Below are 72,089 nucleotides of genomic sequence, written 5' to 3' on the forward strand. Positions count from 1 at the left end.
GTAGTTGAACACACCTCAACTTCATGCTTCCCTTAAAGTTGAAAATACATATTTGGAAGATGGCCACGTGGCAAGTCACAAAACCTCATCTTCTCTCATTTTATCTCAAAACTCCATTAATGCTCCTTAATCACTTTTCTTCTCTTTGTCAATCATTATCCTTTATATTTGCAAGGAGGAGAATTCACAGACACAAAAATGGAGCATAGCCTTTGGTAGTAACAGCAGTTTGTAGTAATTAACTGTAGGGTTGAGTACCTTGGACAGCGCCTTGGTGTGTTGTATCATTCCACACTCATTCAATTGGCTGAGCAGGATATTTGATTAAGTGAGCCTTCAGAAAGCAAAACACTAGGAAAAGGAATGAGAAGGGATGGAAGCAGCTTGACAGACAGCAGAGCAGTGATACTCAATTAGTCATTAATGCACTTCAGAAACCCTGAAGGTACCACTTAGGAGCCTTGGGCTTCCTGTCTCCTTGTATATCATGGGAGGCTGGGGGTTGCCAGAGTCTAGATCAGCCAATGATGGCAGGACACCTGGGGCATGTCTGCTGATGCCAAGTCATCCCTACCCTGGTGAGGGGAGGAGAGGCTGGGGCCAGCTCCAGCCCAGTGGCTACAGAGTACGTAATTTTCTTGCCCTCTACTATGCTCTGCAGAAGGCCTTCAGTTCAGCAAGGGCAGGACCAGTGTCTGTCACCCTTCCCTCTCCAAAGGGAATGTTAAGAAGCTGACATTTATCAGAATGAACAAACACCTGCTGCCAGTGAACCGTGCCCTGAATAAGGACACACGGAAGAGCATCTAGAGAGTTAGCGATGAGAACCAGAAGCTCTGGATACTGAGTGCCTCCAAACAGCAAGCTTTCATCACACTGTGCATGGTGTTTTATTACAGCCAGTGATGGCCCTACAGGAAAGGAATCCTTGTGTCCATGATCTTACTTTGGGGAAACAGAGGTGAGAAAAAGTGTGCAAGTTCCTTCTTAAGATATGTCGATATGTCCCAGAGCCTCAGCCTCTTATTTCTCATATACAGCAGTTCATTTGTATTCCACTGGGCTTCTGCACACAACATTCATCTCTGTGTGGGTGGAAGTAGCCCCAACTTACTTCCTTGCTGTTCACAGAGTTATTTTCATTATTGGTACATTATGTGCTATCTCTGTAACTCACTGTACTTGGGAAAACAAGTGTTGGACTCTGGAGGGGTAAAATCCAGTTTAATTGCCTTAACTCTCTTGTTACCATCAGGATAAGCATTGTTCTCCATCACCCCTCATTTAAGTCTTGTATCAGTAAACTTGGATCTACACCTTCAATAATAAAACTGGTGTGGCTTCTGTTTGTTGCTGTTAGTTGCCATCGAGTTGAGTCATGGCAAGCCTGTATGAGCAGAGTATAACTGTGCTCCATAGGGCTTTCAGGCTGTGACCTTTTGGAAGCAGACTGTCAGGCCTGTCTTTCAAGTGCCCCTGGGTGTGTTTCAGTTAGTAGCCGAGCACTTAGCTGTTTGCGTCACTCAGGGACTCCTCAACCTGTTGCCATGGAGTCAATTCCGACTCATAGCGACCCTGTAGGAGGGAGTAGAACTGCCCAATATGGTTTTCAAGGAGCGCCTGGTGGATTTGAACTGCCAACCTTAAGAGCTCTTAACCTTTATGCCATCAGGGTTTCCCAGGACTCCTTAGTGACTTGGAATTGTGATCAATGCCTTCCATTTCCATCACACAAACAAGTTGGTAAACCAGTCTTGGTGGTAGTAGTTGGCATGTTCCATTGTTCCTGCTGAAAAAATTTTTTGTCTGGTTTGGGAGAATGAGAGCTAACACACATTGAGTGCCTTCCATGTGCTAGACATTGTCACAGACTGTATTTCATTAATTACGCTCACAATAGCCCTGGAAGGTAAACACCACTCACCTCATGTTGTGGATGAGAAGACTTGAGGCATACCAACCAAAAACCAAACTCAGTGCCGTCGAGTTGATTCCGACTCATAGAGACCCTACAGGACAGAGTAGAACTGCCCCATAGAGTTTCCAAGGAGTGCCTGGTGGATTTGAACTGCGGACCCTTTGGTTAGCAGCTGTAGCACTTAACCACTACTCCACCAGGGTTTCCATTTGAGGTATCGTGAGGTTAAATAATTTGCCAACTGTCACACAGCTAAAAAATGGCAGAGTCAGGGTTTAAATCCAAGTTTGGCTCTTTCCAGAGTCCATTTTCTTTCCACTCTACTGCACTGTCTCTCTTAATGCCTGCAGGACCAGTGGGACAAGTACCAAGATCAAGCACCACTTGGAGTGAAGCAAAAGAAGAAGCCAGTGGATCCTGTTCAGGAAGCCAAAAATGCTTTCTGTTCTACCTTCACTTCATGTTGCAGCACTCATGAAAAGAAGCAGGTCTCCATTCCATCACTCCTGTTTAAAACCAGCTGAGAGACAGCTGGATCCCTACACATTCATTCTATCACCACTCTCAGGTGTATTACACACTCAGCTAATAACCAAAAGGTTGGTGGTTCGAATCTACCCAGAGGCACCTTGGAAGAAAGCCCTGGCAATCTATGTCCAAAACATCACAACCATTTAAAATCCAATGGAGCACAGTTCTACTCTGACATACATGGGCTCACCATGAGTCAGAATCGATTCGACTGCAACTGGTTTTTATTTTTGGTGTAGGGGTATAAGACACCACCCATTTGTCAGTTTGTCATGCTGTAGTGGCTTGCATGTTGCTATGATTCTGGAAGTTATGCCACTGGTATTTCAAATACTAGTAGAGTCACCCAAGATGGACAAGTTTCAGTGGAGCTTCCAGGCTAAGACAGGCTAGGAAGAAAAGCCTGGTGATCTACTTCCAAAAATTAGCCAATGAAAACTCTATGGATCACAACAGAACATTGTCTGATATAGTGCTGGAAGATGAGCTCCCCAGGTTGGAAGACACTCAAAATATACAGTGGCTACAACAATGGACTCAAATATACCCATGACCATGAAGGTGACTCAAGACCTGGGCAACGTTTTATTCTGTTGTACATGGAGTTGCCACGAGTTGGAGGCAACTCAACGGCAGCTAGCCAGAACAACAAAGCCTTAAATTACTCCCTAATCCATGACCCTGGTTTTTCTGCTTCCAAAGATAACAAGATATGCCTGAAAGGGCTGCCAAAAACATCCCTGTTTTAAAACCAAGCTTGCAGGGTAAACAGCTTGAGTTCTAGATCTTCACAGGCTCTGCAGCCAGCCCAGCTCGGTTCAAATGTGAGCTCTGCCACTTACTAGCTGGTTGATGCTGGGCCAACTACTTCCCCTCTTGGTGTCTAAGTCTCCTTATCTGTAAAATGGAAATAATAATAGTACTTGTTTCACAAGGTTTGGTGGTGATTGCATGAGTAAGTGTATGCAAAGCACTGAGTACAGTGCCTGACCCTCAGAAACAGCCTGCTGCTATCACTGCCCCCCAGGCAGGGTTTCCCCTTGCACTTAGCAATGACTCTGGGAGAGATTTGTGTTTCCCAGGAGTCCTTATGGGCACTTATGCTCACCAGGCTTATGAGATGCTTTTTTTTCTTCTTCTTCCTCTTCTTTTTTATATGTGTTAGATGAAGGTTCACAGAGCAAATTAGTTTCTCATTAAACAATTAATACACATATTGTTTTGTAACATTGGTTGCCAACCCCATGAAGTGTTAATTCTCCCCTTTTCAGCCTTGGGTTCCCCATTACCAGCTTTCCTGTTCCCTCCTGTCTTCTCATCCTTGCCCCTGGGCTGGTGTGCCCATTTAGTCTTGTTTTGTTTTATGGGCATGTCTAATCTTTGGCTGAAGGGTGAACCTCAAGAGTGACTTCAATACTGAGTTAAAAAGGTGTCCGGAGGTCATACTTTCAGGGTTTCTCCAGTCTCTGTCAGGCCAGTAAGTCTGGTCTTTTTTTGTGAGTTAGAATTTTATTCTACACTTTTCTCCAGCTCTGTGCGGGACCCTCTATTGTGATCCCTGTCAGAGCAGTCAGTGGTGGTGGCTGGGCACCATCTAGTTGTGCTGGACTCAGTCTAGTGGAGGCTGTGGTACTTGTGGTCCATTAGTCCTTTGGACTAATTTTCCGTTGTGTCTTTGGTTTTCTTCATTCTCCCTTGCTCCTGGTGGGGTGAGACCAGTGGAAGATCTTAGATGGCCGCTCACAAGCTTTTAAAACCAGAAATGGCAAAATTTATCTGTTACAGACACATTCAAAGTCCCAGACATAATTCATTAATTTATTCATATAAAATAACATAGCTTTTTCCTTGTTCCTGTATCTGAAGTTAAATTGAGATAAGGCTGGGGAAGTCAAAACCTTGGTTTTTCTGTTATGTGCTGAAAAATCAAAGCCCAGTGTTAAGAAGCAAAATCTAGAGTGGCATAAATCCCTTAGATAGACTGGATATTAAACTAGATACAGATAATTGCTTTGTATAATTTTAGGCATTAAATGTTATTGACCCATTAAAAGAGTATCTATTTCTTCCAGAATGTGGTCAAAACTGTTCTTTTAAATAGCTAATCCAATAGCATTTAAAAAATGAGTGCCATTTTTTTTAAGGCTTTTCTGTTTAATATTTGCTTTGATTTATCTAAAGACTCTGCTCTTTGTAATGTTCCAAAACAAAAAGAATAAGAGAAAAATCTCCTTCCATAGTGAGACCATATGAGACCAATCTCTTCCCCATCCCAGTGAAGAGAGAAAGAAGAGAAAGGCCCTGATTTAGGAATATGAAGTTTCTCTCAGACAGATTTAATTAAATACCTAAATGTTAATAAAGCATTTGTCAGTGAACTATTTAATTGCTTTAAAAGTGGTACACTCCCGGTATTCATTTCCTGGATGAGAAAGTTGAGTCACCAGGGTTGGGGACATAATCTCCAGGACAGTGCACTTTACACTCCAACAGCCGGGAAGAAATCACCTCACCCCTTTCTCTGCCTTGTAATACTAATGCTACTCATCGTCTGTCCATGAATTTGAAGCCCAAAGGCAAAGATCTCCCTGAATTTAGAGAATAAAATTACTTTTCTAAATAGTCCCTTTTAGAATGGGCTCCAAGCTACAAAAAAAAAAAAAAAAATACAGCATACATCTCTCCTCTGTATTTATATCTTCTGTATTTACATCAGAAGCGAATTTTAATATAGGAAGCACAGCAACTTGTATTTTAAGAACAAATTAGCCTCATTAGCTAGTACAAAATGCTGCTCTGCCAGCTATCATTTTGAGATTTTTTTAAATTAGATTCATCTCTCCTTTGCCATCGGAAGCCCGTCCTCGGCTTCAATGACAGTCTGCAGTCACACATAGAAATTATGTGGCAGATCAATTGCCGCTTCTGGTCACTGCTCTCGCAGCCATCAGGAGCACCCCAAAAGACAGAAAAGATAACCATCTGACACAAGCTTTGTATAGCCGGTCATGTACCCAAACCAAAATTTAAAAACGACCACCTCTGAGTGGAACTTTGTAGAAGATCAGACATCCAGGAAGATTTCTGGGGCTCTGACGGGTTAGCAGTTCCAACTAGTTCTTCAGTGTTGAGAGGTCAGGGCCAGGGAAAATTTCACTGCTTTGGAGTGAAAAGCATGACAAGAGCAGTCATTAGTATTTTTTCAGCCAGAGCTTTCCTTTCACACCCCTACAAAGCTACTTTCATAATCTCATGGCTTTCATGGTCTAGAAGTTTTCCTTCTTGTAAATTTCGGTCCTCCGATTTAAACCACAAGACATGCTTTTATGCCAATGACATTTTATTAATTCTTGGGTTTTATAGTGGAAAAAGCCAGGAAAACACTCTCAGCAAAATTCACTGTTCTATTCTTATTACTCTTGCAAGCCAAATCACACAGCCCATTTTTCTCATAAATCACCCCGTCACTTGTTAATCACTTTTGTTGCTTTATGCTGATTTCCCTCTAGTTCCTCCCTATCTGTCTGCTCCTGAGATGTGCAGACCTGAATACAACATTCCAGGTGTGTTTCTGCCAAATGCACTAAATGACTCCACCTCTCCCTCATGATGCGGTGTGGCTGCACATTCAGCCCCAAATCACATTAGCTTCCGTGGCATATTGCAAACATATCTAATTGGTTGTCCACTCTCCCCCGGTCTCTCTGGCATTACAGTTTTCTGAATTTTTCCCTCTTAATGCTTACTTTTACAGCTTTTTTTTTTTTCCTCCAAAGCATTGGGGTTATGCCTGTCTGAGTTAATTCTCATTTTGTTTGATTCCTTCCATATTTTTAACCTCAGAAACCCTATGTAGCATTTCTCTTGATTCGCTGGCGTTTCCAATGCTTCCTGATTTAATTTCATCTGCAAATCTAATTAACATGCTGTTGACTGTGTTTTTTTCCAGGTTACAAATGGACTTGCCCAGGAAAAAAAAAGCACTAACACAGGGATTCCCGGGACCCTTCTCAGCATCTCTCCTACTGGGAGAGCCTCAGAAAGTGCAATTAACTTTCTCCAGCTCCAGGGATGGCTGCTTCAGCCACTTTACACCATTTTGATGGACAGCTGTGTCTCTCCCCTAATCAGCCAATTTGGAGATAGAACAATTACAAAAGACAGCAATTATTGAATGCAGTCTGTCATAGTGAAGATGGAGGTTGAGAGGAGGAAGAGGAAACAAGTGCTGGCCCAAAGTTTAGAAGCAGATAATAATGAAGATTTCAATCCTATGGAGGGAGTAGGTCTAAAGCAGGGGAACTCTGAAAAGCAAAGAGACTCCTAGGTTCTGGGAGCTACAAAGATAGACCTGGGTTCTCCAAGAGCTCCCAGCCTATCTCTTGGTTTTCTGGTAATCCAAGCCCAATGATCGCTTTTTATTGTTTCTGTAGTTCTTAAGATTCCAAGAGTTTCTTAAAGTCATGCTCTGATATTTAAACAATTATTACTCTTAAGGTATTTTCTTAGGCCTCTGAAATTTTTGTTACAACTTAAGTATATTTCACTTTGCCTTTTAAAGCAAATAAAATGACTGGCAACATCTTTTTTACAATGATTACAAATGATTACCATAGAGTTTTGAAGAGATGTCCTTTTACTGCTTCTTCTTCAGCCTTACTAGTTCCAAATTCTTACTCTTGCCCCAAATTCACTTTAACATTACCCCAAAGCACCATACACTTTCTCCATATCCAATGAAAGGACCCAAAATGGAATACTAATCAATGAGAAAAGATTATTTCCATATTTTAATGGTCATAGACTGACAAGTATAGCATCATAAGAAAAACAAGGTATCTCTATTTGAATGCTTTCTAATTTTTTTTTTTTTAATATGGGACCAGGAGAATAAGAATGGCATTTTTTTTTTTTTTTTTAAATCTGGCCGAAAGAAGCCATGTTGAAAATTGGGGGAACTCAATAAGAAATTCTTTCCAACATGGATGGGCATTCATTAGGAAAGAGACAGAAACAACCTAGAAGGACAGTCACCAGGGAAAATTTTTTCATATTTAGGGGGTGAGGGGAGAATCACATTACAGGATATTACAAATTTATTTTTAAGTACTATACTTTGTTTCTGTCATAAAAGAAGGAAGAAAACCACATGAAAATCCAGTTTTTCTGTGAGCCAAAAAAAGAGGAAGAAGTTTCTAGGTAGAGATCCCTGAGAGAAAAGAGAATTATGAAGGCAACTAAATGTCCTCTGTCAGATAAATTGAAAATAGTTTGTCAAAAGCTTTTGACACCAAAGCTTCCTGGAGCAGACAGAGCATGAAAAAACTGGATGTTTCCACAATGGTCTCAACAGCACCAAGGCTTCAGAATACCCGAAGCTTCACAGGTGAAAGTAAATTAAATAGTTCTCGCTAGAACAGGATGAGGTAAGACCAAATTGGATTTAATAGTGATTTTGATCACTGGCTTTGTCATTTAGTGGTTGTGGGGCCTTGCATTAGACAAGTGAGCTTTCCCTACCTCAGATTTCTCATCTATTCAATTATGCTCTCCTATAGGATTTGGGTTTTATAGGATTGTAGTAATGATCACCTGAAATAATGAAAGTGGAACCTCAAACTTCATACAGAAGTAAGACATTTTCAAGATTAAAATTTCGCAAAACATTGAAGTGTTTTGTTATTACTAAGAATGTTTGTCGTTACGATTAATTACCAATGGAAAAACACTCAATTTTATAATCATTAATCATAGACCAGTGATGTTAGTACTTTCGTTTTCAAACAGACAAAAAAAATAGGTAGGAATTAACAATAGTAAAATATTTGAAATGTCTGTAAAATAATGGCATACAATTCTAATTATATTTATTCGGTAATAATCTACTAGGAGTCTCTGAGTGGCACAAACAGTTAAGCACTCAACTACTAGCTGAAAGCTTGGCAGTGCAAACCCACTCAGATGTACTTGGAAGACAAGCCTGGTGATCTGTTTCCAAAAGGTCACAGGTATGAAAACCCTATGGAGCAGTTCTACTCTGCACACATGGGATCAACACGAGCCAGAATCAACTTGACAGCCACTAACAACAACTATACATATTATATACCTCATTTTTTTTTTACATATATATGTATGTATATGTTGGTATTTACCACTGGCAATTCTCTAATAAAAGGATTATTTATTAAAAATTGGAGGATTCCCTGGTGACTACACAAAGAAATTGAGACAAAATTCACAATATCCATATGAGAAAAGAAGCTTGAGAACAGATTGATAGTCTTAAAAATCGAGAGTATATGCCACCTACCATGTACATCAATGTTCTTACAGCAGTATTCACAATAGCCAAAAGGTGGAAACAACCTAAATCCCCATCAACAGATGAGCAGATAAACAAAATGTGGTACATACATACGATGGACTACTTTTCAGCCAGTAGAAGAAATGAAGTCTTAATACATGCTACAATACGGATGGAGCTTGAAGACATGCTAAGTGCAATGAATCAGTCACAAAATGACCAATGTCGTATGATTTCACTAATATGAAATAGCTGGAATAGGCAAATATATAGAGATTAGAGCTTAACTGTGGTTACCAGGAGCAGGAACAACAGAGAAAAGGGGGAATCATTGTTTAGGTAACCAAGTTTTTGTTTATGAGCATGGAAAACTTGGCAATGGTTGTTGGTGGTAGTTGCACAATATGACGGATGTGATTGGTTTTATTAAATTGTACCCATGAAAAATGTTGAACTGGCAAAGTTGTGGTCTGTATATTTTTACAACAATTTTTTTTTCCAGAAAAGAAAGCATATGCCACCTAAATTCACTGATCAGTCTCAGCAGTACTAAAAATGAGACAAGCAGATATTATGTGCCCTGTCAGGAGAGGCACTGGGAAGTACACAGCACCAACCACGAAGTCTTCTTGCCTAAAAATTGAACATGAATCTAGTCCTAAAGATCTAAATGCCAGTTTACAGGAAATACAAGGGGTAGAGGGAAAGGCTGAATATCTTTACAAGGAAACATATGGCCAGATACAGAATGTAGGATCTTCTAAGGACAATTGACCTAGTTTATCCAACTAACCAAGAAAGAAAAAATGGAACAGAATAAAAGAAACTTAAGAGACATAAGCAGGGTCTTGTTCGGGTCCAGATTTGAACACACCAACTATATAAACACACCTCTGGGATGAGCAAGGACTCTGAATATGGACAGGGAGTTAGAGGACATTGAGAAAATATTGCTATTTTTATGTATCATCATGTTTTTAAAACATGGTATGGTTATTGCATTTAAAAAAATAGTTCTTGTCTGTTAGAGATGAATATTGAAGTGTTTCAGGGTGAAATGACATTTTAAAATACTCCAGGAAAGGAGGAAAAAGTGTGTGTGTGGATGGCACAAGAAAGGTGAAACAAATTGGCAAAATGTTAATAAATGTTAAATCTGAATGATGAGTATATACCCAGTAAAACCCAGTACCCATTATTCCAATCTATCTACTTCTTTTGAAATTTTTGAACACTGAAATATTGTTAAAAGAGTAAATGCATCTGATGTCACTGAAAAGCACTCATGAGAAAAGGATGCATGTACCAAAGAATTTAACATATATAAAAGGGCAACAAATCCAACAAAGAACAAAAAACTAGTCTAGGCGCACATACAGGTGGCATATAGGTATTCGGGTAGGTAGAGGTATATACATATGTGAGAACAGAGAGAAATGTCTACATGTATGTATAAATACAGATATGTGTAGGCAGGTACATATATTCATTGAAGACACAACTACAGATACTTCTCAGACATAACCAAACACCTTCCAAGATCAGTGTTCTGGGTTTGAAGGCTTAGGACCATAGTCTTATGGAACAGTTCTGTCAACTGGCATACAGTAGTTCACAAAGTTCATGTTCTGTATCCTAGTGAAGTAAGTAGCATCTGGAGTCTTAAAAGCTTGTGAGTGGCAATCTAAGATAAAACTATTGGTCTCTACTCATCAGTACGCGAAAGAGTAAGAAGGTAACAAAAATCACAGAGGAGAAACAAGTATACAAGGCTGATGGCCTACATGAGCCATGACCTTGACTACCCTGAGACCAGAAGAACTAGATGGTGCCCAGCTACCATCACTGACCAGTCTGACCAGGGGCACAATAGATGATCTTGGTTATAATGAAAGAAAAATGCAGAACGAAACTCAAATTCTTATAAATGGCCAGACTAACTGGACTACCTGAGATGAGAGGACTCCTTGAGACTATGGCCCTGAGATACTCTTTAAATCTTGAACCCAAACTATCCCCTGAGATCACCTTCTAACAGGAAAGCAGAGTGCCACACAATAAAGGATATTACCCATTAGATCGGTGCTCTACTAAAAAACAAAATAAACAAACAAAAAAAACACCTGTATGAGTCCAAAAGGTCAACATTTAATTCAAAGCAAAGATGAGAAGATAAGGGAGCAGGGAAACTGGAGTACTGGAAAGGGAACAACCATGACAGAATGTTGACACATGTGAAAAATGTAACTAATGTCATTGATCAATTTGTATGGAGATTGTCAAAGGGGAACCTAACACTGTGTAAACTTTCACCAAAAAGACAATAAAATATTTATTTTTAAAAAGTAAATGAATCTATGCTTCATTTAATAGATATTAAATAGATTCACACACACACAATGATAGATATCTGCACAATGGTTTTGGGGAATAGATTGTAGCTTAAATTCTGATTTGTCTGCAAGTTCTAAACCACAAAGGCCCAGTGATAAGCTCAATTCTAAGTCACAATGAAAAAATAGCCCAATAAGTTCCATACACTACTCTGGTTTCCATAAAAAAGCACCCCACCTAATTCTCACCTGTCCTTCATTCCCTCCTTCCCTCCTTCCAACAGATCAACAAGAGTGGGTCGTTTTATAGCTGTGTCACTGCATCCTGACAGTCTTCACCCAATGTTCCACGATGGGGGTAGACAGGGAGATAGCATAACTCTTATGCAAACAGATTCAGGGCTGACAGACAGCATGGTGCTATACCCAGGACTTGAGTTGATACTCACAACTTCAAAAAGGAGCCAGGACTAAGACCAAGTTAACCAAACCAGTTACCATTGAGTCAATGCTGACTCATGGCGACCCCATATGTGCAAGAGTAGAACTGTGCTCCGCAGGGTTTTCAATGGCTGATTTTTCTTCTGAGGCACCTCTGCATGGGCTTGAAGCACTAATCTTTCAGTTAACAGCTGAGCGCATTAAACTGTTTGTACCACCCAGGGACTCCTAGGGGCTTGTAGTTGACCCAAGAGTAGAATGTAAAGAAGGTGGTAAGAGGTGATGTTTAAATTTAAAATTTCCTCAAATTTTGAAATTAATATATAAATTTTCCTTTTTTTGCATTTATAAATGGTTTTATTTTCCCTTACCATTTCTCCAACATAAAACATATATTGTTCTAGTCCTAGGGAAAAAAATCATACCTCAGGTCACCATGTGCAAAGAAGAGGAGCCGCCCCACATGAAAGATTCCTTGCTTGCACTCCAGCACCACAGATCCCAGCTCACAGGGCACGCCAAAGTCCGCCAGGGACAGTGGAGAGGCATAATGTGGAGCAACTGTTTGAAGGGTGGAATGAAAATACATCCTGATGTCTTGGAGCTAAGAGAAGGAAAAGGATATTTACATAAGATGAGACGCCAATAAATTGGTAAATTCAGTGCGTTTAGAAATCGGCAGTGGCTGGGACAATGATAGAGGAATTGAATTGCTGCAGCAGATTGCATCTTTCATGTTTAATTTTCATTTAATTCCTGAAGAAGGCAGAAGCTTAAAGGCATGACTCACCCTCATCCTTCAGAAAAACTTTTGTGGAGCTCTCGAATGCCAAGCCTGGAAACATCCCTAGTTGTTACTCCCGGGAACTGATTATTTTTCACAGGGTATTTAGTAGTCAGAAGCAAGGTTCTTCTGAGTTTCAGCCACGAAGCCATGTTTCAGAGCAGGTGAAGGTATACGGGGTGACTATTTCCAGCCTGTTCATCTAAACAGAATCATCTGCCATCATCTTTATGCTCAAAGGGAACTGTAAGCTCTCCTACTTCCTCTTCTAGCTGTGTCACAAAGGCGCAGTTAATAAATTAAGGTGTGTCATCCATTTTAAACAGAAACATTTTTGTCAGCTCAGTCAAGAAATGAAGTAAAGTTAAGTGATAGAATTAAGATCTGAATAATAAGAATAGTTTCGTTGAGTTCAAAGTGAGGTTATAACAAACCAGAAGCAATGGAAAAATTGAAATCAAATATATCTAAATGACTGCAAACATTTTTAGTACACATAGGTAACAACACATAGGGCTTCTGGAAACAACTTTGCATCTAGTGAAAAATAATGAACCCTTGTGTAGTGGTTTCCCGAAAACCTTAGAACACCTGTGAAACATTCACTGTTTGCACCGAGTCTGAAGAGAAGCTGACTGAATGTGCTGATTTTAGTTGAAGACAAACTGGAAAACGTGAAGAATTCTGGATTTACTTGGAGTCATAGAATGGGTTCCATCCAACAAATCTTTGCCGTCTAGTGGTTTCTCTTAGGGGAAGGAAGTTGGCCAGTATCCAAAGGTCAAATTTGAGACTTATAAGGAGAACTAGAGGCCTAATTTGCCTTGCTTCCTTCTCACAGAAGATCGGTCATTAATATTGAGGACGATTGTGTTTTTAACGATTCAGAATATCGGTATTTGTTAGCCTGTAGTCGGGTTTAGTCATTATTCAACAAGAATTTACGAAGCACCTACTAGATTCAAGCGACTGCACCCTAGATTGAAGATTTAATCTCTTGGTATGCTTTCATTATTTTAATAAAATAATAAAAGTTTTCTTTATAGTATTTTAATCGTTTTTTGGCTATTTCAAAAAACATGCAAAGACTTTAGTTACAATAAAAACATTAGAAGACAATGGTGATTTCTAGTCACTGACGAACAAGTTGCTTTGTTCTCTCAACTTTTCAGCTGGTATTAAAAGTAGTTGCCTAGAAGATTATACTCTATTATATTTTTAATTCAAGCCCAAATCATAGCATTTTAGATGAAATTAGAGCCAAGTCCCACTGGTATTTGAAAGTGGCAATATCATGATTTCTCCATATTTCAGACTCCAGCATTTTTTTTCCTCTTTTCCCAACCTGTTCTGTAGACAGGTTTCCAGTTCTGTACCACATCTCCAAGTGGGATTCTACATGAAATTTCATATAATTGGGAAATATTCATTATACTTCGGAAATAAATAACCCTCTCATTTCACAACAAATAAATTTTGGTTGAAACACAAAGTGTACTTTCATTTCCAAAACTCTGACCTTTATTTCCCACAAAACTCCCATGAAGAAATTCCGTTCACAAATTTTATCTATATCAGAACAAAAATATCTAATTACCTCTTCTAGGAAGTCTGTATTGATCTATTATGGCTTTCTCAGTGAAATTCTAATTTGCAAAAATGCTCTATATTCCAAGCTTTAACAGTTGGAGGTGGATGTCCTTAAGGATGTAGGGGAAAAAAGTGCTTTTTTAAAATGGCACATTTACTAATTATAAAATGCTCTTATCTCTCTGCAGCCAAAGCCAAAATGAACATGTGCCTTGTACTAAGAAATCCCAGGATTGTCACAACTCGTGCCAGCTGTTGAGGTTATGACACCTGTGCCAGCATCGCCAGCTCTGCCCACTGTCATCTGTTCCAACTGCTCCATCTGCACTGTTTGTACCAATTCTCCCATTTCTGCATCTGTACCTTCTGCAGAAACCTTTCCAACAATGCCAGCTGGGTCATTGGTGCCAAATATGCCAGATGTTCTATTTGTCCACCCTGGGCCAAATCAATGCAGTTTTGTGCTCATTAGTTTTAGCTGGTAGATTCTATTTTACAATTTTTCGAGATGTATTTAGATGGAATCCAGGCAAAATCCCCCTTATGACAATTTTGCATCCATCTATCCGTCTTTTTGCAGTCTTCAGTTGATCTGACAACAAAAGTCAGTCAATGTTATTTGGTCATATGAAGCCCGTTTGGAATAACCAGGTCAATATAAATTGTGGGAGAGCATTTCCTACCACGTGAAACTACATATAAGCAAATATTGCAAAAGCTTAGAATGCAGCGATAAATTGACAAAGTCGTTAAAAAAAGAATAAACTTTGTTCTGATAAACAAATTGAAAATGCTCAAAAATCAATATGTTGAACAGATTAATCTATGGCATGATGTTCTATTAAGCTGCCTGTTTATTGTTCTTGTAATTGACAGAGTTACACGTTCAGATTAATGTGCATGTCAAATACTCCCATTTTCTGGGTTCTGCTCTAGAGAGTATTAATTAACCAAGTGTGCACATGGTGGTAGGGCCAGACCTACTATACTCCCTGCTTCCTGGGAGAACTAAGCAAGTTAAGGAGCTCATTCTCCAACTAGAAGCTCGTTTTTTTCTCTTGTTCCTCCACACATCAATTCTGCTGATGCCAACACAAACCATTCTTACTTATATGTTCTTCCAGCTTTTAAGTTAAAAAGCAGCATTTTTGTACCCTCGACCTCAATATTCTCCATCGGCACAAACCAAAATAGTAAATAAATGCTTTTCTCTTCTTTCTCCCCACTCCCCTCACTAGAGAAAGTCTTTTTAAGAATTACTAGCTCCAAGTCTTAATTTTAACTCAAGTTTCTTGCCTCTCAAATCACTTTCAGCTGTGGCGGGTGAGCCCAGCATTTGTTTTTTCAAAAATGATGGCTTACCAGGAGTGTAAGATCCATAGGAGGTGGTCTACCTCCTATTTAGCCAACCCGAGCCTATTAAATTTGTCCTTTCCAATGATGAAAATCAGATCTATTCACGAATGCTTGAAAATGTGAACAATAAAATTCTTGCTTAACAATGGAGAAAATAATAGCTTATAATCGTGTCTAAAAGTCTGTACCCAGTCTATACATGCGGGAGGTACAGAAAGGAAATGTCTCAACAGCCTTCTTATTACCAATTCCCAGTTACTGTTGAGTCAATTCCAACTGAAGATGACACCATGTTCTCCACAGAGTTTTCAATGGCTGATTTTTCAGAAGTAGATCAGCAAGCCTTTCTTTAAGGCATCTCTGGGTGGAATCAAATCACCAACCTTTCAGTTAGCAGCAGAGCCCTGAACTGTTTATACCACAACCTTATCAGGTTTTCAAAATCCAAAGAGAATATACTAAGCTTCCACAGTGAACCACCAATTATTCTAAAACCATTGAACTTATCTAGATGTTAGATGAAAAATCCTGGTGACACCCTATCTTCCCAGAGCAATGGTCTTTATGCAGAGGCTCCAGATGCTCATGGGCAACAGTCCCAAGACATGGCAGTATTTCTATATGGGAAGGATGCCCCCCACTCAGTCATACTTTTCTTTTAGTGGGTCAATGATTATTTCTCAATATCCCAAGTCTCTCACTCTCCTGCCCCAAATGTTATCCGTTTTTGACCCTTTCACTCAGTATCTTTTCCTAATCTTCCCTGCACATGGAAAGGAGGCTGAATAAATACCAACTCATTAAGATAGTAGTTTTATGTCAAATACGCTCCACTTCTAGCTTGAGGGATCCAGCTGAGTCTGCTGACCCTACTTCTAGAAATGCCAGAGACTTTTTTATTCCAATTCCTTACTTTACTAGATGCCAGGAGGGAACATCCTTAATTAGGATGAAAATAGTTATGTGACTCATTGGAGTGCACCCCATATCTTCTCAGAACATTTTAATTAATATAACTTCTGCTCCCTGCTGACAAAGATGTTTCCGATGGTGTTTTGGCCCAAAATGTTTACCGCCTTCGTTGATGTGAGTCACTTGAATACTTGAAGGAATCCACAAATTTCATGGTTTCATATAAAATAGAGAATTGAATGTTAGAATGGACAGGTAGGTATACACTCATCATGTATGTGGCTGTTTTCATATAAACTCTCAGCGAATATATGGTGACCATGAGAACCCTTAAATTTGCAGATAAAGATAGAAAAACACACATTTCAAGGTTCCAATGGCAAAGCAGAGAAAAAAAGTCCTCATACTTTGGAAATTTGATACCATTACATTTGGTACCATTACACTCAATCCATGGTTGGGTGGCACAAATGGTTTGCACTCAGCTCTTAACATAAAGGTTGGCAGTTCAAACCCACCCAGTGGCACTGCAGAAGAAAGCCCTGGTGATCTGCTTCCATAAAGATTACAAGCAAGAAAACCCTATGGAACAAAGTTATACTCTGTAATACACGGGGTCTCCATGAGTCAGAATTGACTTGACAGCAATGGGTTTGGCTTTTTGGGTAGTTGCTTGCCTGAAATGAGTAAGTCACTATGCAGAATAAAAGAGTCCATCGAACCCCTACGCATTTGGAGTAAACAGCATTCCTCAGTCCTCTCAGGTTTCCTGAATATTTTTCCAACTATTTCTATAATCTCACTGTTTCCACTTTCAAATTTGGATTGAGAATAGAAAAGCTAAACTTTTTAGTTGCATCATTATTGGGCTGCATTAAAATGCTACGAGTATCATTCTTTAAATCACAAATATAATAGCAGTTGAATGATCAACATTCATGAAAATAGTATTGTTGTTGTTAGGTGCTATCCAGTCACTTCTGACTCATAGCGACCCTGTGTACAGCAGAATGAAATACTGCCCAGTGTTGCACCATACTCACAATTGTTGCTACATTTGAGCCCATTGTTCCAGCCACTGTTCAAATCCATCTTGTTGAGGGTCCTCCTCTCTTTCTCTGACCCTCTACTTTACCGAGCATGATGTCTTTTTCCAGAGACTGGTCCCTCCTGGTAACATGTCCAAAGTGCGTGAGACAAAGTCTCGCCACCCTCACTTCTAAGGAGCATTTAGCTGTACTTCTCCCAAGACAGACTTGTTCATTCTTCTGGCAGTACATGGTATATTTAATATTCTTCACCAACATCACAGTTCGAAGGCATCAATTCTTCTGCGGTCTCATTGTTCAGCTTTCGCATGTGTATCAGGTGATTGAAAATATCATGGCTGGATCAGGTGCACCTGAGTCTTCAAAGTGACATCTTTGCTTTTGCATCTTTGTCGTTTGCAGCAGATTTACCCAGTGCAAAGCATCTATTGGTTTCTTGACTGCTGCTTCCATGGTGTTGATTGTGGATTCAAGTAAAATCTTTTTCTCCATTTATCATGATGTTGCTTATTGGTCCAATTGTGAGGATTTTTGTTTTTCTTGTGGTTAGGTTCAACTCATACTGAAGGCTGTAGTCTTTGATCTTCATCAGTAAGTGCTTCAAGCCCTCTTTGCTTTCAGAAAGCAAGGTTATGTCATCTGCATTTTGCAGGTTGTTAATGATTCTTCCTTTGATTCTGATGCCAAGTTCTTCTTCATATGGTCCAACTTCTCGGATTAATTGCGCAGCACACAGATTGAATAAGTATAGTGAGAGGATACAACCCTGCCACACACATTTCCTGATTTTAAACCCCACGGCATCCCCTTGTTCTGCTTGAATTACTGCCTCTTGGTCTATGTATGGGTCCCGAAGAGCACAATTACGTGTTCTAGAATTCCCATTCTTCCCAATGTTATCCATGATTTGCTATGATTCACACAGTCAAATGCCTTTGTATAGTCAGTAAAACACAGGTAAATATCTTTCTAGTATAAAAGGTGGCAATAATGTACGTTAAGGTGCCATGACCCAAGTGGCACTTCAGTTGCCATCATCATTTTCATCATTTTTTCCCCTTATTTCTACACTGAGTTATTTCTAGGTAAATGGCATATGAGTGTTCCAAAACGTATGTTCAGCTCCTAAATGGCAGCACCCAAACTCCAGTGTTGCTATATGTAAACATGCTATTCAGCTACTTTACACAGCCTGTGAGTGTCTAGTTTGAGAAGTGAGATCCGTCAAAATGTGGAAGAGTTTGAGAGAGCAGGAAAAGAGGTTAATAGAAAACGCAATAGGGCAAGGATAGAAAAGAAAAAATCACTGCACCAAATCAATAAGATAAATGGGCAGAAGTGGATTGTCTTGATTGAATAAAATAAGGAGAAAGATCATTAGGAAATAATGATTCCCTAAATCACTGAGCCATTGAGCAGAAAGGAACTTCAGAGACCTCACTAATCCAACCAGAAAATGGTGGTGCTGAGAGGCTAAGTGACCTATGCAAGCTCCCAAAACAAATTAATGGCAAAATCAAGTCTAGAACCAAACTCTCCATACCTTAGGTTCCTTATCTGTAAAATGCAAATGATAACAATTGTACTTACCCCATAGAGTTGTTGTGAAGATTAAATGAGTTGAGGGATGTAAAGCACTTAGAACGGTGTCTCACAGATGGTAAACACTATTTGTTGGCTATCATCATCTTTAGGATACTTGAATCTGAGCAATTTTTACTTCTCTAGTATCGTACTGGAGCCCTGGTGGCACAGTAGTTAAGAGTTAGGCTGCTAACCAAAAGTTCAGCAGTTTGAATCCACCAGGCTCTCCTTGGAAACCCTATGCGGAAGTTCTGCTCTGTCCTGTAGGGTCACGATGAGTCAGAAATGACTCAACATCATTGATCATAGTATCATCCTACCACCTGTCTGTCAGTTTGTTGTACTGTGGTGGCTTGTGTGTTGGTATGATGCTGGAAGCTATGCCTCCTGTACTTCAAATACCAGCAGGGTCACCCATGGTGGACAGGTTTCAGTGGAGCTTCCAGACTGACAGACAAGAAAGAAAGAAAGGCCTGTTGATCTACTTCCAAAAATTAGCCAATGAAAACCTTATTAATCACAACAGAGCATTGTGCAACTTCCTTGCTTCGGACATGGCACCAGGGGGGATCAATTGCTAGAGGAGGCCATCATGTTTGGTAAAGTAGATGGCCAATGAGGAAGAGGGAGACCCTTGGTAAGATGGATTGACACAATAGCTGCGACAATGGACTTGAACATGCTGGTGATCGTGAGGATGATGCAGGACTGGGCAACACTTTGTTTTCTTGTACGTAATGTCACCATGAGCTGAAGTCATCTTGATGGCAGCTAACAACAACATAGCAGCACCTTACTTCCATATTTGTATTTTGACAATCAAATTTGTGTTATGAAAAAAGCTGGATTATGAGTCTGGAATTGAGCAATGATCCAACAACTTGATTTTCTGTGTATGACCTGGCACACTATGCAGATATTCAGTCAATGCAGTGAACTCTGAGGTCCAAGTAAAGGAAGGAAACCAAGGTGCAATTGATCTAGACCATCAAACGACACAGAAACAGTGGTATTTGGGAAAGCACATTCTCGGTCAGTAGCACACTCACAAGTACTCAGGCAGATGATTTCCAGTTATGTCTTTTGTGCCCATCACCAGTACGTGGGTCCTTGCTGAGCAATGAAAAAATGAGGCCATGGGAATTCCAGAAGTAAAAAAAAGAAAAAATTACTCTTCAAATGATATGAGTTAACCAGGTTGGGAAATTAGGCGGAAAAGACAAAAAGAAAATTATAGTAGTTATATAATAAAGCTAACGTCTCATATTTGTGAAGCACTTTTTTTATATAGCTCCATTTTTTACTATCATCTTCTGACTCAGGCCAGTGGTCCTCCATACTGGAGGCACATTAAAATGACCCAAGTGCAGGGAATTTTGAAACATGGAATACCAAACCAATGGAATCCGCATCTCTCGGGGACAAAGACCAGGCATCTGTGTTTTTCAAGAAGCTCACCAGGCTATTCTGACTCACTGGGAGAGTTAAGAACCACGTTTCTAAGTCCAGTCCCTTCCCTCTTCACTAAAGCAGTCTCCTACTAGAGACATGTAAGTTACTTTAAATTCATTATTTCAAACTTCAGAATTTTGAACTTTAATCGTGAAAAGAAATGTGACTTCTGTAAAAAGGTTTGCATTAGACTGGGTTAATTTCCCTTTCTAGTCTTCTGTTTTTTTTTTTTTTTTTTAGTCTTCTGTTTTTAGATTTTTTTCTTGCCTCATCTCAATACATTCAAGTTGGGCTGAATCACAACAGCCAGAGCTAGAAGGTTAGCCCCTGAGTTTGCTCCATATGTACCTCTAGGTGTCTGCCTCATTGTTAACCTTATTACCACTCAAGATCCATCGTAACAAGCGTTGTGATGAGTGATGCCACAGACAGAAAGGTGTTAGAGAGATCGTCGATCACTGCGACAGTATTCAGGGCTATCACAAACACAGTGTGATACCTCAGCCTCATTTATAGTAAAAGTATGAATTAATCGTGTGTTAAGCGAGCATATACTGTACAGCTTTTTTCAAGAAAATGTTTCAAATCATGTTTAAAGAAGTCTTAGGCGTGAGGGCAGGGCTTTCCAACCTGTGGACCATGGCACTCGTGTGGCCCCAAGGCTTGTGAGTGTGCCAAGATGGAGACTGCTTTCTTTCTGGGGCACCCAGAACTTCTGGGCTAGTTGCCTTCAGACATAAGCAGTCTCTCCTCATTGGCCATGCAAATATTTCTATTTTCTCCATGTGCCATGACGTGAAGAACATTGGAGGACACTGAATAACATAGACCAAGCACTGGAGCAGCACACTCCAGACATGTAGATTTCACAGACCAGTAACATTAATTAATAAATACATATATCTGAACCAATTATGGAGTTCTAAGTTTTTATTTTGGATACTAATACAGAGGAACTATCATCTATGACAATCATTTTGTAAAGGAAAGGGGGTTGTTTTCCTGTTTGTTTCTAAAGTGCTTTTATTTGAAAGCAGTGTGTGTGTGTGGTAAGTATATATGCAACAAAACATTAGCCATTTCAACATTTTTTACATGTACAATTCAGTGACGTACATCATATTGTTCAACCATCGCCATTATTCATTTCTAAATTTTTCCATCACCCTTAACAGAAGCTAAGTGCCCCCTAAGAATGTCACCCTGAATTTTATTTTGAAAAATTTCAAACCTACCAAAAAGCTGAAAAAATATCACAATGAATATCCATATACCCTTTACCTGCATCGGTAAACTGTCTACATTTGGTCACATTTGCTTTACCTCTAACTTTTTTTTTCCTGCGGAACCATTTAAAAATTGCAGATAACATGCCACTTCACAACTAAACACTTTGTCCTGCAGCCTTAAGGATAAAAACACCGTCTAAAACAACCACAATACTACTATTGCCTCACCTAAGAAAGTTAGCGCGACTTCAACGTCACCTAGTAAAGAGCTCATACTCAAATTCTCCCAGCTGTTCCCAAACATGTGCCTTACGGATTTTTTTCCCGATCCAGGATTTGCGTGTGGTTATTACATCTCTTTAGTGTCTTTTAATCTAGAATAGCCCCCCACCTTTGTTTATTTGTGTGTTTATTTTTAAGACAGTAACTCTTTTGAAGAGTCCAGGCAAATTGTTGTGTAGGATGTTCCATATTCTGGATTTGTCTGTTTATTCAGACTTAGATCCAGGTATATACTCAGGTATATAAAGGATATTTTTACTCTAAAATACATAGGAAAGACATAATATCAGACTAAGTGAATACATTGAACTTATTCATAGAGAAACCCTCTCCATAGTCTCTATTTTACTTCCTATTTAAAGAAAAAAGTTTCCATGGAGTCAACTTTGACTCATGGTGACCCCACGTGTGTCAGAACTGTGTTCCATAAGGTTTTTGATGGCCGATTTTTTGGAAGTAGATTGCCAGGCCCCTCTTCTGCGATGCCTCTGGGTGGACGCGACCCTCCAACCTTTGGTTAGCAGCCAAGTGTGTTAACCATTTGCACAACCCAGGAACTTACTCCCTATAGAGTATCAATAACTTAGCACAGAATGGCACCTCCCACAGGCCAGCACTGAAGAGTCCCATGCTGTAACAATGTTCTGAAACACCCCGATACTCTGCAGGACTGGACCAAGGCTTGCAGATGAAGCAAAGCAGAGAGGCTCACGTTGCCACGTCACCCACCCTGCCTGCTTCCCGAGCTTGCCTGGTGCCAGGAATGTCTGAATTACCACGCACCCTATTTATTTGCAGAGCTTTTCAGTCATGGACAATAAAGTAGAAACACATTCAAGCATGAGCACATCTCTATCGTGGTACCCTGACTTTCATCCAGGGTCTTCTGTAGTTTTGCTAATTATGATTATAAGCCATGACCACAAAGTCCAGGGCGGGGGCAGACTGCAGGGCTGGGACATTGTTTCTTCCCTGCAATAGAGAGCCCAGCAGACCTACCTAACTCTCCTTGTGGGGTGCCAAGTATCTTCCTCCCAGGGCGACAGCACTTGGGGGGCTGCTGTCCGCTTTATCTGGTGCTTTTCCTTCACTCTGCAACGTGTGTTTCATGGAGAAGAAAGAAAGAGGACTTGCAGCTTCTTCTATTTTTAATCACTGGTAGCTTTGCTCAGAGTCGTTGGGTGGTATAAACAGTTAATGTGCTTGGCTGCTAACCAAAAGGTTGGAGATTCAAATCCATGCAGAGGTGCTTTGGAAGAAAGGCCCGGTGATCTACATCCAAAAAAAAAAAAAAAATCAGTCATTGAAAATCCTGTGGAGCACAGTTCTATCCTGACCCCCGTGGAGTCGGCATGAGTTGGAATCAACTGGATGACAACTGGTCCTGGTACTGGTCCTGGCACTGACAGCTCCGCTCCACTCCTGAGTCTGATCCTCTACCTGGCGATGAGTGTAGGGCACAGTGAACTGGGCAAGTGCGGTGCACACACCAAGAATTCCACGTGGGCACTCATCTGCTTCCAGAAGAGGGCTTGCTGTGGATTACAATAACAAACACTTCTCACCTCAGCTGTTCCCCTCCCAGCCCGAGGCTCTGGCGCCTGATTCTTGCCACTTCTGAACTAACAGCCCCGGGGGCCGCTTCTCAGCCCAGGTTTAGCCAGGGCAGAGAGGGGGCTTTGCCCTTCCATCGCATTCCTCTCGACCCCCCACAAGGTTGGCTGGTTCATTCACCATCAAGTCCTCAGGATCCACTGTACCGCCACAGGAGGAGGCTGAGCACTACGTTGGTAGTCAGAGATAAAAAAGAATGGGGTTCTGATTGAGGAAAGAGTCCTGGTGGCCCAGTGGTTAAGTGCTCGGCTGCGAACCAAAAGGTCAGTAGTTTGAATCCACCAGCTGCTTCTTGGCAGTCTGCTTCCGTGAAGATTTACAGCCTTGGAAATCCTATGAGGCAGTTCTAGTTCGTCTTATAGTGTCACCAAGAGTCAGAATCGACTCCATTTCAGTGGGTTCTGATTGAAGAGGTTATAATCAGGCTGGGGAGACAGATACAAATAAATAATTATGATAAAAGGTCGTGAAGTTTGTGTTTTTAGATTGAATTACTTTTATTTATTTATATAATCTTTTCTATTTTTGTTTTCTTAAATAATATTTTATTGTGTTTTTGGTGAAAGTTTGTATGGTAAATTGGGTTCCCATCTGAAAATTTCTATACAAATTGTTCGTGGCATTAGTTACATTTTCCATGATGTGCCAACATGCTCTCTAATTGCATTCTGGTTGTTCCATTTCCAACACTCTAGTCTCCCTGTGCCTCTGTCTTATTGTCTTTGCTTTACAGTAATTGTTGACTTCTGGTCTCGTATGGATCGCTTTTTAGCAGATCCCGGTACTTACAGGTAACATCCTTTATTTTGTGTGCCACTCTGTTATTTCATTAAAAGGTGATCTAAGGGGATAGTTTCAATTCAAGGTTTAAAGAATGTCTCAGGGCAACAGTCTCAGGGAGTCCTCTGGTCTCTACTGGTCGAGTAAATCTGGCCTTTTTAAGGATTCAAGTTTTGTTCTACATTTTTCTCCCATTCTATCCAGGAACATCTATTGTGACTCTGGTCAGCGCAGTCGGTAGTGGTAGCCGGGCACCATCTAGTTCTTCTGGTCTTAGGGTAGATGAGATTGTGGCTCATGTATGCCATTAGCCCTGTAGACTTGTTTCTTCTCTAAGACTGGTTTCCTTCTTACTCTTTTGCTCCTGAGGAGTAGAGACCAATAGTTGTATCTTAGATGGCTGCTCACAAGCTTTTAAGCCACAGATGCTACTCACTTCTACTAGGATACAGAACATGAACTTTGTGAGCTATATTGTGCTGATTGAGTTGTCCCATAAGACTCAGTTCCTGAGCCTTCAAATTTAGAAAACCAATTTTGTAAGTCATTTGGTTATGTCTGAGAAGTATCTGTAATTGTCTTCTTTTAATATATATGCCTGCACACACATATCTGTACTTACACATACATATAGATACTTTTATCTGAGCTCACATACGTATACACCTGTGCCTACCCATATACCTAAATGCCTATACACATAATATGTGACCATACACACATTTTTTTTTGGTCATTTTTGGTGATGTTGTCAAATTATATATGTCAAATTATTTAGTAAAAACATCCTTTTCTCTTGAACATTTCTTAGTGACATCATCTACTTTGGTCAAGCTGTGCTCTCTACACTCACAATCGGTACTACTCTCCCTATCACCAAAAATAACAAATATCTACGATTTAGAACATGATTCCCCCTCCTCTCTCCCTGGTAACCATCAGCGAATGTTAGTCTATTTATACATGCCTACTGTTTTCTTCTTATAAAAGTGAATTGTATTTCTACAGAAATCTGCACAGGATGTCAAGGTCCCTGGGTGGTACAAAGGGTTTGCATTTGACTACTAATCCAAAGGTGGGCAATTCAAACCCACCTCATGGCTCTGTGGAAGAAAGACCTGGTGATCTGTTTCTGTAAACATTATACAGTGAAGAAAATTCTATGGGCAGTTCTAGTCTGTAACACATGGGGTGGCATGAGTCAGAATGGACTTGACAGCAATGGGTTTGCTTTGGTTTCTGCACAGGATGTCAGACCACTGCAGAGGGAGGGGTTCAGACTGCATGGAGGAGATGGAGAAGACTTTTCCTGAATTGGTCATGCAGTTAGGAGGCTCAGTGCCTTCTCATTGCAGGCAGCACAGACAGTGTGTATGTGTGTGTTTCAGGGAATGGTAGGCAGATAATTGGCTTGATACAGTGATCATTTAAATATGGGTAGTAAAGCAGAGGAAGAATCCATTGACTCAGTTTTCTAGGCTGGAAACACCTAAGTGTTGGTGCCATGCCTAATAAAGGAAATCCTAAGATATTAGGTTTGGAGTAGAGCAGATGAACCATTCTTTCACTTATCTTTCAGAAGTACTTATTTAGCACCTACAGCCTGCTGGGAGCTGAACTAGCCTTGGACGTATCGATTTTGAGTGTCTTTAGAATACCTAGACAAAATGTTAATTTGATTAATTTTAAATACGAATTAATCTCAAAAGACCAACTAAGAATGGATATGTCAATGTAGAGGTGATCAGGGTTCTTCCCAGGACAAATTCTGCTTCTCTGAATCCTATTTTCTGTTTTGACCATAACCCCTCTGTGGACACATTGTCTCGTTAGCTGGATTATTTTATATTTATTTAGTACATTTAATAACAGTCTAGTCCCTGCTCTGTGGGTCTGGAAAAAAGTCTTCATCTTCCCAACATAGTTGATTGAATTACCTTGTCAATTCTAGAGGTGTCCTACCACCTCAGCCTAGTCTCCAAGCCAGTAGTACATTACAAATTTCAAAAAAACAAAAACAAAAACACAGAGTTTGAGTACAAGATTGGGATTCAAAATAAATGTATAATGCTTAAGAATATACAAAGATCAAACTGTACAGAGGAACTTATTTTCCAGTTGTCTGCTATAAGAGTATCTACTCTTCTCTTTTATGGCGAGTATGTTTATTTGTTTTAATAATGGTTAATTTTGCAAAAAAGAAAGGAAGGAAGGATGCGAGGGAGGGAGGAAGGAAGTAAAGAAGGAAGAACAGATTTTGGACAAAACACCTGGTATATGATTTCACCTGCGAGAACAAGACACTGCCAGCCGTCTAGAGGTCACCTATCATAATTGCAGGGAAGGTACCTGGGGAAGAGGAGAGATGAAAAATTTCCCCACTGATGAAACTTTCAGACTACAAATTATAAAACGATAAAATAATATCCAATGCCATTAGCTCCTTTAGAGAACGCATTAAATGGATAGTCCATTTGATTCTCCCCAAGGAGATACATTTGCCGAAGAGGAATTGGGTAACCCTTATTGCCATCAATTAATCGAACTCAGATCTTTCACTGGTATCCTAAGATGATCAGATTCCTTGTAATGGGGAATTCCTAAGTTATCAACAACCCAGCAGGACAACTCTGTAAGGCCGAGTTCCTGCCCTTTGATAACAGATATCACGGCAAGCCGCCTCCTAGACCCATCTCTTAGGCTGTTTCACTACAGCCCAGTGCACTGAGACGTAGTTTGGCTTTTGGCTGCTGACGTTCCTCTGGAATTCTTTGCATCCCATAAGATAAGAAGTCGTGTGTGTGATCCAACTTGTCTGTCTCAGAAATAAGCATGTTGTGTTGTTAGTTGCCATTAAGTCAGCTCTGACTTATGGCAACCTTATATGTAACAGAACCAAACGTTGCCTATGCCAGGAAAGCCAAGAAATAAGCATTCCACTTCTCTCGAGTCAACTCCTACTCATGATGACCCCATGTGCAGAGTGGAATACTCCACAGGGCTGTCAAGGCTGTGATCTTTCAGAAGCAGATCCCAGGCCTTTCTTCTGGGGCGCCTGTGGGTGGGTTTGAACCACCAACCTCTTGGCGAGCAGTTGAGCATTTAACTGTTTGCACCGCCCAGGGACTCCAGAGATAATCATGTTGATGTTGTTAGGTGACAACCTGTCCAAAGTAGGTGAGACAAAGTCTCACCATCCTCACTTGTAAGGAGCACTCTGGCTGTACTTCTTCTAAGACAGGTTTGTTCCTTCTTCTGGCAGTCCATGGTATATTCAGTATTCTTCACCAACGCCATAATTCAAAGGCATCAGTTCTTCTTAGGCCTTCTTTATTCATTGTTCAGATTTCACATGCATATGAGGTGATTGAAAATACTATGGCCTGGGTCATAATATTTTAAAAAGGTCTTTTGCAGCAGATTTGCCTGTTGCAACATGTCATTTGATTTTTCGACTGCTGCTTCCATGGGTGTTGATTGTGGATCCAAGTAAAATGAAGTCCTTGACAACCTCAGTCTTTTCTCCATTTATCATGATGTTGCTCATTGGTCCAGTTGTGAGGATTTTTGTTTTCTTTTATGTTGAGGTGTAATCCATACTGAAGGCTGAAGTCATAATCATAAGTGTTCATAAACCTTTCAATGCAAACAGTGTATCAGGGGCCCAACATCTTATACACAAGTTTAGGGGAAGGAAGGAAACTGCGGCTTTTTGGCCTTTACTTTTTGAAATAGATTGTCGTTGTTATGTGCCATCGAGTCAGTTCCAACTCAACTCACAGTGACCGTTGTACAACAGAACGGAACACCGCCCAGTACCGCAACATCCTCACAATCATTATGCTTGAGCCTATTGTTGCAGTCACTTTGTCAATCCATCTTTTTAAGGTCTTCCTCTTTTTCACTGACCCTTTACTTAATCAAGCATGATGTCCTTCTCCAGGGACATAACATGTCCAAAGTATGTGAGACATAGCCTCACCATCCTTGCTTCTAAGGAACATTCTGGTTGTACTTCTTCTAAGACAGATTTGTTTGTTCTTTTAGCAGTCCATGGTATATTCGATATTCTTCACCAGCACCACGGTTCAAAGGCGTCAATTCTTCTTCAGTCTTCCTTATTCATTGTCCAGCTTTTGCATTCACATGAGGCGATTGAAAACACCATGGCTTGGGTCAGGCACACTTTAGTCTTCAAGGTGACATCTTTGCTTTTCAATACTTTAAAAAGGCCTTTTAGAGCAGATTTGCCCAGTGCAATGCATCTTTTGATTTCTTGACTGCTGTTTCCATTGGTGTTGATTGTGGATCCAAGTAAAATGAAATCCTTGACAATTTCTATCTTTTCTCCATTTATCATGATGTTGCTTATTGGCCCATTTGTGAGAATTTTGTTTTATGTTGAGGTGTAATCGATCAGTAAGTGCATCAAGTCATCTTCACTTTCAGCAAGCAAGGTTGTCTCATCAGCATAATGCAGATTGTTAATGAGTCTTCATCCAATCTTGATGACCCATTCTTCTTCAGAGAGTCCAGCTTCTCAGATTATTTGCTCAGCATACAGATTGAATAGGTATAGTGAAGGGATAGAACCCTGACTCACACCTTTCCTGACTATGGAGACATAGAAATGGGTTTTGTAAACCCAGGATCTACAGATTTTCTTATGAAAAAAAAAAATCTTTGAATGGTATATGCAACACAGAGGTATTTTTATTATAGTTTTAAGATATACCCTAAAGCAATTAAAAGATCTAAAAATCTGAAAATGTTATCAGCTTTACTTGATTTCGTTTGGAACCTTTAACATGTGAGTCAATCAGGCTGATAGGATAGACTTACAAGGGACAGCAGCACCTTATGGTGGTGGTTGGATGGATAACTGTGCAAGAGACATGAAAGAGGAAATAAAAATAATTCTTTGGTCCCCCAAAGATTATATATTGGCATGTAGTATTTTTAGCACCTCCACTGACTATCAGTCATTTCAAACATTTAAGACTTCCACTGCAGAAACATGGCATGTAGATCAGAAAACTGCATACATAGATATTTGCACCCTAGTAACTATTCTAGTGTCACGTGCAAGAAATGCAGTGGGTGACCCCCATAACCCAACAGTGGGCCTGGTTTGTCCAGATTTGTCATCTACTCCATACTACTTTGAAAGGAACTACCGTTGTTGTGATGGTTTTAGACAATCATCTCTTCCAGAGAGACCAAATTGCTCTATTACCCTTCAATTCAGATCATCACAGTAAAATGTTTTCAAATCAATTTGCAGCGTTTAGCTTTTTCTAGACCATACCCCTTCTGGAAAGTCACTTGTACAATCATCCTTTTCTCATGAAGCTAAAACGGTGGGGATTAGCCCCAGGATGCTGGAATCATGAACAAATGGATTTATAGCCGCTCTAAAATTGCAGGTACGCTCTAGCACTCCAGCTAATACCGACAAATCATTGCCCATATAAAGGGCAACAGGGCTGTCAGAAAGAGAAACCTTGAAAATATTAAGTCACTCTGTCTTCGGCTTTCTCAACTTCAGCCTCACAGTGCACTGCTCTCTACCAAGATAAAAAAAAAAAAAAAAAAAGGATTGATAAATAAATTAGCAGTCACTTCTCCCCTCCACCCGGGCTCCTTTGAAATAGTTCCAACCTAACATCCTCTCCAGCATGAACTTTGACCCACCTGGTTCCTTACTCTTACTCCACCACCAGAGCAGGGACTCAACACGTGATCCACGTTCGGTGCCCTTTTCTAAGGCCAGTACAGCTAAGTCATACTGACTTGTAAGAAGTAACTTGCACACAGGTGGAGACACCGTGAAGCGAGTGAAGTTTAAAATTCAAGGCCCCTCACTTCTGAGGACTCTTCTGGCTCTTCTGAGACTCTCAGAGCATCCTTATCAATTGTATAGTTGTAATCATGCAACATTTTTCATATGCGTGTATATAGGAGCCCTGGTGGTGCAGCGGTTAAAAGCCTCGCTGCTAACCAAGAGGTCAGCAGTTCGAATCCACCAGCTGCTCCTTGGAAACCCTATAGGGAAGTTCTACCCTGTTCTATAGGGTCTCTATGAGTCCTATTCATCTATGAGTCAGAATCGACTCAATGACAATGGGTTTTGTTTAGTTTTTTTTTTTTTTGATACATATATATACCAAAAGACCAAACCAAACCAATTGTCATCAAGTTGACTCCTACTTATGGTGACCATATATGTGTCACGGTAGAACTGCTTCATAGGGTTTTCAAGGCTATGACCTTTCAGGAGCAGACCATCGTTCTCCTGAAGCGCCTCTTGGTGGGTGCGAACCACCAGCCTTTAGGTGAGTAGTCAAGAGCTTAACTGTTTGCACCACCGGGGGACTCCTCACATACATTTACGTATATGCATATATAAGTCCGTAAGCTTTGGCCCACACACCAGGACCTGTCCCTGGTCTCATATAAACCCTGCACAATCACAGCCATTCTCAGACTAACTGCGCTGTTCGGAAGCATGACCTGGCCTAGAAAATTCTATTCACCAAATCCAATTCCTTAGTCTCTCGCTAGGCCCCACCACTGACAACAGCCCTCTATGTCTCTCCATCTGTTTATCACAGATTACGACTTGTCTCTGATCTCGCTGAGCTTTTCTTGACCAGAATCTGGGGTTGTGCAGATAAGAGCTTTGTCTCTGCCTTGGCTCGCTTCTTTGTTTTTTCTAAGACTTCCTCTTTCTAGTCACTTTTTTTTTTTCCCTGCCGCTGAGAATACAGTTCTCCCCTGCTTTTAAAGGCACATGTCATGGTATAAATAGAATTCTAATTCGCAGTAAAAATCACAGCACTGCTGAAAGTCTTAATGTAAAAGAATGCAGCAGAATTCAAGGTCAGCCTGATGAGACAGATCCCTGAGCATTTTGACTTCCCTTTGATATATTAACTTGAATTAAACTCAGGATTACTAGTTAACTTCAGTCTCATCTATAGGAACTGCCCATTAGTCCATCTTTACTTAGGCTTTCCTCCCTGTCGTTGTGTGATATGGGGAGGCTGCCATCGTGACCTCATCTTACACAGGTTTTGAGGAGCAAGCTCTTTGCTGTCTCCGGGCGTTTTCACCTCTTACTCACACTCTTCAGTAGTGATTCAATCTCATTCTTCATAAGCCAGTTGCTGTCGAGACAGCCCCCACTCACAGCAATCCCATGTTGTCCGAGTGGAACTGTGCTCCATAGTGTGTTCAATAGCTGATTTCTCAGAAGTAGATCACCAGGCCTTTCTTCTCAGGCACCTCTGGGTGGACTCAAACCTCCAGCCTTTCAATTAGCAGCCGAGTGCATTAACCCTTTGCACCATGCAGTGACTCCTATCCTTCAAGACCTGTTGCCATCAAGTCTATTCCTACTCATAGCAACCCTATAGGACAAAGTAGAACTGCCCTATAGGGTTACCAAGTGTGTAGTCTTTAAGAAAGCAGACTGCCACATCTTTCTCCATCAGAGCAGCTGGTGAGTTCAAACTACTGACCTTTTGGTTAGCAGCCTAGCTCTTAACCATTGCTCCACCAGGGCTCCCCATCCTTCATAGCTCAGTATTAAATATCATCTCTTAAGAGAGGTCCTCCCTAAGCCCATCTATCTAAAGGAGATCCAGCTTTCCCACTGCCATTCTCTCTTGGCACATTGTGTTTCCTTATCGAATAGGTAATTATATATTTACTTGTTTGTTTGCTTCTTCTTTTTCTGTCTTTCTTCAAGCCACAAGCTCCATGAAGGCAAGAATCATGCCCATCTTTTTCCTATCATATTTGCAGCACAGAGCGCAGCACCTAGTCCAATGTAAGCACTCCCAGTCAATATTTGAGAGCTGACAGTTATTGCCATGACAACAGATCAGATCATTTTGCTCATCCTGGCTTTTCTCATAATCCAGACAAAAGAGAAACACAGAATGTTTTTCCCAGGTTCCTGGCAGTACTCTGCTAAATGGGCAGGAACAAGGGAACCTAGCTATTATCATCTCTTTCAGAGTTCAGGAGTTTCCCTTTGAGGGTTTTCTGGCAATGGTATGGTGTCTGGCTTTCTCTCCTGTGCATGTTTAGTGACTCAGAGAGGGTCAAGACCAGTGGACACCATACGAGACTGAATGGTCTTAACAAGTTCCATGTTCTGTCTAGGTCTCCCTCCACTTGGGACAATGGAGTAGGCCTGAGAGAAAGGCATTATTTACACACTGCTCTACTGGTGGCACAGTGGTGAAGAGTTTGGCTGCTAACCAAAAGTTGGCAGTTCAAACCCACCAGGTGCTCCTTGGAAACCTATGGGGGCAGTTCTACTCTGGCACAGTGGTGAAGAGTTTGGCTGCTAACCAAAAGTTGGCAGTTCAAACCCACCAGGTGCTCCTTGGAAACCTATGGGGACAGTTCTACTCCGTCCTATAAGGTAGCTATGAATCAGAATCAACTGGATGGACGGGTTTGGTCTTTTGTTTTCTACAAAGGAGAGAGGCAATGGATGGCCCATTTCAACACCAAGGACAGCTCCTCTGGGGCTGAGGGTGGCAGGGGTCCTCTTGCTCTGCCCTGGTGCTAAGCAAGTTTTTTGGAATTCAGCCCCTTGCTCTACACCCTCCTCTGTTACTGTTCAAGCCACAGTCCCTCTATCATAACTTCAGAGGTTCAGAGGGCCATTCAAAGATTCTATTGGGTTCAAGGCCAGGTTTCACCCAGCCCCAGAGCTCAGGGACTTTCCTTTGGAATCCTGTAAGGGTATCTGACTTCCACCTGGTACTGTAATGTAGGCAGGAGTGGAGTGAGGGGAATCCCAGCTTCTTCCATCAGGAATTTACAGTCTGGTCCAGTCTGGGTGAGTCTTGGCAAAATATTAGCTCTAGAGATCTTTATTCCAGCTGTCTTTTCTTTCTGTTAGTAACTACAGAATAGGGTATTTAAATGAATGTTGGCTCAGGACATCTTAGGAGCTGGAACTTGCTTCTAAGATTAAGGGGGTAGGGGGAGTAGGGTCCTCAAATTTCCTGGAAGTATTCAGGATGCCAGTCCTCCATTAGCCTTACAGATGTGGACATCTCAGAGACTTGGAGTCCAAACATGACTCAGAAAGAGGTACAGTTTCCTTTGAAACATTCACCGCTGTTATGCACTGAATTGTGTCCCCCTAAAATATCAGTTGTGGATCCTAAGCACTATAGCTCTGGATGTGATCCCATTTGGGAATACGGCTTTCTCCATTTTATTGATGAGGCCATATCAGTATAGGGTGTGTCTTAAGCCAATCACTTTTGAGATATAAAAAGAGGAGATTAGACACAGAAGCAAGGAAGCACAGATGGGGGAAAGATAGATGCCACTTGGCAATCTCCATGGAATGCTGAAGGAAGCTGAGATAGGAATTTTCACCCAGAGCAGACAGAGAGAGCCTTCCCCTAGGGCCAGGGCCCTGAATTTGGACTTACTTATTCCTAAACTGTGAGAAAATAAATTTCTATTTGTTAAGGCCACCCACTGTGGTATTTCCGTTAAAGCAGCACTAAGACAATCCTCAAGGCAGTCACTATATGCTTGATGGTTCTGAGGCCAGTACAACTCTGTCTTCAGTTTGCCTTGAAATAGCTGTGGAGATTCCCTGATGTGCCTACTTATTATAGCTGGTAAGAGAAATGTCCAGCAAATGTTCACATTTGATGCGAAATGGACTGCTTTTAGGAGTTTTGTACTGGAGTCAGAGTACTACAACCCAAGGGAATTAGCAGACAGTGAGAGCAGGTCATTGCAGAAAATGACTGCAGAAGAGGCCTTTCTTGGACGTCAATGCTGTATCGTGTTGTGCTTGTATTTCTGGTATCTACTGATTGAGAAGATACATAGTGGCGAAAAGGGACTATGAAATCAGTGATGCTTTTTAAATGGATTGATATCTAATTAAATCAGATACAGAGGCACCTACACACATTTTAAAAACATAATGTCTATATTTACATAAAACATTGCACATTCAGTACTTGCAAGACTTGGTGAACATATGGGTGCCTAGACCTCTTGCAACACTCCAACACAACCCAAGCGTCTGCAGCCCACATACTCTAACCATCAGTCTAAGCTACAATGTCAAAGGGCCTATCTGCTCAGGCGTGATGCAGACAGTCTTCAACATGGTTTGCTCAGTGTGGTGACAAAATCAAGCCGTAGTCATGCCCTCAGGAATCAGAAACCAGGTGGACGTGAGATGGTTGATCAAGGCGTGGTTCGGCTCCAGGGAGGAGGGCTGGCAAGAGTCATGTCCTGTGTGAAGACCTGGGTCCAGCAGGCTGATGGTCAGGGCAGGTTCCTGCTTAGTAGAAGCTAGTAGAGGTAAGGGAATGTCTTAGTTTCTTAGCGCTGCTATAAAACAAATACCCTAAGTGGGTGGCTTTAAAGAACAGAAATTTATTTTCTCACAGATTCAGAGGCTAAAAGTCTGAATTCAGTGCACTAGCTCTAGGGGAAGGCTGTCTCTCTATCTGCTCTGTGGGAAGATCCTTGTCTCAGCTTCTGTTGCCCCATCGTTCCTCAGTTCCTTGGAGATTTTCATATGGCACCTGTCTCCACTCCCATCTCTGCTCATGCTTCCTTGTGTCTGTGATTAGGTATAGGACCCACTGCACTGATAGGGCTGCATTAACATAACAACAAACCTTATTTCCAGACAGGATTATATCCACAGGTGTAAGAGTTAGGATTCCAACACATATTTGAGGGTGACACAATTCAGTCTACAACAGGGAAGAGAGGTCTGACAATCTAGTTCTGAAAACTGGTCAGTGAAAACCCTGTGGGTCACAACAGTCTGATCCTCAACTGATCATGGGGATGGTCCAGGTGTAGGAGTTAGGATTCCAACACATATTCGAGGGTGACACAATTCAATCCACAACAGGGAAGAGAGGTCTGACAATCTACTTCTGAAAATTGGTCAATGAAAACCCTATGGATCACAACAGTCTGATCCTCAACTGATTGTTAGGATGGTCCAGAACCAGACAGCATTTCATTCCGATGTCCAGGGGGTCACCACGAGTCAGGGGCCAACTTGACGGCAGCTGACCACAATGACAATAAATTAGAGGTAGGGGAGCTAGAACAAGGCAGGCCACCAGTCTCATGGAAGAGTGTCACAAGGAGGGAGGGGGATGCAGCAATGCAAGGGGCAGTAGTAGAGGTGAAGGCTGGCTCTCAGTGTACTCGCTCCTGGGCCTGACTGGTACCTGAGGACCTCGGGGGGCGTGGAAAGTCAGCAGGCATGGCACAGCCATGGCAGTCACATTGTATATTAAGTCTGCTGGGGCATTTGATTTAATTTTCAGGGCTACTGAATGGTAGATGGGGCTGAGATGGGGGTCAGGATTGATTCAGGACTTGGGGCCAGACCAAGTCAGCCAGCAAGGGTGTCAGAATATTCAGCGGGCGAGGGACTGAAGACAGCAACCTCCGAAGCAACAAGCCTGAGGAAATGACAGGACACCCCAACCTCATAAAACAGTGTCATCCAGACCCAGAGCACATCAGCAACACTCCCCAAGAGTCTGAGCACTCAAAGAAGTTATTTGAAAATAAATAAATAAATGAAGACAGAGAGAGGGAGAGAAATGGGGTGCTTTCCTGGTCTCCCCTCTCTTCTGGACTGTACATGAATAATTGCATTCAGTCGGGGAAAGCCTTCATACATGGGGCCTCACTTCCAAAAACAGAAAACGAGAGTGAAGCAGCTTTATGGGCAGAATCTTTGTGGGCTCTCTCGATTCAAACCTTTATTTTAATTCAGGAGTCAAAAGCTTTCCCTCACCGCCCCCACACCTCAGGCTGAAGCTGCTTCTCCAGACTGCCTAGAAGCAGCCCCCTCCCTGAACCCATCCAGAAACAGTTCCCCATCTTTTGTCCTTGCACAGAAAACAGGATGATTAATGAAGATATGGCGATGCTTAAAAAAGGCTCGCTGAGACCAGGGATGTTATCTAACTGCAAGTTTATCAAAAATGCTTTGCACCAACCTCAAACCATTCCCCATCAAACACACCCAGCGGAGAAGTCTCGGAAGGCCAGGACAATAAATTGAAATGAGAAGTGTGCAGAATAGCAAAAAGTTCTAGGAATCGCCTACAGTCAAAACAAGGCATCTTGGCGGGAAGGGAATTCTGCCCTGAGACTAGCGTTCATGGGTGGTAATAAACAAAAACTTGAGAAAGAAAGAAAAGGCGCAACCCAAGAATGGGACAAACTCGTGGCTGGTTGTGAGCCTCATTATTACTTGGATACACGGCACACTCTGTCAACCCCTCCTGAAAAGGATGCGTTTCTAGCCAGAGAGGGTTGTGGTCAATTCAGGAAGAATTATCAATTGAAGCCTCGATTCTTCCTTCTGTCCTGTGCTATTCAAATCCTTTTGAGAGAATAAGGATTCCTACTGGTATGATTTAATTGTGTATCCCCAAATTATGTGTTGGAATCCTAATCTCTATACTTTCGGGTAAATCTAATCTAATATAATCATCTTCCATAATGCAATCTAATGTAATGCAATCAATCAGTTGAGGCCACACATCAGTTGGGGCGGATGCTAAACCTAATCACATCTGAGTTATATAAAGAGTAGCATAGACACAGAAAGATGCCACGTGAGGATCACCTACAAGCCAAGAAGCCAAGGAATGCCCAAGACTCCCTACAACAAAGGAACTCACATGGCTAAGACACTGGTTTGCCTCCAGAACTGTGAGAAAATAAATGTCTATTATTTAAAGCCATCCACTTGTGGTATTTGTGTTACAACAGCACTAGGTAACTAAGTCACCTACTGAGACTGAAACTCCTACATGGCCCATGCTGGAAGGGGCTACCCAATTTCACCCTGACCCTGACACAGTCACACTTTCTACAGAGATCAGTTAGGGCAGAGTTTCCACAGGCAGGAGGAGGCATGGCTAGACCTCTTCTCCTACTGCCCCCTCCGCTACACAGGCAGAGTTCATCCCACAAGTCACCTGGCTTTAAGAGATAGTAATAAGAAGAGAGGGAGCAGTGATGGTTCTGCAGCAGAATCAAAGCCTCCCATGCAGGAGACTTGGGTTCGATTCTGGTCCAAAGCACCTCATGCACAGCCACCACTTATCTCTCAGTGGATGGTTATGTGTTGCTATGATGCTGAACAGGTTTCAGTGGCGCTTCCAGACTTCAAGCAGCAGCAGAAGAAAGGCCTGGTGATCTACTTCTGAAAATCAGCCAGTGAAAATCCTGTAGATTATAGTAGTCCGATCCACAACGGGTCATAAGATGGAGCAGGACCAGGCTGCATTTCCTTCTGGTTTGGATGGGGTCGCCATGAGTCATGGGCCAACTAGAGCGCAGGTAACAAGGGGAACATTTACTGTCTGACACATGCTCTGCATATGACAGATGACTGCCTAATCGTCCCTGGTGTGGGGGATACATTTGGTCGCATATCCAGCCTAATCACGCCTTCCTTCCTTCTTTCTAATCCAAGCCTGATCGAATTCTTCTCTCATGAAGTGAGACGTGGGAAACTGACCTCATCCCCATCTCCAGAGATAGGTACTGATGGCCTAAATGAATCACAGTGAGCTCATTCTCCTCACCAGTCACTGACTCAGGAATGCAGATACATGCCCATGGCATTCTTCTTGCAACTGTGACTAGCCTAGGGTGGCCACATAACCTAACTGGCCCAATCAGACTGAAGGGAAGGGCTTCCAATCTCTGCTTCTTCTCTATCTCCATCTGGATTAAGCAAGAACTCATAGTGCCCTTGTTGCTGCTGGCTGTCATCTCTGGGCCATGAGGGAAGCCATACTGAGAACAAAGCCAGCACCTGAAGACAGGTTAGGTAAGCATCACATAGAAGTGGAGCCAGAGCCCCAATCACACTACACCCGGTACCTGCCCTACCTCAGGACTTCTTGATACGTGAGATAACAAATGCCTTTATGATTTAAAACAGTTTGAGTCAAATGCTCAGTTACTTGCAGCCAAAGGCATCCTAATGGATATATTTGGAGTAAAATTCTTTCTTCTTTTCTAAGGAGGCAGGATAGCTCTGCTATTTCTGCAGCTGTGTGACCTTAGGCAAATTCCTCAGCCTCCCTGGTCTTCAGTTTCCTCATATTTAATTCATGTAAGATCCCTTTAAACTCTTAACGTGTATAGGATAAAGGTTAGTATAGTATAATACTTCTAAAAAGACACGCATCACATTAAGTGGTAAGCCACTGAGATTAGCTCAAAATAAAAGGAAAGTTCAAGCTTAAAGCAGAGTTGCCAAGGCAGTAAAAAAATGGCTCGAGAAGACATAAGCATCCTCCAGTAAACAACAGACTTCAAGTCAATGAACACAGAAAATCAATGAGGTGAAAACCATGCACCCCTGAGAATGAATGAGGTAAAAATAAATTGACCACAAAATCTTATATTCCCTTTCATACTCAGCTAAATATGAACTATATTCCCAGTCACTCCACTGTGCCTCCTGGCTCTGTCTACCCAAAGAAGATAAGGAGAAAGTATCCCAATGCCTTAGTCATGAGAAAAGGACAGTAGAAAGCACTGGAATGATTGGGGAAAGAAGGAATGTTATGCGGGCCAAGGGTTCTGAGAATCAATCTTAGAGGGTTTTTTTTTTTTCCTTCTACATTCTTGTGGATGTTTTGTTCATTTATAGTCTCCAGTTATTGTGTACTGCAACAATCAAAGATTGTTTCAGCCAAGCGTAGTTTTGCCCCAATAAAGGACTATTTAGGGAGGTTTGTTGGCCCCTTAGGTATCTAAGACCTAGATCTAGTGGAGGAATCATGAGCAAAAGTGATTGGGTGGCAGGCAATTTGGGCATAAGAACAAGAGAATACTGCAGTTCAAGGGTCCAGGGATAAGCAGGATATTCTCTGTCCCAGGTAGTGATGGCAGTGAGTGCTTGGGGGCAGTACCTCTGGGACTCAATGCAGGAACGGAAAAGAATGCTTATTTATACTGACTGGGATCTTCCACGGTGGAGGTCCTCCGTCATATAGCACGGTCCTGGCCAAAAAAACTTCTACAAATAGTTGTCGCACTGATGAATGAATTGAGCGAGCATACATCTAAGCGAACACAGGTACTTTGTGGACAATGAAACATAAAGGAATTTGAACAGTTAGGAGTAGCTGGAGGCTGTGCCTACAAGGAATAATGGATGGGGGCTCAGTGCAGATGTTTATACTAGTGGTTCTCAAAACTGGTTGCACTTAGAATCACCTGTTGTTATTGTTAGGTGCCGTCCAGTGGGCTCTGACTCGTAGTGACACTTGAACAACAGAACGAAACACCGCCCAGTCCTGCACCATCCTCATGATCGTTGTTATGCTTGAGCCCATTGTTGCAGCCACTGTGTCAATCCATCCTGTTGAGTGTCTTCCTCTTTTTTGCTGACCCTCTACTTTTACCAAGCATGACGTTCTTCTCCAAGGAGATGTCCTTCCTGATAACTTGTCCAAAGTACATGAGACAAAGTCTCACCATCCATGCTTCTAATGAGCATTCTGGGAATCACCTGGGAAGCTTAAAAACAAAACAAGCAAACAAACAAATAAAAAAGTAATCTCAATGCTTGAACACCACCCGAATAGATTTTGATTCAACTGGACTGGAGTGGAGTGAAGTTGGAACCGCTGGAGGAAGTGAAAGTATGATTTGAATCAGCTCTTACTACTGACTCTTCAGGTCCACAGGGGCCCCACAAACAGAAGGGTGCTTTTGTTTCTTTATTGTGATAAAATATCTATAACAAAACATGTGCCACTTTAATCATTTTTAAGTATACAATTCGGTAATACTAATTACATTGTCATGTTCTGCAAGCCTCACTGCCATCCATTTACGAACTTTTTCCGTCACCCCTAAAGAAAACTCAGTACGCCTTAAGCAATATAGGAACTCCCCACTTCCCTTCCCCAAGCCCCTGGTAACTACTAATTATCTTTTGTCTCTGTGCATTGCCTATTCTAGATATTTTATGTAAGTGGATCATAACAATATTTATCCCTCCGTTTTCTGTGATGTCCATTCCTTCTCTGTTGTTTTGCAGTGTGGCAAGAGGGGATATATATATATATATATGTGGCCCACAAGTCTTCTGCTTGATGGAATAATTTTTTTTCCCCTTAACATACTGATCTTAGTTTATAGCAAATTGCTTCTTCTAACTTATTTCAGTCAGCATAATGTTTTCAAGGTTCATCCATGTTGTAGCATGTATCAGAACTTCATTTCTCTTTATGGCTGAAAAATATCCCATTGTGTGTATGTACCACATCTTGTTTATCCATTCATCTGTTGATGGACACTTGGGTTGTTACCACCTTTTGGCTATTGTGAATAGTGTTGCCATGAACATTCCCATGCAAGTATCTGTTTGAGTCTCTGCTTTCAATTCTTTTGGGTATATACTTAGGAGTAGAATTACTGGGTCATGGGGTAGCTCTATGTTTAACTTTTTGAGGAACCATCAAACTGTTTTCCGCAGTGACTGTAACATTTTATATTTCCACTGGCAGTGAATGAGGGTTCCAGTTTCTCCAGGTACAGTGCCTTTTATGATATGAGCACATCTGTGTTCTTGTCTCTACACACCAGCACCAGGACTCTCTTCCCAAAGCCCTCTCCCCCACAACCTTAATGGCTCCCCATCACCTGACAGTTAAAAATCTTGTAAAAATTAACAGCTTTCTGATACCTTCCCTCACTTGTGATTCCTCAACAGCAGCCCTATTCTTCGTAATTAGATATGTCCCAGGGAAATTCCTGAACTCCAGAAATAAAACTTAAAGAGAAAAACACTTTCCAGAAAATTGAGTTATGAGCACTTGCCAAAGTCTTCTTTCAAACTTCTTTCAAAGGAAGCATCCAAAAACAGACCAATTTAAAGATTTCACTCTTGATAGAGACATTTATAGGAAAAAAGGAGGGGCTAGAAAAGAAAATCCGGTTAAAGATCATTAGATTCTCGACTGGCAGTCAGCTGAGTGGGTGGGAAGCTAATTTCCCAGAGCCAGGATCTCTTTAAGCTCATTACAGTTTATTTAAAAATTGCTTAAGCATTTTATCAAGAACATTAATTTCTTCCCAGAAGGAAGTTGAGAAATACCTCATGTAAAAAGTTCTAACCAGACCAGATTTGGAACAGTTCTTCTTTTACAATGAAAATCTTACAACTCTCGGACAGACAAAACACTCTTCTTATAAAGCGAAGTAAATGATTTTGGCACCATCTCATACTCCATATAGAAGCCCTGGTGGGGCAGTGGTTAAGTGCTTGGCTGCTAACCAGAAGGTTGGTGGTTCGAACCCACCAGCTGCTCCTTGGGACAAAGATGTGGTAGTCCGCTTCCGTAAAGGTTACAGCCTAGGAAACTCTATGGGGCAGTTCTACTCTGTCCGATAGGGTAGCTATGAATCAGAATTGACTCAATGGCAATGGGTTTGTTTTTTGATTTTCATACTCAATCCTGAAGCCAGAAGACAGTAAGTAATGTTTTCAGGCTTTCTAGAGAATTGTCTGATCCTCTATGAATCAGAATCGACTCGACGGCACTGGGTGGGCTCTGGGTAGATTTCTACGTTGTTGTTGTTGTTGTGTGCTATTGAGTCGATTCTGACTCATAGCTGCCCTATAGGACAGAGTGGAATCGCCCCATAGGGTTTCCTAGGCTCTAATACTTACGAGAGTAGATCCCCAGGTCTTTCTCCTGAGAAGCTGCTGGTGGGTCCCAAATGCTGATCTTTCTGTTAGCAGCTGAATGCTTAACAATTGCACCACCAGGGCTCCTAAGATTCCTATACCTAATAATAAATTATCTAAAGTTGAGGGCAAAATAAAGATATTTATTTTTGTTACGCAAAAATTCTAGATGTATCCCACTTAATTCTCTTTCTGGAAAAATTCAAGAAAGTACTCAAGCAAAAGAAAAATTAAATTTCAACAAAAATTTCAAGCAAGAGAAAAGTAAACTGAAAGGATTACGATAAATAATGAGAAAAATTAGAGTCAAATAAGTGGGATTATGTTACTGTAAAATGTAAAATAAGTGATAAGAAAGACCTCTTAAAAAAGAGGCAGCGTGTTGGTAGAAACAGCAGCACCGCACTCCCCATTCTCTTCTGTGACATGCATTCTTTCTCTGTTGTTTTGCAGTGTGGCCAGAGGGAATATATAGATAATTGGCCCATGAGTCTTCTGCATGGTGGATTGAATTTTCTTTTCTTAACATACTGATCTTAGCTTATAGCAAAATTCCTCTTCCCTCCAACAGTACCAAAGTTTGAGGTGTTCTTAACTTATTCTTAAACATGGCACAACTTAAGAATAACCCTAAAAATACATTTGATAAGCAAGGCCAGAGATTATAATAAGTGGAGTAAATGGTTATTATGTTTGGCTGCTAATTGAAAGCTTGAGTCCATCCAGGGGCGTCTTGGAAGAAAGGTCTGGAGATGTACTTCCAAAAAATCAGCCACTGAAAACCCTGTGGAGCACAATTCTGCTCAGACACACATGGGGTTGCCATGAGTCGGAGTCGATTAGATGGCAACTGGTTATAAATGTGAAATTGGCCAGCATCCTGTAGCTTTTCCCTCTTACTCACCCTAGAGGAGACCCTGGTGGCGTGGTGGTTAAGAACTTTGGCTGCTAACCAAAAGGTTGGCAATTCGAATCGACCAGGTGCTTCTTAGAAACTCTAACGGGCAGTTCTACTCTGTCTTATAGGATCACTATAAGTTGGAATGGACTCCACGGCAACAGGTTTGGTTTCTTTTTTAATCACCCTGGTAGCACAGAGGTTAAGTGCTTGGCTGCTAACCAAAAGGTTAGTGGTTTGAACCTTGACGCTCTGTAGGAGAAAGATGTGACAGTCTGCTTCTGTAAATATTATAGCCTCAGAAGACCTATGGGGCATTTCTACTCTGTCCTTTAGGGGTGCTATAAGGCAGAATTGACTTGACAGCAATAGGAATCACAAAACACAAAGTTCAACTCCTCCTAAGCACTTTCCATATAGAAGTCAAAGGATGAATTACCTGACACATAGTAGGTAATTCAAAACTTTTTTATTTTAAGGAAATAAATAGAACCAGCTTAGCTGATTTACCTTTCTACTGGAGGACATTTCTAAGGATACATTTGGTAAGTCACAGGCAACCACAGAAAGTAATTGTAAAGATAGTTTATTCACCTGATTGGTTAGAAGTCGAACCATGAGATTTGAGGGTGGTGACTATATTCATGACCACATATTCGTGAGCTCTAGAGAACCATTCTGAGCCCTCAGGACACTCAGTGAGCCAAACAGGGAACTGTCCTCCAGATACTGTGCTCCTAACTCATGGGTGGCTTGCGGGTGGTAAAACCAAAACAAACCTGTTGACGTCGAGTGGATTCCTACTCAAAGCGACCCTATGGGACAGAGGAGAACTGCCCCATAGGGTTTCCAAGGAGATGCTGGTGGATTCGAACTGCTGACCTTTTGGTTAGCAGCTGTAGCTCTTAACCACTACACCACCGGAGGGTGGTAAGGCTTGGGATTTATGAGATTTTGGTTTTCAAATGTATGTCCCAGTGGAACAAAGTAAGATGTATTGGTCTGACACAATTCATTTTAACAAATGCTCATTGAGCCTTTATTCATTGCAAACACAGTGCTGAGTACTCAGCCTCTTCACATTTTCTGAATTGTGCTCACATAAGCCTTTTCACCTAATCATCTTAAAAAGCTGTGAAGGAGGCATGATCACCATATTGCATAAGAGGGAACTGGGTTATGTATCTTATCCAGGGTTATTCTGTAGATACAGGATTAAAGGTGGATCTTTTGACTCATATTCCAATGGTTAAAAGAAAAACCAAAGAACATAGAGCTGTATTTTAGTGACCTAACTACCCAGTGACTCAGGAGAGCTGTCACTTAGCCCAAAATGTAGGTGTACCCACTGCGAGGCTCTAAGCCTAATTCTAATTTTTACTTGAAAGCTTGAACATTATTATTGGAACAAGTAATTTGCTTTGACACAGCAGGCTCACTTCATTCATTTTTTGAGAAAATGTCTGTCAAATACCCAAGTCTGTATAACAATAATTTGGAAGTTATCTTTTAAGTAAAAGTGGTGTTCCATGAAGACAACAACTAGTTCAGCTAAAACCAAACCAAACTCGTTGCCATCAAGTCGACTCTGACTCATGGTGACCCTATGGGACAGAGCAGAACTTCCCCATAGAGTTTCGAAGGAGTGGCTAGTTCAGCTAGCAACTCAAATAACCAGACAAGTGCTTTTCCTCAATTCAAGATAACGATAGTATTTTGGTATGCAGCGAAGTACTTAATGCATACTTACTATTTGTATACAAAATATCAAGAAGACAAGCATTCAAGGCTCAAGATTTAATAAAATTAATAATTTTTACTGTTCATCAAGAACATTCTTAAGCAAAACTGACCTTTTATTTATTTTACTGCAAGTGCATTGTGGTGAAGAATATAATAACTACCACTAATCCATTGCCATCAAGTTGATTCCGACTCGTAGCAGCCCTATAGGACAGGGTAGAACTGCCCCATAGGGTTTCCAAGGAGTGCCTGGTAGATCTGAGCTGCTGACCTTTTGGTTAGCAGCTGTATCTCTTAACCACTGTGCCACCAGGACTCCACTATATTTTGGTGCTTTTACCTTAATGTTTGCCGAAACGCCGTCAGTTTTACCCACCGTGGTTTTTAAGTTCACCGATGCAAATATCAACACAATTAAAAAAAAAAAAAAAGAGGGGGAGGGATCTTAGTATTATTATATAGTCTTGACTTTGTGGACTCCTTGAAAGGGTTCAAGCACCCACTCCACAACTTATCCCTACCTTTCCAGGAGCCTATGGACCACACTTCGAGAATTGCTGCATTTTAGGGATCTCTGGTTGCACTTTTTGTCATTGACCTGGTCACTCCCGTTATGATGTTCTCACTAGTCTTTGAGCTGATTTAGACTCATGGTGACTCCACTATTTACTGCAATATATAACTTTTTTATGCTTCTCACTTAATATGTCTCTCCATGTGAGTTCTGCATACCCAGTACCGGGCTTAGTAAATGCCACATAGGAGATGCTCAATAATTTTTGGTGGATCAATGAATTTTCCTCATTTTCCATATAAAAATGCCAAGGCTAGAGAGGTTGGTGCCTTGTTCAAGGTCACGGTGAGAAGAAATGGAACGACTAAGAGTCAGAATTTAGCCGCCTCTTGACTCCTCTGTATTAACCGTAATCAACAGAAAGTTAATTAGAAAGGAGCTTCCACAAGATTGAATTGTATTCCTGGCTTTAAGAAGAATAGATTTACGTATCTGCAAGACTTAAATGGTGACTTTCTAGCTTTTGCTTTGGTTTGGCTGGTTTTATGACAGGAAATAATGCCTTATTGCCAGTTAGAGGCCTAGGCTTTAGCAAGAGTGTTGGACTCTTTGTTTATAAGCTTGAAACAGGGATGTTTGGGTGAGGAGGAACAGGTGGAAGAAGGTTGTTTATATCCCATAGGATCGGGAAGAAGGTTACATCCCCACCCATCAAGAGTTCAGTCTCAACTCCTCCTGGACACAGCCTTCTAGCCACTCCCTACTGCCCTAGCTAAAGGGGAAGGAGTCCTGGTGGCACAATGGTTAAACACTTGGCTGTTAACTGAAAGGTCAGTGGCTCAAACCCAACAGCTCTGCAGGAGAAAAGTCCTGGCAATCTGCTCCTGTAAAGATTACAGCCTAGGAAACCCTGTGGGGCAGTTCTACTCTGTCATATAGGGCCACTATGAGTCGCATTTGACTTGACAGCATACAACAACAAGCTGAAGGGAATCTGACATTCAGAAGACCCACTGGAATGCAACAGTTGTTGGAAGCTATCAACTTATCTTTCTTCATACCATCCACAGGGATTTAAAATCTTGAACTAAGAAACTCATTCCGTAGATACACACACTTTCTCTCTATCCCACCCACTCCCTCCCTGGTATAATATCCCATGCCAATGTTTTGAATGACCAAATGTTACACTGACAGAGGCACAAAGTAATCTAAGCTTCCATGGCTCTGTGGGCTAAAGAATTTACTTTACCCAAAGAATTTGTTCTTTGTCCTTAGTTCTTGAGAGATCAACTCTAAAATCTTGGAATTTCCCCAGTCATTGAAGTGTCTTTTGTGAGGCCTCTAGGCCACACCTGAGGGTTTGTGCTAATAAGATGACTCTTGGGTGGGGACTGGCCAAGCCAGAAAGACCCAACCTGTGAAAACAGCTGACCTGGGCAGGGATGGGGGGGAGGGCATGATTCAATCAATCATGCCTTTGTATTGAGGCCCCAGTAAAGGCTCTGGACGCAGATGCTCCAGGGCTTCCTGGCTGATAAAAGACATGGATGCACGTGAGAGGGTTGTTGTCGTTAGGTGCTGTAGAGTCAGTTCCAACTCATAGTGGCCCTATGTACAACAGAACAAAACACTTCCTGGTCCTGTGCCATCCTCACAATCCTTGCTGTGTTTGAGTCCATTGTTGTAGCCACTGTGCTAATCCATCTCGTTGAGGGTCTTCCTCTTTTTCTCTGACCCCTCTACTTTACCAAGCATGATGTCTTTCTCCAGGGACTGCTCCCTCCTGATAACATGTCCAAAGTATGTGAGATGAAGTCTTGCCATCCTTGCTTCTACAGAGTATTGTGGCTGTATTTCTTCCAAGACAGATTTGTTTGTTCTTTTGGCAGTCCATGGTATATTCAGTATTCTTTGCCAACACCATAACTCAGTTGCTTCAATTCTTCTTTGGTCTTCCTTGTTCATTGTCCAGCTTTTGCATGCATATGAAGCAACTGAAAATACCATGGCTTGGGTCAGGCACACCTTAGTCTTCAAAGTGACATCTTTGCTTTTTAACACTTTAAACAGGTCTTTTGCAGCAGATTTACCCAATGCAATACATCATTTGATTTCTTAATTCCTGCTTCCATTGGCGTTGATTGTCGATCCAAGTAAAATGGAATTCCTGACAACTTCAATATTTTCTCCATTTATAATGATGTTACTTATTGGTCTAGTTGTGAGGATTTTTGTTTTCTTTATGTTAAAGTGTGATCCAGACTGAAGGCTGTATAGTCTTTGATCTTCATCAGTAAGTGCTTCAAGTCCTCTTCACTTTCAGCAAGCAAGGTTGTGTGGAAGGGTAGTACATCCCTTTTTGAGACACAGAAGCTCCATGTTGGGAATTCTCCCAGTCTTCGCTCTGTGCATCTCTTCATTTATACTCTTTTTGCTATAATAAAACTAACCATTAAGTATAACACATTCCATGAGTACTCTTTGTCATTCTAGCAAATTATGAAACCCAAAGGAGTTCTGGAAGCCAGCAGGTCAGAAGCAAGCAGGGCTTGGGGATTTCAGCTGGCATCTGAAATCTTGGGCAGACTTGGCAGTCTGGAAGACTGTACCTTTTACCTTATGAGGTCTGGCCTAGCTCTGGGTGGTTAGAGTCAGAGGAGAAAGTACTTCATGGACACTTGACATGCAGCTGAAGGGGAAATGAATTGAATGGATTGGAATTGCGTTGTGATTTGATTTTCCTTACAGGTTCCCAGTGACCAGCATTCAAATGCAGTGCTTTAGTAGGTGTAAATTAGACCCAAGGAGAGCCCTGGTGGAGCAGTGGTTCAAGCACTAGGCTGCTAACCAAAAGGGTGGCAGTTAGAACCCACCAGCCGCTCAATGGGAGAAAGATGTGGTAGTCTGCTTCCCTACAGATTACAACCTCGGAAACCCTATGGGGCAGTTCTACTCTGTCGTATAGGGTCACCATGAGTCACAATCGACTCCATGGCACACAACAACCCTAACATTAGACCTGGGTTCTAATCCTAGACTCGCTAATAATTAACCATGTGACCTTGCACAGCGATTATAATTTTCTCAACCTCGGTCTTCTTATCTGTAAAATGATGAATAACACATACAATGCGCCCAGCTCCCAAATGTTGCTTTCTTTCTGAGAAGAATCGCTCAAAGGTCTGCAAGGCCCAGGGAGGAGAGCAAAGCCACCATGCCCGCAGTCAGCTCTGAATCTGCATTTTAAAAGATCCAAACACATGCTTGGCATTTTCTCTTTCTACCTTTTTCCGATTCAGTCTCTCCTTAAACATCCAGCAGTTTGGCTGGGATGCAGCTGTATCTGGCAGGCGACGAAGAGCTCAAAACGAAACAAGAAATCAGCACACCGCTTGCCTCTCTTTGCAGTCCTGGGGAGGGCGGAAGATGGGAAAATGGCCAGTGTTGGGGGCGTTTCGGGGTGGAGTGTGGGGCCCCTGGGGGAGGCCCGTGGTCCTTGGGGGCCGGAGGAGCTCAGCGGGCGGCAGGTGGGCCTCCGCGGGCGCTTGGTGCCGCCTCTCGATAGGAGCTGTTGGCCCGCGCTGCGCGCACCACGGAAATCTTCAAAGGAATGAGAGGAATGCGCCGCGGTTACAGCAGTGCATTATCAGCCGGCTCCCCCCCTTTCACCGCCACAGTCATAATCCCCTCTTTGTGCTCTCAGGAGGCACCGGGTCATTTGTAATTTCTCTCCCTTTTCCAAGTCCCAAAGACGCTCAGCAGCCGGGCCTGGCTGGGCCGCCCGGGCCGACGCGCACGGGGCAGCCGGGGCGGGCGGCGGAGATTCCGGCGCGGCTCGGCGCGCACAGCCCGGCCGCTTCCCACACTCCCGGCGCGGGCGTGGCCCTGCATTCTGATGGGGGCAGACCCGGCGCCAGCCAGACCCTGGGGCCCGGCGAGGGCGCTGCCGCTCCCGCCGGCCCTCCGAGCCGAAAACACTTTCGGGACCCTTAAAAGTGCACGAGGTTCTGCTCAAAAAATCTGACTCCTTGCTCTCAGGTCCCAGGGGAATGGATTAGCTTTAGCTATTTTTCAGATTCACTGAGTGCTCAGGATGCCAGGAATGGGTCCAAATTTCTGAGGCGTCGGAGTAGATTAGAGAGAGCTTTCTCCTCCTGGGATGACTGTGGTCTGTAATGTTCTGTATAATGCTACGAAGTAAAATTTAGAATAAGAAAACTTGTAAGAGAGGAGAGGAAGGGATTCGGAGGAGAGTGGGGATAGCAACAGTCGATAAAAACGGTAACTAACCTTCCTTGAACACTATCAAAGAGCCCTGCTGTCGCAGTGGTTAAGAGCTGTCTGCTAACCAAAAAATCGTTAGGGGCATGCTCCGTGGGAGAAGGAGGTGGCAGAGATGTGGCAATCTGCTTCTGTAAAGATTACAGCCTTAGAAACCCTATGAGGCAGTTCTACTCTGTCCTATAGGGTTGTTATCAACTTGAAGGCAGCTGGTGTTTTTGGTTTATCTTTATGCCAGGAAACCCTGGTGTCCTAGTGGTTAAGTGCTGTGGCTGCTAACCAAAGGGTTGGCAGTCCGAAGCCACCAGGCAGTCCTTGGAAACTCTATGGGGCAGTTCTACACTGTCCTATTGGGTCACTATGAGTCGGAATCAACTCCACGGCACTGGGTTTGGTTTTTTTTGTTTGTTTATTTATGCCAGGTACTGTTCTACACTGTGCAAACACAATGTATCATTAAATCTCAACAGTTCTGTGACCTTGACAAAGATAAAATTCATTCGTGTTTTGCAGACGAGGGTACTAGAGCACACGGGTATTAAACACTTTGCAATTGAATGGGCATCTGAACCCAGAGAGTCTAGCTCCAGAGCTGTCAGGAACTGCCCTTAGTAGTACTGTTCCTTTTCTATTTTGCAAGGCTTCAGGAATTTACCTGGTTTTAGGTAAATTCTAGCTCCACCACTTAACCTCTGAGCCCCAGTTTCCTTATCAGGAAGGAGGACAATCAGGAATGTTGTGAAAATCCAATGGGATAATGTGTTTGCATGTACTTTGCAAAGTGAAAAGCATTTAACCAGGGCCCTCTGAGCCCTGGTGGTACAGTGGTTAAGTGCTCAGCTGCTTACCAAAAGGTTGGCAGTCTGAATCCACCAGCCACTCCTTGGAAACCCTATGGGGCAGCTCTACTCTGTCTTAAAGGGTCACTACGAGTTGGAATCAACTCGAGGGCAGTGGGTTTTTGTTTTTGTTTTAGTGTTCTCAAATCAGCTACGACTCATAGTGACCTCATGTGTGTCAGGGTAGAAGTGGGCTCCACAGGGTTTTCAATGGCTGGTTTTTCAGAAGTAGGTCACCAGGCCTTTCTTCCCTGGTACCTTTGGGTAGACTCCAACCTTTGACCTTTTGGTTAGCAGCAGAGCCCATTAACCACTTGCACTACCCAGGGACTCCCAAAAGATAAATTTCTCATTGTCCTGGTCCATCCCTGGAATGGAGGGCTTAAAAATGTCTCCTGAGAAGGGCACCCATGTGTACTCGTGATCCCTCTGAGCAACTCCCATCTCCACTATTTATCACGCAGACCTTGCAGAACCCCAGATTCCAAGTAAGCCTCCTTCTCCTTTAACAGAATTCTTCCTTCAGTTTGTTCAGTGTACTACTGAATTTAGGTTGCTTCCCATGGGTATTTCCTTGTAACTTAGAAACAAATCACTAGGCATCATGTTGGCTGTATGTTAATATCCTGGTCTGGGAAGGCAGAGAGAAGCCCAGTTTCCTTTTGAAGTGTGGGGAGTTGACCTAGGCAGGATACTTTATTGATTGCCTAAGCCATGCCTCTACAGCTATGGTGGTGGGGCTTTCCGCCCAGCTCTTCTTTTTCAGTACCGTATGTGTGAGTGTCTGAGATAATCAATTGGGAAAGGTGGGTGAAGCTTCTTGCCCTGATTGACCCAGGTAGCCTGCAGATCCTTCTGAAAAGGAGAAGGCAGCATGCAAGATTCTGCTGTCAGCTGGCCTGGAAACAGTTGAAAGCAAATGCTTCCTTAGAATTGGCCTACAAAGATCTGACCCCACAACGGTGGAGTGCTTCTGAAAGAAATGCCTCCAGCAAGGTGCACTGTGGCATAGATACAGGAGTTACTTCTGTTACCTGGGGATTTTGCTCTACAAACAGTATGAGCTTGCTACTGCATTTGTAATTAGGTAAGGTTGATGCCTGTTGCCTATTACCTGAGGTATCCCTGGCCTGTGAAGATGCAGGCCAGAACTTTTATTAAGGCTTGAGGGTCAGGCAAGCATGTGCATCTTTTGAAAAAGTGGCATGTTCTTTTTTTTCCCGATGAAAATGGGAATTCTGAAAATTGGCATATTTTCCTTGACTTTACAATTTACCATATTTCCTATTTTTGCTCTGTCATCTAGGAAACTTGGAGTCCCTGGGTAGTACAAATGGTTAACATGCTTGACTGGAGGTTCCAGTCCACCCAGAGGATTCTCGAAACAAAGGCCTGGCAATCTGCTTCCGAAAAAGCAGCCCTCGAAAACCCTATGGAGTACAGTTGTACTCTGACACATGGGATCACCACAAGTCAGAAATGACTCAAGCAACAGCAACCGATTTGTTTGTTTGTTTGTTTTATCCAGGAAGCTTAGATCCAAATGTGTCAGTTTTCATGGTAGTTTAAGATTTTATGATTTATACGACAACAATAACATGTGTTACCATATCAGCTTGGATTGTGGTCTTCCAATCCTATTATTATTTTCTATAGCCCTGATTCTATATTGATATTTCCTCTATCATTAGTATGAAAACCCTGGTGGTGTAGTGATTAAGAGCTACGGCTGCTAACCAAAAGGTCAGCAGTTTGAATCCACCAGGCGCTCCTTGGAAACCCTATGGGGTAGTTCTACTCTGTCCTGTAGGGTCGCTATGAGTTGGAATTGACTTGATGGCAACGGGTTTGGTTTTTTGGTTTTCCATTATTATACAATTCATAGTCTAGATACTATATCCAATCCATCGTGGGATGTGGTAAGGAATATAAATGAATGTTATAAAATAAATTTTTCTAAAATTCTCTAACTGGGACCCAAGCATATAATCATCACCTGAGGGACAGCTGCCTGGTGGCTCTGAGTTTGGCTCTTCCTTTTACCTGGGAAAATACTGATTTATAGCACTTCAATGAGAATTAATGCTCTAGCCGCTCTGGAGTACTTAAAGCTGCTTCGGAAAATTATCAGTAACGCAACAATAAGCAAGGACGTTAAGATTCTTCTGAAACAAGTAATAGTTCAGGCCTTGATGAATATTATCTTCCGCTAAGCCCTGTCGTGCTCTGCTCCTGGCCACCCACCCCAGCCCTAGCGCTCCTACTCTTTTTCTTCTACAAGATTTTTTTCTGAATAACTTGCAAAATTGTCCTTTGAGAGTCTAAATTCAGAATAGCTCGTTGGCAAAGCAAAATCTCAATGATCAGGCCCAGTACAGTTTATTATCGTAATTATTCGATATACTGAAGAGTTTCTGCTTTTGTTTTAGAGTAGATTACAGGAGAAAAGGCAACTGCTGTCCAAATACTTTCCATTAAGGTGGCATGAGATCAGACAGCACCAGGGCTGGTGCCACCTGAAGCTAAAGTATCACTTCATATACATAGTGAGCAGCTGATGTCCAGGAGTCGGCATCGAGCTTCTTGCTAACATGATGAGCAATGGCCATCTGTCCCCACAAAGCCAGGCAGCATGACCTTCAGTCCCAGGCGCTGCTAGCATTGCTCTTTCCCATGATGAGGGAAGAGAGAAAGAGATGCTCTAATAATTTTGTTATGAGCAACCACAAAAAAAAAAAATAAAAGTACTTGTCCCTGTTTTTATTTCATAACTTCTCTTTAAAAAAATAGAGTAAGAAGCAAAAAGAACCTGGACAGCAAGCTAAAGCTTAGAGCTGTGTGATTCTATTTTCTTTGAGGGAAAATGTATGCATATAATTAATATGCAACCAGAGCAAAGAAGAGCACACACATTACACTAGAAATTCCTTCAGGTTTTATTAATCTAAACTACATGAAAATATCTAACTGGAACAAAAGCCACAGCACAAAAACCTCAGGCCACTAAATCTCTATTGACAAACAGCAACAGTCACGCTACAATCTGGGACTGCTGTCGTTGGCATAGAGAAGATAAACAATAACAGAGGTAGGTGAGAACAAATCACTGCAGAGATATAACATTGCCAGCGAGGGGTTTGTAATCTAGATTGACTCATTAAATCCTTATGCGGATTGAATGCATTCCCCCATTTGTCTCCTGCATTCTTTCCTGTGTCTGTCATACAAGGAATCGTTAGCATCGTCAGAGCAAAAGGGGGAAGAAAAAAAAAGTAAGTGGCCCGCTTCTCAGTGGGAATCCATCATTTGACAGGGAGTAAGATAACCACGTCCAAGATCAACAAAACCAGACATTATAAAATGTTTCTCTAAGCCTGAGTGGTTCTCACAATATCAAGCAAATATGTATGCAGTGTGTTATTTTTGTAAAGAATTCCATCTTTCTGTAACCTTTTACTCAGCTCTCAGGATTAAACAAAAAAAAAAAAAAAGAGGGGAGGGTTGTTTTATTTTTTTTTTAATGTAAGGCATTTCCTAAGAACTTGGCTTAATAGAACATTTAAAGAAATAGGAAACACATAATATAGGAGTTGGTTGGTATATCAATTAGTACGACTTTAGTATTTACAGAAAAAAGCAACCAGCCGTGGCTTAAGCCGTAAGGATATCGATTTGTGTCCTCACAGGTAGTCGGGGGTGGGTGGCTTCAGGGCAGCTCAGTAGCCCCAGGGCAGCCTCAGCAGCCTCAAAGGCCCAAAGTCTCTCCATTCCTCTGTTCCACCATCCGAAATTGGCTTTTCTTTCTAGTATTTATCCTCTCAGAGTCCAAAGTTGGCTAACAAAGCTTCAGATACCATCTTCTCTCACTGGCATCCCAAAAGGAACAAAGAGGCAGGGGCAAAAAGTTTTGTCCTTTTCATCCCAGAAGGAAAGCCCTCTGTACCTTATTGGCAGAACTAGGTCTCAGGTCCATCCTTAGGCCAATCACTGGTGAAAATAATAAGGATTACTAGAGGAGGTCTAGGCCAACCGTGATTCACTACTTCTACTGAAGTCTCTGCCTAATACCTGCCAGTGGGGGGGGGGGGGCACTTGCCATGGTGTTGACTCAAATTCAGGGTGACCCCCATGTGTGTCAGAGTACAACTGTGCTCCACAGGATTTTTGACAGCTGGTTTTTCCCAAGTAGATTGCCAGGCCTTTCTTCTGAGGCACCTCTGGGTGAACTTGAACTGCCAACCTTTCAGTTAGCAGACAAGCACTTTAACCATTTGTACCACCCAGGGACAGGCCAAGGTGGAAGATAAAGGTAAATGGCTATTGGGTAGTCAAGGAACACTGGCTACCCTAATTGGCCAAGGCTCATCTTCCTCCCCAGACTCCAAAAACTCAACCATCACATGGAATGTTCTTGGACCTTCTCAAGAATGGCCCAAAATAAAAATTAAAAAATAAAGTAAAAGAGCTACACACCAGATAGGATATTTCTTTTATGTTATTACAGGCATTTTCCTAATACGTTTCATTCTTCTATTGGTCCAGCTATGCTATTTTTCTTCTGGAAGTATCTCTGTTACTCTTTTATCTCTGAGTCTTTTCTCTTATCACCGCTCATATTTACATAAACCTTACACTTCCTTACATCTATTCATCCATTTGTATTTTACTTAAAAAACTCAGGTGAATATCTAAAATAGGCAAATGCAGAGAGATCAAAATAGATGAGTGGTTACCAGGGGCTGAGGGAGGAAGGAATGGGGGTTATTGCTAAAGAGGTACTAAGTTTCTGTTTGGGGTGATAAAAAATGTGGGAAATAGCTGATATAGTAACACAACCCGTAAAAAAACCAAACCCATGCCATCGAGTCAATTCCAACTCATAGTGACCCGGACAGAGTAGAATTGTCCCGTAGGGTTTCCAAGGAACGCCTGGTGGGTTCAAACTGCCGACCTCTTGGTTAGTAGCCATAGCTCTTAACCACTACGCCACCAGGGTTTCCAGTAGCACATGTGAATGTAATTAATGTCACTGAATTGTACACTTAAAAAATGGTTAAAATGGCAAATGTTATGTTGTATATATTTTCCCACAATAAAATTAAAAAACCAAAAATCACCTCAGGTGAGTGTGCTTGGAGGCCCTATATTCAAGTATATAGTGTTGAAGCTGAGGCTTCAGTCTCTGAGATTGGAGCTGACAATCACAAGGCAGGATTCTGGCCCACCTGGGCAAGTTCCCTCAATAGCAACACAGACAAAGGCAGACACCCAGACATCAGGGCTCACCAAGGGGTCTTGTGACTGGGCTGAGAAATCCGTAAGCCCCTTGGCCACAAGTGGTCCCTCTATCACTTGCATTTAGATGAAAAACCAACCTTCTTTGAAAGAAGAGCTCCTGTCAGACTGTCTAGTTACCAGTGGGTTTCTGTTCCTCCTTCCTACACCAAGTCTTAGGGACAAACCCGGCCTGAGGCAAGACATACTCAACCAGCCCCCTTCCACACACCATGCGTGGTTCAGCATAAAGTTACTGCTTTTTTTAATTGTTGTAAATATATATATAAAACACAACATTTGCCAGTTTAACGTTTTCACGTGTACTATTTAGCGACATCAATTACACTAATTAGGTTGTGCAATCATTACCACTATTTGTTTTCAAATTTCCATCTTCATGAACAGAAACTCACCACTTCCTAAAAAATGACCTCCTAGTCCCCTCCCTCCCTGCGGCCTCTGGCAACCACTAAAAACTTTGGTCTGTATACATTTGCCTAGTCTAGATATTTGATATAAGTGAGATCATACACTTTTGTCCTGTGGTGACTGACTGACTTCACACAGCATAATGTCTTCAAGGTTCATCCACGTTGTAGCATGTATCAAGACTTCATTTCTCTTTATGGCTGAGTAATACTCCATTGTATGTATGTACTACTTTTTGGTTATCCATTTGTCATGGATTGAATTGTGTCCCCCCAAAATATCTATCAACTTGGATAGGTCATGATTCCCAGTATTGTATGATTGTCTACCATTCTGTCATCTGATGTGATTTTCCTATGTGTTGTAAATCCTATTCCTGTGATGTAATGATATGGATTATTGGCAGTTATATTGATGAGATCTACAAGATTAGATAGTGTCTTAAGCCAATCTCTTTTGAGATATAAAAGACAGAAGCTAGCAGAGAGACATGGAGACCTCATACAACCTAGAAAGCAGTGCCGGGAACAGAGCATGTCCTTTGTACCTGAGGTTCCTGCGTGGAGAAGGTCCCAGACCAAGGGAAGATTGATGACAAGGACCTTCTCCAGAGCCGACAGAGAGAGAAAGCCTTCCCCTGAGCCGATGCCCTGAATTTGGACTTGCACCTACTAGACTGTGAGAAAATAAATTTCTCTTCGTTAAAGCCATTCACTTTTGGTATTTCTCTTGTAGCAGCACTAGATGACTAAGACACTATTCATCTGTTGTTGTACCTTCAGCTTGTTTCTACCTTTTGGCTGTTGTGAACAATGCTGCAGTGAACATTGGTATACAGGTTTCTGTTCATGTCGCTGCTTTTCAGTCTCTTGGGTATGTACCTAGGAGTGGAATTGCTGGGTCATATGGTAGTTCAATGTTTAACTATAAAGGTACTCTTACTGCTTGTCCAATTCTAATAGAACGATATGAGGAAACTGCTGGTTTCTTTAAAGAGGATGAGATCCAGATTTTCCTGAGTTGACAACAAAGGAAGATTCTTCCCATGGGAAGAGGCAGCAGAATCATGAAACAAATTGTTGTTCTCTGTGAATGCTCACTGAGCATCAACCTCACCACAAGCAAAGCTGCTCTTGCTGACATGTGGCAGGGAAGGGTGGGGAGCTCTACACCCTCCCCAAGGCCTGACTGTAGCCCCCTCCACCTCCCTTCTGATGTCCTATACTACAGCTGAGACAAGGTTACAATGACCACACAAGACTTTTTCTAAAGGGACAAGAAGAAGGACATAAACAAAAATGATTATAAATACAGGCATACCTCGGTTCTGTTCCAGACCACCTCAGTAAAGCAAGTCGTGAATTTTTTGGTTTCCCAGTGCATATAAAAGTTATGCTTACACTATACTGTAATGTATTAAGTGTGCAATAGCATTATGTCTAAAAAAAAATGTACACACCTTAATTTAAAAACACTTTATTGCTAAAAAATGCTACCCATCATCTGAGCCTTCAGCGAGTCGTCATGTTTTTGCTGGTGGAAGGTCTTGCCTTGATGTTGATGAGGATCTGGTCTGCTGACTGATCAGGGTGGTAGTTGCTGAAGGTTCAGGTGGCTGTGACAATTTCTTAAAATAAGACAATAGTGAAGTTTGCCACATCAATTGACTCTTCCTTTCATGAAAAATTTCTCTGTAGCATGCGATGCTGTTTGATAGCATTTTATCCACAGTAGAACTTCTTTTAAAAATGGAGTCAATCCTCTTAAACCCTGCTGCTGCTTTATTGACTAAGTTTGTGCAATATTCTAAATCCTTTTTCATCATTTCAACAATGTTCACAGCATCTTCACCAGGAGTAGTTTCCATCTCAAGAAACCACTTTCTTTGCTCATCCATAAGAAGCAACTCCTCATCCGTTAAGTTTTGTCACAAGATTGTAGCAATTCAGTCACATCTTCAGACTCCACTTCTAATTCTAGTTCTCTTGCTATTTCCACCACATCTGCAGTTACTTCTTCTACTGAAGCCTCGAACCCCTCAAAGTCATCCATGAGAGTTGGAATTAACTTCTTCCAAGTACCTGTTAATGTTGATATTTTGACCTCTTCCCACGAATCACAAATGTTCTTAAAGACATCTAGAATGGTGAATTCTTTCCAGAGGTTTTCAATTTACTTTGCCCAGATTCATCAGAGGAATCACTATCTAGGGCAGCTGTAGCCTTGCAAAATGTATTTCTTAAATAATAAGACTTGAAAGTCAAAGTTACTCTTTAAACCATGGGCTGCAGAATGGATGTTGTGCTAGCAGGTATGAAAACAATATTAGTCTCCTTGTACATCTGCATTAGAGCTCTTGGGTGACCAGATGCATTGCCAGTGAGCAGAAATATTTTGAAAGAAATCTTTTTTTCTGAGCAGTAGGTCTCAACAGTGGGCTTCAAGTATGCAGTAAACCATGTTATAAACAGATGCGCTGTCATCCAGGCTTTGCTGTTCCATTTATGGAGCATAGGCAGGTATATTTAGCATAATTCTTAAGGGCCCTAGGATTTTCAGAATGGTAAATAAGCACTGGCTTCAGCTTAAAGTCACCAGCTGCACTAGCCCCTAACGAGAGAGTCAGCCTGTGCTTTGAAGCTGTGAAGCCAGGCATTGACTTCTCCTCTGTAGTCATGAAGTCCTAGATGGCATCTTCTTCCAATATGAGGTGATTTCGTCTACAGTGAAAACCTGTTGTTTAGCATAGCCCCTTCATCACTTACCTTAGCTGGACCTTCTGGACAACTTGCTGCAGCTTCTACATCAGCACTTGCTCTTCGCCTTGCACTTTTATGATACGGAGAGGGCTTCTTTCCTTCAACTTCATGACCCAATCCCTGCTACCTTCGAACTTTTCTTCTGCAGATTCCTCACCTCTCTCAGCCTTCATAGACTTGAGAGTTAGACCTTGCTCTGGGTTAGGGTTGGGCATAAGGGAATGTTGTGGCTGGTTTGATCTATCCAGACCACTAAAACTTTCTGCATATCAGCAATAAGGCCGTTTTACTTTCTCATTCATATGTTCACTAGAGTAGTACTTTTAATTTCCTTCAAGAACTTTTCCTTTGCATTCACAACTTGGCTACTAGTTTGGCACAAGAGGCCAAGCTTTCTGCCTATCTTCATCTCTCGACATGCCTTCCTCACTAAGCTTAATCATTTCGAGCTTTTGATTTAAAGTGAGAGCTCTGTGACTCTTCCTTTCACTTGAACACTTAGAGGCCATTGTAGGGGGTTATTTATTGGCCTAATTTCAATATTGTTGTGTCTCAGGGAATAGGGAGGCCTGAAGAGAGGGAGAGAAGTGGGGTGGGGGGAAGAGCCGGTCAGTGGAGCAGTCAGAACATAAAAAAAGAAAACCAAACCCAGTGCCGTCGAGTCAATTCCGACTCATACCGACCCTATAGGACAGAGTAGAACGGCCCCATAGAGTTTCCAAGGAGTGCCTGGCGGATTTGAACTGCCGATCCTTTGGTTAGCAGCCATAGCACTTAACCACTACACCACCAGGGTTTCCAGTCAGAACATACACAACATTTATTGATTAAGTTTGCTGTCTTACATGGGCGAGGTTCATGGCCATTCAAGGCACAATTGGTCTCTATTTGCCTAGAGCAACAGAGGAAAAAGAAGAGGCAGAAATAGGAGGAGGAAACGGAATGTGTGGCTAATTGTCTCCATGATCAACTGCTCCTTTTGTCATGAAACCAGAGCCGGATGGTGCCTGGCTACCATTACTGAACATTTTGATCCAAGATTCTATACAAGAATCCTGATCAAAAGGGGAAAAGTGCAGAACAGACTTTCAAGTTCTTATGGAATACAGACTTTCTGGAACCATGGAGGCTGAATGAATCCCTGAAACTATTGCCCTGAGAAAATCTTTAAACCTTAAACCAAAAATAGCCCTTCAAATTTTCTTAAAACCAAATGATAGCTTAACTAGAAAAAATATCTGCCTTCAGCATTATGCTCTTTTAAGTACTATCTATATGGGATCAAAGGAGCCCTTGCGGTACAGTGGTTAAAGTGCTCAGCTGCTAACCTGCAGGTCAGTGGTTCAAACCCACCAGCTGCTCCACAGGAGAAAGATGTGGAAGTCCATTTCCATAAAGATTACAGCTTTGGAAACCCTATGGGGCAGTTCTACTCTGTCCTATAGGGTTGCTATGAGTTGGAATCAACTCAACAGCATTGGGTTTGGTTTTGGCTTTGGCTTTGTATGGAAGCAAACTGACAACAGCATAGGAACCTTAGTGGGCAGTGAGTTTATGCTAATGGGGGAGGAACAACTCAGAGAAGGAGGGTGAGAATGGTTGCACAACTCAAAGAATGTAACCAGTGTCTCTGAATTGTACATGTTGAAACTGTTGAATTATGTATGTTTTGCTATGTATTCCTCAATAACAGCAACAACAAAACAAATGAAATTTAAAAAAGAGAGGAACTCTGCCCAAGAGGAAGGCACTCGTTCACCTTTGCAGGAAAAACTGGGAAGCTGTGGACTTGGTTCTGCCAGAATCAGCCCATCACCTACCTGGAGGCTATAAGGGAGGTGGAAGAGGGGTGAAAAGGATTGTTCATTAGAAAGCCAAGGGTGATTTCACAGGAGAGGAGGGGGGCTTCCCCCTCACTTTAAGCCTGAGCAGGAGAGGGATTCAACAAACCCACCCCTAAGCTTGATATGAGTCCTCTGGAGTTAAGAGGAAAGAGAGCTGGTGTCTGGCTCTTCCAGGGTGGAAATCTAAATGCAAGAGGCTGACTAGAGCTGGCAGAGCAGAGGAAAGACTGCACAGGGAGCCAGCTGCACTTCTACCAACAGTGCAAAGGAGCTGGTCAGGGGTTGCCATATCTACAAGAACCCTTTGGAGGGACAGGCTTCCCCACTACAGGGATAGATTGCTAGACTCCCAGGGGCTGAGCGTTACAGACAGGTGAACAAGCAGCGGAGGAGAGGGCTTGCCAGAGACAGATCCCAAGGAGGAATTTCTGACAAATCCACAAAGGAAAAGTGGTTTTGGACACAGTCACCCCCAGAGAGGACCAGTGCCAGTATCAATGGTGTCTGCTTAGCTCTCCTCCTCCACCCCCCATGCTTGACCCTGGAGGAGCTGCAGCCACAGGCAATGAGCTTGAGAAGACACTGCGATGTTTAGTTTTATGTCTCACCTTGGCTAGACTAAAACCAAAACCTGCTGCTGTAACATCGATTCTGACTTATGGAGACCTCATGGGTTACAGAGTAGAGCTGAGCTCCATAGGATTTAAAATAAACCAAACTTATTGCTGTGGAGTTGACTCCAACTCACACCAACCCAATAGGACAGAGTAGAGCTACCCTATAAAGTTTCCAAGGCTGTAAATCTTTACCAAAGCAGGCTGCCACATCTCTCTCCTGTGGAGTGGCTGGTGAGTTCGAACTGCTGACCTTCAGGTTAGCGCCTGAGTGCTTAACCACTGTACCACCAGGACCCCTTTCCATGGGGCTTAAACATGAAACCAAGCCCGTTGCCATCGAATTGATTCTGACTCATAGTGACCCCACAGGACAGAGTAATACTATCCTCATAGGGTTTCCAAGGAGCAACTGGTGGATTGAACTGCTGACCTTTTAGTTAGCAGCCAAGCTCTTATCCACTGTGCCACCAGGGCTCCCCATAGGATTTAGGACCCGGTTATTTAGGACCTGGTTATTCAATCAAACATTAATCTGGGAGGTATTCTGTAGATGTGGTTAACATCTACAGTCAGGTAGCCTTAAGTAAAGGAGATTACCTTCAATAATGTGGATTGGCCTTGTCTAATCAGTTCTAAAGCCTTACTAGCAAAACTGAGGTTCTAAAGCCTTACTAGCAAAACTGAGGTTACCCTGATGAAGACATTCTGCCTCAAGACTACAGCTTCTGCTGCTGCCTCAGAGTTTCCAGCCCCGAGTTGCCTGGCAGATTTCAGACTTGCCAGACCCCACCATTGCACAGCCAGTTCCTTGAACTAAGTCTCTGACTGATACAAGGGCGAAGCAGGGAAAGGGAAAACAAGCCATCCACGGCCCTGCCCTGCAGGTTTCTAAGTGAGAAGGAGGCTCAGGCTGCAAGGGGGAGAAGCTGTTAACAAGACAAAAATGTGACATTTTGCAATGACACTGGGCTGACTTAGAGCCATGTGATTGTTAGACTGGCCTGGGTTTCGGATACCTAAGAACAGCCATCAGTTTATGTGATCTGACCAGGATTTTGTCCAAAGGGCAGGGAAGAATGAGGCCATAGGGTAAGTTTAATGGACTCAGTGGGGAAAAGAATCAAGTCAGTTTTCACCTGCACCCTGAGAAGTTTCAACCTGTTCATCAGCCAGGTACTCCTCTGTAACTCCCTGCCACTCGCCAGGACCTGGGTTACCTGGAGTCCAGACACCCCCCTCCCACTGGCCTTAGACCTACCTTGTAGTCCTGACTTATGAGCAGGATCTGGATGTCCTTGGATACCCGTCATAGTCAGTGTCACGCTCAGGAAGAAATCATATTTCTTTTCCCCAGGGCTAAGGCCTTGTACCCAGGGCTCAGCAGGACAACTCTGTTCTGTTCTATCCTGCAGGCCCGGCATTCATATTTATATAACAGGACACACACCTTGGCAGTGATGGCTTTACTTCCTTTCTAAATTAACAGACAGTAAAATTTATGTTTTAAACTTTTTCGTGTACGATTCTATAAGTTTTAAGGCATGTATCAGCTTTACTTTTTTTGTGTGTGTGTGGTGAAATCAATATAACAAAACATTTGCCATTTTAACCATTTTTATATGACATTAATTTACATTCATGACTGTCCATTTTCAAATTTTTCCATCACCCTTAACAGAAACTCAGTACTTCCCATTTCTCCCTCCTACCCACCCCTGGTAATTCAGCTTTCCTTTTAAATTCACAATATTACCAGAACCCCTTTGTCGTCACTGGGTCAGGCATCAAAGAGAGTACCTAACATAAGAAGCCCCCGGGTGATGCAAACGGTTAATGTGCTCAGCTGCCAACTGAAAGGTTGGCAGTTGAAGTCCACCCAGAGGTGCCAGCTCTTGAGTCCTAGTCGGCTCCATGGCAACTGTTCCTTTTTACCTAACATAAACAGAGAACCCCTTATCGCATTCCAGTGGCAGCAGTTTCCAACTCTTTCCACCCAGGCGGTTCAGGCCTAACCCCCTTCACCGGCTGTACATGGTCTTCTACTCGTTCCCACACTAGGGGCTGCTGCACAGATCAAGCAGGTTGAGAGGTGTGCATGCTGGAGAGCGCCCCGTTTTCTCTCCCACAGCAGAAAGCAAGCACACTGGAATGCAAGTTCACAAGAGCGGTTTATGCCGGGATAACCTTGAACTTGCCCTAAGACATTTCTTTTTCATTTTGGTGCTTGGTTAAGAGTAATAAACTGCTCATGATGCCACCTCACAACAGATAGGAACAATCTGATGACCAAGAACCAATGCCAGCTATTGCAAAGTGCTTTGCCCTGAATTCAAATCCTGCCCCTGCTACTTACCAGCAGAGCTTGCCCTTGAAATCTTTGTGCTTCAGATTTTTCATCTGTAAAGTAAGTATACAGTTGTGATGGGAATTAGTAACATAAAGCACTTAGCACAGAACAGTTATTTAACAAATGGCAGCCTTACCTGCGTGCGGTCGTAGCCTAAAGTGGAGTCTGCGGAATTTCTATGCATAGGACTTTTCTCTGATCCTACCTGGGCTTTTACTGTAGGGGGAAAAAATGTATATATATATGTATATAATATACATTTATATGTAATATGTATATGTAAAACTCTTTCTGCTCCAATTTCCAGCCAAACGTACACGTCACAGTGCTTCCCAGGGCTACATGTATTTGCTAGGATGCTTTCAGTTACAAGAACAAAAAGCCCAACTAAAATGTCCCTCAAACCATAGACCATTTATTATCTCACATAACAAGACAAAGGTGGCAATGTTCCAGGAGTAATCAGCAACTGAATCTATATACTCAAGAACCCAGAATCTTTCCTTACTTTCCCGTTCTAGTGCAGTAGCTTTTTGTCCTCAGGCTTATGGAGTCATTTTCTCAGGATGGCTGCAGTAGCTCAAGCACTTTATCCCTACACATTAACTTACAGAGGTAGGAAAAGGAGGAGTCAAAAGTAAAGAAACCCTTTCACAGAAGATCCCTATTCAGCAGTCTTGCTTTCACATCTCATTGGCTAGCATTACATCACATGCCCATGCCCAGCCAATCACTGGCAAGAGAGATGAGTGTATTATGAATGGCTCAAACCGATCAAGAGTCACACCTGGAGTGAGGAAGGACCTCTTCCCTGACTACAAGGACAAACGGCAGGTGAGTGGGCAAACAGCTGGACCTGCTGTCCACCCAGAACAATATCTTTAGGCTAAGACACTGTGAGCCCATCAATTCTATACTCGATACCTGTTGTCAGCTGCCGTGGAGTAAGCTCGACTCGTGCAACTTCATGCACAATGGGATGGGATCATTGTGATCCACAGGGTTTCCACTGGCTTTTTTTAGAAGTGTGTATCACCAGGCCTTTCTTCATAGTTAGTCTGGAAGCTCCGCTGAAAACTGTTCAGCATCTAGCAACACACAGGCCTCCACTGACAGATGGGTGGTGGCTGTACATGAAGGGTGTTGGCCAAGAATTGAACCCAGGTCTTCGCATAGAAGGCTAGAATTCTACCACTGTACCATCGCTGCCCATAAAATAAAATATCTAGTTTAGCGGCTATACAGGTCCCTAGGTGGCACAAATGGTTTGCTCTTGGCTATTGGAATTTGAACTCACAAGGGGAGAAAGTCCTGGCAATCTGCTTCTGTGAAAATTATACCCAAGAAAACCGTATGCAGCTCAGTTCTAATCTGCAACACATGGAGTTGCCGTGGGCTGGAATCCACTCCATGGCAACAGGTTTGTTTTTTGTTTTGCTTTGTTTTAATGGCTATATAGCAATGGGGTGAGAAGATAACAGCTTGGAGTTTCCACAAGCAAACTGGCCACTAGAAAAGTTAGTTTCCTTATCTCTTTTTGGTTAGCTTGTCTCCCCAGGTTTTTGTCTGGTTTGTTTTAAGGAGTTAATTGTTTTTATGAAAATGACATATACTTATTATCTTAAAAAATGAGTAATACAGAAAAGTAAAAAGAAAGAAGAAACAAACAACAAATCACCCCAAAGTTCAGCACCCAGAAGGCATGAATGTTAATATTTGATGCCCATCATTGAAGACATCTCTATGCATGTGTGTGGAGAGAAGATGGATACATGGTAGTAGACAGGCACAGAGGGCTAGATAGAAAAAAATAATCTAACACACATGCCCATGCTATTTGTGCTCTTAACAATAAAAGTGTTACATTTAATTTTACTTGATTTTCATCAGTAGGAAAAATAAATGGAAGGGTAATGAAAGTACTGCTGAATTTTAGACAAATATTTCTTGACTACAGGATACATTAGTTCCTAAAATATCTCTCTAAGGTAAAAAAGAGGGAAGTAAAATGTTCAAGAAGCTAGTGTTTTTATATGTTTTTTAATTCAGGCCTAATTTTAGACAGTAAGGATTGGTCCCACTGAATAGAGATGACATTTAACTTTCTTATGACTTCTCCCACCCCTTACCCCCAAATTCCTATTGGCAATATGATTTTTATTTTGTCAGGCTCTGTGATAATTGCACTGTGCTCAGTAACCATAATTCTGAGGCCAGGTATTTGAACACAACTCCCTTGCTTTCTTCCTTCAGGCCTTTTTGAGGCAAAGTGTCTGAAAGCAATGCCTCCCATCCGGACTTTACTAGCTCACTGTGGACTTTCTTTTGGGCAAATGGAGTCTTCACTGATGTCCAGCCTACCAGGATCTCCCTTACTCTGAGTTTCTTTTACACTATTCCTTTCTCTCAGCCTGTTGTTAGTTGCCATAGAGCCAGTCACAGCTCATGGTGACCCCATGTGTCAGAGTATAACTGCTTCATAGAGCTTTCGAGCCTGTGAACTTTCAGAAGCAGATCCAGGGCACCTCTAAGTAGGTTCGAACCAGCAATCTTTCAGCTAGTAGTCGAGTGCTTAACTGTTTGTGCCACCCAGGGACTCCTCTCAACCTGGTCTGGACCCATCTATCCTTCAAAGACTATCTTAAGTCTCACATCCTTAAGATGTCTTTTCTGTCCACTCCAGCTCACATCTTAATTTTTCACGTTTTCTCTAAATTTATTGTATGTATCATTCATTTTATTATTCATTCCTCCACTGCTTGTTTCATACGTCTACATATTGTTTTCTGATCCGTTGGATCGTAAGTTCTTTAAGGGCAAGGGTCAAATCTAATGCTGCATTTTTGCCTAGCAGAGGGCTGAGCACTGAATTGTTCAACTGACAACTACTGAGTTGAAATAAACATACCCAGAGTAAAACAAAAGCAACGGCATCTGGTGTAAAAGATTTAAAAAGCACATGAGTTGGAATCTTTGACTCAAGTGGCAGGCCATGGGTTTGGGTTGGGACCCTTGCTTGCTGATTAGACAGCAGATGGCTGCTGAGCTCCCACTCAGCCTTTGACAGAAAACACAAAAGACATGTCTCCTGACCTCTTTGAAAGAGACGCTCTAAGACAGGATGAGTCGATCATTTTCTGTGGCATCTGTGTGAAGAAATTAAAAATTTTTAATGCCAAAAATTATTGGTCAATGAAAGGACAGATTTTAATTTATGAAAATCCATATGTAGTCACTAATTCAACAAATATTTTTTGAACAGTTACTTATGCACAAGGCATTATGCAGAAGTCCCTGTGTGGTACAAACACTTAAGTGCTTGACTCCTAACAAAAAGGTTGGTGGATCAAACCTACCCAGAAGCACCTCAGAAGATAGGCCTGGTGATCTGCTTCCATAAGGTCACAGCCTTAAAAACCCTATGGAGCGCAGCTCTACTCCGCACACATGGGGTCGTTGTGAGTGTCATGAGTGGGTTGTCGTGAGTGTCATGAGTTGGAATCAACTTGACAGCAGCTGGTTTGCTTTTGGTTAGGTGTTGTGCTAGATTCTGAGGACACATTGTTGAACTTGATATATTCCCTGTCCTGAAGAAGTTTTAGGCCTTTAAAAAATAAAAACTATTTTGATGGATAATTCAAGAGAAGAATTGCAAATGCTAATGGGGACCAGGATGTGAGGGAATTTACCTCACATAGGTATAGGGATCAGGAAAGGCTTCACTGAGGAAGTGCTACTTAAACTATGAGCTGAAAAACCCATTGCCATAGAGTTGATTCTGAATCAAAGCAGCCCTATAGGACAGAGTAGAACTGCCCCATAGAATTTCCAAATCTGAAATCTTTATGGAAGCAGATTATTCCATCCTTCTCCTGAGGACTGGCTAGTGAGTTTGAATCCCCTACCTTTTGATTAGCAGCTGAGTGCTTAACCAGTACACCACCAGGGATCCTTGGAGCTGAAAAGGGAGTAGGAATTCCTTAATTTAATTAGAAGTTTTACCATGAGGTTAGGTTTAAGGAAATCTTTGCCTGCTCATGTGGAATTAAATGTTAATGTGGACAGAAAGAACGACTTCTTTTAAAAGTTTGACACCGAACTAAGGGTGAGCAGGAGAAAATGACCAGAGGCGACAGGGGTTGCTGTGGTATTTATTAGAACACCTGAAGCTTTAATTATGAAACACAAAATCAAGCTTGAATATCTCCTGAGTTGAAAAAAGTAATAAATTTCTTCATTCCTATCATTCAACACTCCATGCCATTGGCTAGTTATGAGGCTAAGAATGGAAAGGGTCAGTTGCTTACAATTTAGCTTTGTATAACTTTCCCCCACGAGTATCTTGAAGGCTTTTTTCTATCATTGCTGATTATGTGAAAAGACTTATGGCTGACTGTTTTTATAATGCACTGGCAAAGTAATATTTACCTATAAAATAAATATTTGCCTATTTAATCTAATTTTTTAAAGTAAGAATTTATCTTTTATCTGAGACTTTGCATCAGGTATTTCACAATGCCCAGAAAAACAGCTGTCCCTCAGTGTATCAACAAGATCCATTCCAGCAGTGGGAACCCTGGTGGTGTAGTGGTTAAGAGCTCAGCTGCTAACCAAAAGGTTGGCCGTTCGAATCTACCAGCCACTCCTTGGGGTAGTTCTACTCTGTCCAGTAGGGTTGCTAGGAGTCGGAATCGACTCAACGGCAACAGGTTACGGGTTTGTTCCAGCAGTGTGTGTGCGTGAATGTGTGTGTGTGAGTGTGTGGGTGTGTTTATATTGTTGGGCACTAAATCAAGTTGTATAATATGCTTTTTTTCCCACTGATTTCTATTAGAGTAATAAAAATGTCAGGCTGAAGGAGCAAACAAATTCTAGAAGGAAAGGTTATCTACATAGTTGTTGCAGACATATCAGTTATATGCTTTGGGGACAAATGGTTTAGCTGCTCACCATTCCCCAAACATGATCTTCCTTCTACTCCATTTGCACTTGCTGTCCCTTTAGCCCCCAACCATCTCGCTCCCACCACCACCATTTCTCCTGCGTTAAATGGGACCAAAGGCTGGGCTCAAACCACAGAGTCAGCTGAGCAGCTTGTTTAAGGCAAGTTGCCTGCCTCACCTTCAGGGATTCTAATTTAGTAGGTGGGGGGTGTGGCCAGGGAATAGGAAGTTTTGACAGCTCCCTAAATCATTCCAACAAAGCACAGGCTAAATTGGGACCAGTGCTCACACCTCCTCAGATGCCCCTTTCTCTTGGAAGCCATCGCTAACCCTCCCAGCTCCCTCTGTTCTTCCCCAGCCTCCATTCTCATATCCTGGATTGTAGCACTCACCACACTATACAGTGTGTTTCCCTGCTTGTCTCCCCTCCTTGCCCCTCTGAGTCCCTCCAAGGCAGCCCTTCTATTCTACCTCTCTTCCTACTCCTTGCACAAGGCTCAGAGTCCTGCAAGTCACTTGTGCGTGTCAGGGATGAATCTGTAAATAAAAACATCAGGGGAAACTGTGTTCCCTAGTTTTGAAGTCGAGAATGTTCGGATGGGGTCTGGGCCTTTGGTGCTCATCCTGGAATCCTCTCTCTGCCTCTTCCTCATCTCGAGGAGCAGGTCACTTCCCTGCAGACACACAGGGCAGTCCTTCTTCTCAGTGCCCTGACTTCAGGCTCAACACCCAGAATGCTTTTCCTTTCCTGTTGACCAGGAGTGGGGGTTACCATATTAAACTTCACCAACAACTGACTTCTAATTGCACAAATTTGCAGCCTGGAGATTCCAGGTTCTGAAATACACCAAATTTGAATGAGGGAGAAACACATATCATTTGGGGCTTCCACAAACAACATAATAATACTTGTCATTTTCTGAGAATTAACTGCTAAATTAGATGTGTCTGGAAAATTACCTATCAACAATCTTCTGAAACCCTCACAATCATAGGAAGGCAAAATGGTTGCATGAGGAAAGAAGAAATAAAACAGGGAAATCAATGTGTAAACAGACGCACTCTCCAGGAGCTAAATGGAGTTTCGGTGGGTAGAAAAGCAGCGGTAGTCGAGTCTTGAGGCAGCACTTCAGCAGCGAGGCTGTGAGGGGACTGAATAAACGGGAGGGAACAGTGCCCCTTCCAGAAAAAAAAAGAAAAAGCAACCCGAGAACGTAGCTGTTTAGGAATGCCTGCATCGCTATTCTTATTTACCACTGCAGGGCTTAAGCCTCACTGCATACGCGTTCACAATATAAACAGGAAGGATTAGAGTGACCCCACGTCCCAAAAGACTGAAGCCGTCCGGGAAAAGCTCTGGTTACCTTGCATCCTGAGCAGCCTGCCCTTGATGACAAATGTCCCAGATTCGGGCATTCTTTTGTAGTTCATGGGAAAGCACGGCTAATCCGTGCAACCCCGCGCGCACACACATCGGCCCATTCAGCTTCCTCGCACAATGCGCTGGCTGGGCTCCCCCGGCTCCAGGCGCCCCGGGGCCGCCGCTCCGCACGGACTTGACCTTGGCCGCGGCGGGCGCGTCTGCTCGGCCTCCACGTGCGCCGCCCCCAGGTGCCCCGTCCAGAAGGCGGCTGGGGAGGGTGCGGGAAAAGGAGAGAGGAAAAAGTACGAGCTAAATTCCCATCTCCTCAGTGGTGATGCTTTAGAGAAAAGAAAAAGAAACAGGTCCGCTTGCTCACTTCTGCTGCAACGGTCCTTCACCCCACTTTTTTAATGCTTCCCCTCCTCACCCACCCCCCTCCTCGCGCATCTCCTTTTTCGTTCTCTTGGTTTCAGTTAGCACTTTGAATGCTCCAGGCTGTGTTCTAAGAGCCTTACAGGGAGTGACTGAACCGTCCTAACAACCCTGTGGAGTGGGTGCTACCTACATTTGACTGAGGAGGAAACGGAGACACACAGCGGCTCAGGAGGCCCTGAGCCCTGACCAAGGCCATCTCCGCAGCGCACGTTCTTCAGAGCTAAGCGACACATCGCTGCCGCTGTTACTAGCACAGAGCTTTCCTGCCACCTGCACTGGGAGTCGCCCTGACATAAATACATCGATGTTTCCATCTCAACGGCCTCTTTGGAAAGAGCAACGAGTTCACATGTCAGTCAAATGGAGAAGAGCTGAAGGGAGAGACAAGAGAGGCAGTTCACAGTTCATCAAGGCTTTTCACCAGCAAAAATCTGGCTGGGTGGAAGTTCCTCTTGCTTCCTAGGGATGCAGTTTTAATGAGAGCATCCCTGGACCAGCTGAAGTTTTTCAGTCAAACGGGTTGAGACCACCACCATCAGCAGCAGCCATCAATCGATTTTGACTCATGGTGACCTCCTGTGCGTCAGAGTAGAACTGTGCTCCACAGGGTTTGCAGTGGCTCATTTTTGTTTATTTATTTTTTTATATCGTGCTTTAAGTGAAAGTTTACAATTCAAGTCAGTTTCTCATACAAAAACTTACACACATTGTTATATGACCCTAGTTGCTCTCCCCACAATGTGACAGCACACTCCTTTGCACCTTGTATTTCCCGTGTCCATTCAACCAGTTCTTGTCCCGCTCTGTCTTCTCATCTGGTCTCCAGACAGGAGCTGCCAACATAGTCTCATGTGTCTACTTGAGCCAAGCAGCACAGTCCTCACCAGTATCATTTTATGTCTTAGAGTCAAGTCTAATCTTTGAAAAGTTGGCTTTGGGAATGGCTTTAGTTTTGGGCTAACAGCGGGTCCGGAGGCCGTAACCTCGGGGGTCCCTCCAGTCTCAGTCAGACCACTAAGTTTGGTCTTTTTACTAGAATTTGAGGTCTGCCTCCCACTGTTCTCCTGCTCCATCAAGGATTCTCTGTTATGTTCCCTGTCAGGGCAGTCATTGGTGGTACGCGGGCACAATCTAGTTGCTTTGGTCTCAGGCTGATGGAGTCTCTGGTTTATGTGGCTTTTCTGTCTCTTGGGCTCCTATTTTCCTTGTGTCTTTGGTGTTTTTCATTCTTCTTTGCTAGTGGCTGATTTTTTTTTTTTTTAGAGTAGATTGTCAGGCCTTTCTTCTGAGGTGCTTCTGGATGGACTTGAACCCCCAACCTCTCAGTTTGCAGCCAAGAGCCGTCAATTGCACCACCCAGGGCCTCCTACCTCTGAGAAAAAGAGAAGGGGAGTTTAAAAACTAAGCTGTAAAAAACACAGCTGAATGCCCCAGGCATTTCTTGTTAAAACCCATTGCCATCTAATCAATTCCAACTCATAGCGACCCTATAGGATGGAGTAGAACTGCCTCACAGGGTTTTCAAGGAGCAGATGGTGGATTCCAACTGCTGACCTTTTGGCTAGCAGCCATAGCTCTTAACCACTGCACCGCCATTTCTCATTAGGTGGTTAAAAAAAAGAGGGCCTACAGGGGTTTGTTAACTGGTAATAAGTGGATTCCTTGATATTCTGGAAAATGCCTGAAATAATATGCTGTATCACTGTTGCTTTTGTTAGGTGCCGTCAAGTCGGTTTCGACTCATAGGGACCTATCTTAACCATCTAGTGCAGCTATAACAGAAATACCACAAGTGGATCACTTTAACAAAGAGAAATTTATTCCTTCATAATAAAGTAGGCTGAAAGTCCAAATTCAGGGCATCA

This window comes from Elephas maximus, chromosome 24 (genome assembly GCF_024166365.1).
Source record: "Elephas maximus indicus isolate mEleMax1 chromosome 24, mEleMax1 primary haplotype, whole genome shotgun sequence".
Taxonomy (NCBI): domain Eukaryota; kingdom Metazoa; phylum Chordata; class Mammalia; order Proboscidea; family Elephantidae; genus Elephas; species Elephas maximus.